The sequence below is a fragment of the Cnephaeus nilssonii genome, assembly GCF_951640355.1.
Source record: "Cnephaeus nilssonii genome assembly, chromosome: 14".
Classification (NCBI taxonomy): domain Eukaryota; kingdom Metazoa; phylum Chordata; class Mammalia; order Chiroptera; family Vespertilionidae; genus Cnephaeus; species Cnephaeus nilssonii.
This window is the reverse complement of record NC_137085.1, coordinates 46,987,654-47,059,742: the sequence shown is the minus strand read 5'-3', so window position 1 is coordinate 47,059,742 and position 72,089 is coordinate 46,987,654. Positions and strand designations below refer to the sequence as shown.

The window sequence follows — 72,089 nt, the reverse complement described above, 5'->3', positions numbered from 1 at the left end:
TTTCCCCACCAGAGGATAGCAGAAGCCATCCTCAAATGAGGTTGTGTATCCATGCAAAGCAACCTCCACTTCTCCTTAATAACGTATTTCTAATTGCATTTTATTGTCTGTTTTCTCCATTAGACAAACTTGAGAACAGAGATCAGGCTGCCTTATTCGCTCAGAGGCTAGCATATTCTAGGCCCTCCACAAATTACTTGTTCAGTGAATAAGTGACCGTTTGAGTAAGTGAATGAATGAATGAATTAACAAACAAACAAATGAACGAACAGATGAATGGAGCCATTGTACCCATGATTCATTTGCCCCATTTTTCTTGCAAATTCATTGTCAGTTTGGTTGCTCTTGTCCTGCCTCAGTGGCTACACTGCCCAGAGAGAGTTACACTCATATGCTGACGTGACTCCAGGGACATCGGAGCTCATGTTTCACCCAGTTCAGGAGAGCGTCCAGGAACCTTCTTCTCTTTCCTTTTCCTCAGGACATTTGTGCAGCTGAAAGACTGACTGGGCCATTGGCATGAAGAAATTAAATGTATCTCTGCTCAGAAATCCCAAACCTGCGGGCTTGTCATAAATAGGTCTCAGTGGACTAATTCTCTCTCCCAGGAAGTCAAAGGGAAGGGAAGAATGATCTTCCTTAAGATGTTTCACCAATCAATTTCTTTCCAGATGAATCTAATGGCTCCCTGCACTGGAAAAGCCCCTCACCTCCAGTCAAGGGTGTTACAGTCACATTACCAAGTCTGGAGCCCGTGGACTGGCGTTTCCCAACCTTGGCACATTGACTTTGGGGGCTGGGTAATTCTGTTAGAGGCCTGTTCTGTGCATTGAAGGACTGTAGCAGCAGCCTCTACCGCAGATGCCAGTCACACACACACACACACACACACACACACACACACACACACCCTCCCACCACCATGATTAAATTTGTGTCCTCTTGTCTGGGCCACAGTGCCCAGCTATGTTGTCAACATTATTCTGGATGTTTCTGTAAGGGTGCTTTCGGATGCGATTGCCATTTAAATTGGTGGGCTGTGAGTAAAGCAGATTGTCCCCTGCGATGTGTGTGGGCCTCATCTAATCAGTTAAACTCTAAGCAGAACAGAAGACTGACCTCCCGGAGCAAGAGGGAATTCTGCTAGCAGAAGCCTTCGGACTTGCACCTCATCCTTGGCTCTTCCCTAGGTCTCAGCCCGATGGCCTTTCAATCTGAACTACAAATATAGGACTTGCCAGCCTCCACAATCATGTGAGTCAGTTCTTTAAAACCTTTATGTATATACAAAGATTTTATTGATTCTGTTTCCCTGGAGAACTGTGACTAATACCGCCCTCCCCCGTATTAATTATCCCCCAAAATGTCCCCAAGCATTGCCAAAAGACCCCTGGGAAGCACAATAGTCTGTTGAGAACCACTGCTGTGGACAGATGAGGCTGGAATTCTCTCAGGGCACAGCTCCTGGAGAAGTTGACTGGGTGGGAATGATTTGGAACCTACAGGAAACTATGTCCTGGGAGGTGTTTTCTACATGTGATTTGGTTGCAGATTGTGCCAAGCTGACCTGACAGCAGAGGTCTCAGGAATCTCTGGGATAGCTTAAGCTAAAAAGAATCAGCCCTCCCCTTCAGCCATAAAATCCTCTTCTAGAAGAGCCATAGCATATATGCTTGAATTTTACTTCAAATAATAAAGCTTACTGAGCTCTTTCATTTATAGGGTGCTCTCTCAATTTTGTTGAAACATAAAGTATTGCTTGGAGAATATGAGCCATAAAGCAGCTTAATCAATGCAGATTTTGGATGCTTATATAGGGTACAGGAGAGAATCAGTTACAAAAAGAAGAGGCAAAGAAAAAAAAAAGAGGCAAAGGAGAATACGTAATAGTTATTATTCCTGAGTTGTAAACTTTACTGTTCTAAGTCCTTCCTGAAAACAATATGGGGTGACTCCAAAGATGCCTGTACTGATGACAAAGACACTTCAATCAGAAATGAAGATAAAGGGTTTATTAAATGAAATGTGAGACTAAGAACCAGTAATATTTCTAAATTTGTATATTATTTTCAATGTAGCTTTAAATATGTACATGTCATTAAATAAATATGACAAGGAGGCATTTGGCTAGTTTACCTATATCTGTAAAAATTTAAGTAACCAAGTTGGCCCAAAGACACTTTGAGGAATTCTCTCGCTGGCAGAGGGAGGAGCGCATATATTCAAGAATATACGGTATTTGTTAAGGCAAAAGGATCAGAAGTGCAACAAGCCTCTCTTCTCCTCTGGGTTGCTACTTTTAATCTTTTTTTCTCCACTTCCCTTTCCCATTCTTCTCATCCTCTTCTGCTTTATTCTCTCCCTTTGTCTTCTTGTTCTCTTGGCTTTGCTCACTCTCCTTCCTTCATATTCCTTTCAAGTATGTGCCTTTCCAACCTCTCCATCCCTTTGGTCATAAGCACCATTCTTGTTCACATACCAAATTCCGATGGAAGGAAGCGAAGAAATGTAGAGGAAGAGGTAGAGAAAAACAATTCTTGTTATGTCACTGAACATGTAAGTGTGTAGGAGCCTACACAGGATGGACAAGGTGGGAAAAGTTGGGCAGAGGATGGTTCTCACCATGAAGTTGGCAACTATTATTCATTGCCTCCCATGTGAATCTCAAAACGGGGCTTCCCAGCACATAACTTTAAAAAGCAAACAGAAAAACAAAAGTGAAGGTTATATCTTAGTTATTCCTTCTACTGCCGGTATGAATTTGCTGCAAGAATCAACTTTTTTTTTTTCTTTCCTTTTTAAATCAGATCAATTTGGCTAAGCTCCCACCCACCAGAGGTAGTGAATATTTTCAGTTGGGTTTCTGGAAACCACTTTCTCACTCGTGGATCATAAAAAGTTCTACAGAACTTTAGCTGCCCATAAAATTGAGGGGTGCAGGGACCTTTAATTCATATGGTTGCTAAGAAAATGTCCATTCCCTAAGCCCCATGACCTCCTGAGGCAGGTGCCTCTGGCTCACTCATGTTCCCCACATTTCAGGAGTCCCGGCCTCCCCATCCCCACCTCCACTCTACTTTGCATCACCACCTCATTTTGCCCTTCTAACACCTACAATGTTTTCCCTCTTGGAGATTCCAGCTCCATTCTCCCAAGAGCCCAGCTGCTGCCTTTCTCCTCCTCTTCCTCCTGGCCTCCTCCTCCTCCTCCTCCTCCTCCTCCTCCTCCTCCTCCTCCTCCTCCTCCTCTTGAGGAGCAGGGGTGGGAGGAAAGGGGAAATGCCTCTCATTCTTTTAGGCACAGCTATGAGAATGAGACTAAATTAATGTCTCAGTAAATTATTCTCCCATGCTTCTGTTTTCTGATTTTCAGACTCTGGTGAGTTTTCGCAAAAGCTCCTGCTTGAAATACTTGAACAAACTGTTGGATTATTTTTACTTTTTTTTTTTTTAATCTCGGTTATTCCTGAGTATTGTTTCAAGGTTTGCATTATTTATTTTTTTTCTTTTGTTTCCATGAAAAAGACAGGATGGATAACAGAAGCAAGTCTGAATGTGGGTGTATGTTGCACTACTCTCCCAGGCGTGTGTTTAAAAGCTTTCCCTACCTTTCCCATGTCCTTCCTAATGTGTGTAATTCATGGGTATTTTAAAAGATTAGTCTTATGGATATTTATTTTTCCTAATGTATTTAAAAAGAATGCATGTGGGGCCAGGCCAACTCTTTTCTGAAGTTAACTCCAAAGTAATTAAATGGCCAGAGTCATTTGTTGCCTTATAAGGCAAGAGTCTGTAAGACCGATCCTTGCAATTTTTTTCTTTATAAAACTCTTAAAATCTGTTCCTTCGTTTCACTCCCTGCTGTCAGCACATTGGACTCATGTGACTGTCTAGGGGACTGAAATAATCCAGTTATTCCTGCCTGCAGCAGATCCTGCCAGTAGCCTGTCCATATCCCCCACCCTTCCTTCTTCATTCCCCACTGCCCAGCCCTTCTTACCCGCAGATGCATCTTTGCGGGTTTCTCTGATGCCACCAAATGCCTTCTTGATGCCCACGTGGTAGGCTGGAAGTTTTGGGGAACCACAACCCGCCCCCCCCCTCAAGGAGCAGCCCTCAACCCTTGACTGGTGAGAGCTCATGTAAAAACACCCCAGCTCCTGGACCCTGTGGGTGGGATACCTCTGAGGTGTATGTTCTGCACTGGCTCCCAGAGTCCCCCAACAAGATTCCTCTCTGGTTACCCACAACGAAAAACAGCGTGACGATGAACACACTGTTGGCTGCCTTCTGTTCCCTGTCTCTCCCCTCAGTCCCACACTAGTATTTCCTGGCCTTACCCCAAGAATCAATTCCTTTCGTGCAAATCTTTGTTTTAGGGTTGACTTCTAGTGGAACTCATTCTAAGATACTGCCTCTCATGTTTACCCCCACAAAACATTGAGGCACAGTCTTGTTAAACTTTCTTTAAAAGTTCAGAGAGATTTTTAAAAAACTTTGCAAACATCACCACCTCCACTTAGAAATCATTGGCAACTTCCAGTGGATAAAGAACAAATGGTCTTGGTCTATGGCCTGAGACTGTACAAGCAGCCTTTTTCTACCTGCTGTAATCCTATTGCCTGCAACCCCAACTTAAAATGGAGGTTTCAACCGTCTGAGATTATTCACCCACTCCCAAGGGACACAGTGCTCATCTTAACCCCCACCCATCTGCTGGCACCGCTCCCCTCACATGAGTGCCCCCATATACACACACTTCAGTGTATCTAAAGCTGCCAACCAGCATCCCCTCTCTGAACCTTGTCGCTGAACACACCATGACTTTGGCACTTTGCCCCTACTTCTTTATTCTGATATTTACCAAATCTTTTTTATTCCTATCCTGGCCTTCCCACCTGGACTGTAAAATGCTCCTAGGGTAGTTGAACCACTTTCTATAACATCTAGAATGCAGCTCTACAAACAGTAGATGATGAGGCAAAATTTGAACTCTGGACCTGGCCAGGCCAATAAGTAGGATAAAGCCCAGCATAACCTAGCTGAGGGCATGCTGGTCCTGCTGAGTGAGAAGAGAGACTATACTCCAAAGGAGCTGCAAGAATTGGCCTGTATATATGCCATCCAGAGCAGGAGAGGACCTAGGTACTGGATTATGAGGGTGCCTGACCAAGGGGTGAAAGGTAAAAGTAAATAAACAGGAAAACATTGACTTGGGGGTCAACATTTTAGAACTGTGTATTTAACACTGGGCTGGTGAGGGGAGCCCTAGGAGATGGGACGAATACATTTCTATGTGGCTTTCCCAAGCTTGGAGCGCAAAGGTGAAACGCCTAAGTTGTCATGGCAGATGGTAAAATAGGATGAAAAAATAGACAGAAAATAGGATTGGAAACAGTTCATATTCCTTGGAATGAACAGTGATATTCATTTACAGTTTTGTACCAGGGCTATGTTAGCTCACCCACCTTCTTTCTTAATATAATTCAGAGAGATCTGGACCATCTGGAACATTGATCAATTCCATCAATAAAATAAAGAATGGCTACTATGCTGGAGACCTTGGTAAGAAACGTGTTGAAGAAGGTGGGAGGCAAACTCTACAGAAATTTAGGGACAGACCGTTTCAGTAAAGCTTTCAGGAAGCATAAAAGCTAGGACTTAAAAAGGGGGGTACACATTTTTAGAGTCAGGGGCATGTCACGACATCCCCTCTGAAGCCCAGACACATCGCCTCATCTTGCGGCCTCTAACACAAAGGAGAAGCACAATGCCTGGCGGCCTCTTCGGGTTCGGGAGGCCGCATAGTCCGCATGTGGGAATTCTGCTTTGGTCAATACATCAAAGGACATGGGAGGCTCCCAGCTTTAAGAGGGGCCTGCATCGGGAAGGAGCCTGCACAGCAGGTGCAGCTGCGGTGAAAGCAGCCTGCTCCCTTAGACCGGAGCATCGGCGGGCCCTGTGGAGCTGGAGGTGCCAGTGGTGGGAAGAGGTGCAGTTAAGCCCGACTAGGAGGATCACACCCAGGGCTGTGGGGTTCTGGAGCGAGGTCATACCATCTGTACTGAAGAATTATACAGGGTGTCCTCAAAAAAAAAAAAAATGCATGCATATTTTAACAGCTGATAGCTCAATTTTGAAAATGAAATGTATTTTAATAAACACGGCCTTTATAATAATTCAAGGTATATGTACACATTTTGTGGGGACACCCTATACACATCTCAAGAAACAGCTCCTGGCATGTCGCGGAGCCCTGATAGAGAATGCTTGACTAGAAAGTACCAAGGACCACCCTCTGTAACTGCCTAGATGAGCCGAGTTATGATCCACCTGTTACTTCACAAAGCCAGTGGACCCAGCACCAATGCACTGTAAGATGGAAATGGTACGTCAGGGACTGAGCCCAAGTAGGACCGAAGGGCATGCGTTCACTGCATGAGAAGCGGCACAGACCTCCATACCACCCACAGGACTGCACCAGCCCCCTTTCTCAGCTCGCACCTTGGCCATGAAGCAAGGTGCCATTCAAACAGCTGCAAGAGGAAGAAAATGCCCAAGCCTAGTGTACAGGTGAGTTGGCTCAGTCTGTGGCTGCATGCTGAGACTAGACAGCATCATTTCGGCCTCACTCGGGCTGAAACGGAAGAGAGAAAATCTCCCCAGCTGGCAAGCAGTGTGCATGAGCATCCGCTTCATGTGGAAGGAGCAGTGGTGCCGTATGATCGCATGACCTCCTTTGCTGTGAAGTGTATCCCCTGTTCAGATGCTGTTATATAGGATCCATACCTATGCACCAGGCACTTCATGAACTTCTAGGTGGTGGTGTTGGCTGAGGCCCTGTGGGCCGGAAAGGCAAGCCCAGACTTGGAATAAGACTCTGTCCCTATGAGGAGAAACTGCGGACTATTCCTGGATGAAAGGAGCCCAATGTCCTCCACTTACCAGCAGGCGGCCTGTTGGTCTCTGGGAATAATGCCAGAGCAGGGGCTCAGCAATGGTTTCTGTTGCTGGCAGCTTCTACTTCAGAGGAAGCCATGAGAGTCCATGCTATTGGGCCCATGGGTAGCCTCCATCTCTGCCATTCCATTCAGGTACCCGTCATGCTAGTTGTAGATGCTGAAATGGACTAATGCTGAAAAGCTCACTAATGTCAACTGACTGAGTCATTTTGTCTGCTTGGTTGTTTAGTGTTCACAGTGAATGCCTTTCACTGAGTATTAGCATGTGAAAATGTCTACAATTTGTGTTCACTTTCCTATGTCCATCCACATGCCTTATCTCCCATATCCTTTTCCTTCCAGGCCTCTGACCAGCTGTTTGAGCCACTGGCCAGTGATTAGGGGATTGGTCCCAGGGCATCCCATGGATACCAAAATCCGTGCATGCTCAAGTCCCGTATATAAAATGGTGTAGAACCGTGCATACACACCTCTGATGAAGCCTAAAATAAAAATTTAAACAAAAACTTAAACCCAAAAAACATAATTGACATGATTGTTCCCATTCTAGCTAAAACCAGAGCTGGTACATGTCGCTTGAGGAGTTTCATTTTTACAAAATCATAGTACAATTTAAGTGCTCTTTATATACATGACAGCTCGTGGGCTTTGAGTGATATTAACTGATCATTATTTTTACTTTTCCATCACATGCTGACATGATCTTTCATTAAAGGTGGCACTTTGTATTACAATCAGATAAATTTTTATTTTGCTCATATGATTTTTCTGCTGCTCCTAAACATTTCACCAAAGAAAGTAAATTAGGACAAGGTCAATTTTGTGTTTAGCAGACAGCAACCAGAACTTTTTGAATATGTAGTTAATGTTTAGACTATATTAGCACACTTTTCAGCAAATGTATGGTATTGAAAAGCATAACCCTCCCTCCTCTAGAGCAGTTCTTTTTTATTAAAGGAAAGTGTGTTGGCAACTGCTTTGTTTCCATGGATTTATGATTGTAATAGGTCCTGAAAGTAAAATCCAAGCTTTGCCAAAATCTCACTTATGCTTTATATCAATAACATGCTCTTTATCCCTGCTTATGCATTTTGGAAACAGAGAAACAACATCAATTAGTTCAACACCCATCAATTAGAACTCTAAAGAACTGATTTTGGGGGAGGGAGATGTGTGGGAGCTGACACCTAACACACTTGATTTTTATGAAAAAGAGAAAAATTGCACAAAATCATGTGGAATTGGAAAGAAAAGCAAATATTTTTTCAGAATATATTTGAAAGTGTATAGTTCAAATTTAAACCATTTTCAGTATCTAATAACATTAAGTCACTACAGGAGACGCCAAAGAACAAGACATTCTATTTGCAGAAACAAGTGTACTATACATTTAATTCTGAATTCTGGTGCCTTGCAAAAGAGGGGTCAGAAGGTTACAGGCTTTAATCCTCAGTTAACTAGAAAACCAAATCAACAACTTGAACTCCATTCCTTAAACAAGTAGCTCTTAATTTTAGCTGCACGTTAGCATGGTCTGGGGAACTTGCCCAATTTTTAATGCCCAGGTCCCACTCAGACTAATTAGATTAGAATTACTGGGTTTGGGTTTTGCTTTTTAAACTCCCCAGGTGATCTTCATGTGTGGCCAACTTTGAGATTTACTACCAAGGATACTACAATTATTTTAAGTTTTAGCTTACTGCTATTAAATTTTAAGTTTTAAACCAGATTAGTTTAAATCACAAATTAAATCTCTACCACTAGGTGGAGGCATATTTGCCAAATGACCTTTCATTTTACTGGAGTACTAGATAAAGTGTGAACTCTAAATGCCTGGTTAACATGTCTGATGGACTTCCAATCCTGGGGGTGCCCATGTGACCCAGTTTTAGGCACTGAAATAGAAGGGGAACCTTGCTAGGTCTTTTCCTTCTGGAATAAAAGGATAACACCCTACAGTGGGGGAAAAAGTAAATTTAATTCTCTTTTTCCATTCTTCTGGCCCTGAACTCTGATATAAATTCTGAAACTAAGAAGTATATTTTGCAAATAGTGAAATAAGTCAGACAAAGATAAACACTGTATAATCCCACTTATTATATGTGGAATCTGAAAAACCAGAACTCATTGAGACAAATCAGGTTGGTGGTTGTGAGAGGTGAAGTGAAGGGAGATGGGGGTGGGGGATAAATGAAGGTGGTCAAAAGGTACAAATGGAGGAAAATAAATGAAAGCAGCAACTGTGAAAATGAAGTTAACAAGCTGAGCATGGTGGAGCATAGAATCTGTGAAAGAACATAAGTCTTCGATGACATTATGGAATCATTAAACTAGAGCAGTGATTTTCAATTGGTGTGCAACGAGAGGCACACTGGTGTGCCACAAAATAATTTAAAACTTGCAATACCTGACTATTTAGTCAGGAGCACTGACCACTTTTCCCTTAATTGTTAAAAAAAAATGACAACAGCCAACATACAATACCCATTGGTGTGAATGAATCAAAATTATACCTTTTTTTTTTTATCAGATTGGCAATATTATGAACCACTCAACATTTACTACTGGCTAATAACTTTCCAGTTATTATCATTTTGAGTCACAGAGAAACCCCAAAAGATGTGTTGTTATTCCCATTTTACATATGCAGAAATTGAGGCCCATACAAATTAACTATCTTGTCCATAGACATACAGATCTTGGATTCAAATCCAGGTTCGTTTGACCCAAATGCCAATCCCCTTCATTACATTGCTGTAAACCTCTTAGATATGTACAAGTCTAGTTGCTCTGATTAAATTGCATGCTATGTTATTTAGGAAGAGCATTTTGTGCTTCTAGGAATACACATAATAATGGACATTAAGATTATTAGATATTTGAAGAATAGATGGGCTTAACTTGGTTAACTGCAAAATTGCAGGATAAGTTTTGTTGCTATTCTGCAAAACCAAGAGATACTTTCAATTCACTACAAACAAAAACACAAGTGAATCTATTTTTGACAGCATAAAATACTTGATAAATAACATTACTAATATTAATTTAGGACTTTGGTATGTAATCATTTTTTTGTGTACATGTTTAAGACAGCTATATGGATGTGTCTGAGAGGCTACAAGGTGCTGCTACCTGTGGCCTTTACAAATGCATCCCTTCCCGTATTGTGTGGTAGGGTGTATTTGTGAAGTTTTTTTGTTTGTTTGTTTTTTGTTTTTTTGCCAGCATGTGCCATGCTATTTGCCTAGTAAGCACTGCTGATAGACCTGCAATCCCTGTTCTTGAGCATTTACTGGAGAATTAATGGATTAAAGAAAGCAGTACAGAGGCAGTCATGCTAAGTTTGGAGTCAGGCTCACCAGATCAAAACTACTTTGTTTCCCCCTTTTCCATAAAACAAGCGGGGGTGGAGGGGCCGGGGGGAAGAGACCTACTTGAAATGTTCTATGAGACTTAAATGAGCTGAAATGCAAATATAATGGTTGAGGCAAAAAAAATAGGTACTTATCAAACACCTATGTGTTGAGTAGTGGCATAGGTGCCTGGAAAGGAACCATGGCCCCACCCTCAAGAAGTCTAGTGAATTACCAGGCTCAAGCCTAAAGCCTGGAGGGGCAGTAAACTGTAAAATCGGAACTTGACACACCTGGTATCAAGTTCCAATTCTTTCCCTGGAAAAGATGTCAGTGTCCGAACCCCAATTCTTGTGAAAGTAACCTTTCTTGGGAAAAGGATCTTTGCAGATGCAATTGAGGACCTCCAGATGAGATCATCCTGGATTATTACAATGGGCCCTAACTCCAATGGCAAGTGCCCTTATAACAGAAAGACAAGACACGGAAGAGAAGGCCAAGTGAAAACAGGCCAAGGAGCACCTGGAACTACCAGAAGCTAGAGGGGGCAAAGGGTTCTCCCTAGAGCCTCAGGAAGGTGCACAACCTTGCCTACCGTTTGATTTGGGGCTTCTAGCCTACAGAACTGTTCGAGAATAAATGGTGTTGGTTGACCCGAGTTTGTGGTGTCCGTTTTCTCATCTGTAAAATGGGGATACTATCCCAACTAGTCTCACTTTCTGACGTGGAAAAATGGGACAAATGCAGTCTGGAAGAATGGGCAGACCTTAAAAATGGTAAACATTTATTGAGAGCTTATCATGACCATTCACTGTACTAAGAGCTTTGATTTAGCTATCTCTGTTTTATTGATCAGACCATCAAGACTCAGAGAAACTGAATAATTTGCCCAAAGCCCCAGGGCTAGCAAGCGAAAAACAAAACAACACAGGATTACAATTCAAACCGGCTCCCGAGGTTTCCCTTTTATCCCTCGCGCTAGAGACTGTCAGAAGATGCAAAGTAACGCGCTCTAAAAACGTTAACTATTTAGTATTCGTTCAGGCTACAGAATGAACCATGGCTACCAAGGCGGCTTTAAAAATCGGACCGGCCCCCGAGAAACGCCGCGGTCTTCCCGGCGCGGGAGCGACAGGGTTAATGACGTCACGTCCGGGAGCCGCTCACACGCCCTCGCCGACGGATCGTCTCCAGGGCCAAACGCGCTTGTGTCACTGCCTTGGTTCTTCTTGATGAGGTAAACAGGGGTGGACCAATAGAAATGCCAAACTTCTCCGGCTAATCCCCGCCCTTTAACCCAGGCTCCCCAGCGGAAGGAGAAATCCGTGGGCCCGGGGGCGGGGCAAGTCCAGGAAGCGGAAGCGGCGGCGGGAGCCGGGAGCTGCCCTGTGGCGGCCACACGTGTGCGGTGAGTGTGGCGGGCCGGGCGACTGCTCCTGGGAGGGATTCGCCCCACGTGGGGGGCCCTCGGGGCCGCCGGAGCGGAGAGAGGGGTTCACACCTGTCACTCGCTGGGCCGCCTTCAGTGATCGTGTCTATTCTGGGAGCTCGGAGATCCTCTCTACCGCGTTGTCCTGAGAATGCAGGGTTAGCCCGACGCCTTTCACCCTCTAAAGCCCGGGCCCGTGTTAGTGGCGCTCAGCCTTTTTGTCGCACGTTTGACACACGCCCGCTCTGCGCCCCAGCAGTGCTAGGTGCCGAGTTTGCCACCTGAACGCACAGTTGCCAAGCTCTGAGCGCTGAAGGGAAACTTGTTGGGGACGGAGATGGGGGACGGGGGAGTCTGACGAAGTGATCTTTAAGCCGACCTAACGCATGACGAGAGGCACCCTGAAATCCCGAAGCCCAGGGGAAAGTACTTAAGTGGAAGCAGGAACTTGGGCTAAGTCCCTGAGCTGGGAGCTATAGAAAAGGAACCGATGTGTTGAGCTAGGAGTGCAGTGATACAGGATAAAATGGGAGGGGTAGGGTGGTGGGACGAGGTTCTGCAGGGCTTTGAAGGCCCTGGTAGGGGAGGTTAGATTTTCTCTACATGGGAATGCATTGCCATTTCTGTTCCCATTTGTAGAAGACAGGGAAGGCTTACAAGCAAGGGGAAAACGGGATAGGCCCTGGTTGTCTTTAGAAAATGCCTGTAATTTGTATTTTTGTTGATTCTATAATTGGAGTTTATTGATAATGGTTTGGATTAAGGTGATGGTAGCGGAGATCAAAGTTGGAGGGTTAGAGGTGTTTTTAAAGGGGGTTGGACAAGACTTACTGAAGGCCTGAATGTAGCAGGTAAGTGAGAAGAGATCTTAGGGTTTGTTTTTTTTCCCCTTGAGTGGCTGGTGTGCCATTGGCTGAGATGGAGAAGAAGAGGGTGGGTAAGGAGTACTATCGTTGGTAAATTTGTATCTCACGGGGATACAGGTTAGCAATTCTGTACCGCCTACATGTGTGCTAGGGTTAAACAATACACAAATTGTAGATACGGAGAGGCAAGTTTCTCACTGTCAAGAGAAACTGTCAGAGAAAGAAGTTACAGATAAGCAGGAGAGGAAGAGTAGAGAACCCTGTGGCACTTGATTAGAATTGGGAGACAGTAGTATGAGCTTATTTAATAGGTGCGGAAACAGGTTTGTGTGTTCATATAGGCTAGTATACATGCACGTCACTAGCCCTGTGCGGTGAAAACACCCAGAAGCAGTGACACCCCAGCGACAGCAAGCACACCCAGCACTCACATAAGGTGAACTTAGAACATGTATCAGGAAATAGGAACATGATTGTTTTTTTAAAAAGATGGGGCTTGTCAAAAGGACACAGCAAACTGAAAGATTTCCCACTGACCAAGGTTGGAACAAATTGAGCAAAAAAGTAATAGGTTATAAACCAAGTAATAAAATATCTATGAGGCCATACTGATGTAAATAAATGAACAGAGGAGAAGAAACAAATGTTCTCTACAGAAGAATTTGAAATAACAAAGGTAGAAGTAATGAAGGAAATAGAAAGTCACCATTAAAATACCACAGTTATGGATGCAGGGAAGATTCATTGGATAATGCTAAAATTAGTGGGAGAAATATAAAATATTGTATAATCTCAAAATGTATCACCCAAAATATTTCTTAGTTGCTATGCTGATTTTAACATACGTAGTTTAACAAATTCTTTAATCCTCCCCTGTAGGAAGTAGAATTTAATTCCCCTCCCCTTCATTTTAGGTGAACATAGTGACTTGATTCTAATAAATAGCGTATAGAAAGGGAAACATAGTGACTTTACAGTGGAGAAACCTGGCAAACGGTACCTTAACCGAGTGATCAAGGTTAATATTGCCAGTCATGTTGATACCATGTTCCTCATAATATGATGTAATGTCAGGGGCACTTCACCTCTGTGGTGTTCTTCTCCCAAAATCCATAAAGCCAGTCTTAATAGTGAGAAAATAATCAGACAAACCCCAAATGAAGGATATTCTACAAAGTGCCTGACCAGTAGTTTTCAAAAGTGTCCCAGTTGTGAGACACAATTAGAGACTGACAAACTGTCACAGAAGTACGGTATTGTCTAGGGATCCTAACATCTACCCTAGGGAATCAACTTTAGAAATTTAGGAATAAATTGAATATACAATTTTGGAAGGTGGAGAAATAGCCAAATAACTTTTGCTTTTGACATATTCTGCTGCTTTCAGGATCTTTGGGTAAGTGAGGGGTTATCTGTTGTCTGCCCTGTGTACCATGGGGTTTCTGTACCCAAAAGTGACCTGTTAAGCAGGTTTCTCAAAATATTAAATGTTTCAACATAGTAGCATTTTGAGGGTCACTAAAAAAGAGTAACAAATTAAACATTTGAAGTTAGTCTTTGTTTTAGTTACATTGTGTTACATAGGAAACTTTTAGATAATCTTTTATTTTTGTTCATTAAATTTGAATATATGGTAAATGCAACTTATTGTTTCTGGTTTTTTAGGACAGAGACCCAAGAAAACAAATGGTATTTTCAGTTTCTCATCACAGAATCTTCCCAGGTTATAAGAAACACAAACACTGACATGTACATCATATTTAATGTAAATAATGGTCTGTTTTTAGCCAGTACTATTGCTGAAGCGTTGCCTCCAAATAAATGACACACTAGCCAGGGTGTACATGTGCAAGTTTGTCTGTGTGTGTGTGTGTGTTCTTATTTTTTATGTTGGTATTTATTTCCCATTGTAAAGTCTTAGAAGCAATGATTGATTACTTCCTGGACATGTGTGGGTCCTCACAGGAATTGCCCTGTATGTAAGAACTCTGACTAAATGTTGCAGTGACTACTTAATGACTTAGATGAGAGCAATTCAGTGATCCTTTTGGGTTTTGCTTTTGTTTTCCAGAATTGCCATGATGGAAGTCAAAGCAAAACAAAAATTCACAGGAAAAGGTACAAAGACGTCACAAGAAAAAAACAGATTTCATAAGAACAATGGTAAGAAAGCCTTACCAAACTATGCTTCTTGTGTGGTTATTTATTTGGCCTTTATAATTGGAGGGAGGGGTGTCAGCTAGTGATATTGTTGCCTCATGTTAGCCACACTAATTCACCACATTGTATTTTAATGTTTGATCAATTGTGGTTGATTAGTATATAATACTGGTAAACTATATACTTTTATCTTAAAGATTTCTAATTGTGATGTCTTAATATTCCATCAGGTGTCAGTATTGCAAAATAGAAAAGTCAGTCTGTGTAAATGATTAAATGTTTCCTAAGCAGTCTTTGCTTGTTTTTTCTTACAGCAGTCTTAGGGCATAGCTGTTGCAGTTTTCATGTCATTTGTTAGGTATTTAATTGCAAACTTTGTTGACCAAAGAAGATTTTTGTCAAATAACTTTATTATAGTGTCTGAAAGTTATTTTCAAACACTAGAATTTTTAAAAAATTAATATCTTTAATTTGCCTATATGGTATGGTATACCTCCTAAATTTCAAGTGTTTGTTCTGTTTTTAGATTCCTACGATGTTATTGAACTTTTAGAAGTTATGTGTAAAGACTAACGATATGGAGTCATTAAATTAGAATACAAAGGCATATAAATAATACCTCACTTCTTCTCTATGCGTAAAATAGAGAAATATACCAAACTGGTTATCTCTAGAATTATGTATAGTTTTTATTATGCATACCTCTACTTTATAGGTTTTCTGTAATGAACCTGTATTATAATTTTGTAATCAGGAAGTTTTTAAATTTTGGTTTGGTATTTTAAATCCTACTCTGCTCCATATTTGAGAGTAGGACAAAGTATTTTCACTAAAGAGGGTTTAATTTTCTGTAACAAATACAACCCAGTGGATACAAGAGATCTAGGCTCAGGATCATTGAACTAATACTTATTTTGTATCATCACTAGATTCTGGTTCTTCAAAGACATTCCCAAGAAAAGTTGTTAAGGAAGGTGGACCTAAAATCACATCTAAGAACTTTCAGAAAAGTGCCACAAAACCAGGGAAAAAGGGTGTGAAACAGTTCAAGAGTAAGCAACAAGGGGATAAAATACCAAAGAACAAATTCCAGCAGGCAAATAAATTCCACAAGAAGAGAAAATTCCAGCCGGACAGTAAGAGTGATGGTAAGCACTGGTTCCTTCGGCATGGTTTCTGTGGAAGCCTTGCCCTACCTGAGCTGTTGCCAGAACCACTGTGCACAGGGACTCGAGAAATCTGTTAGAGGCCTCCCATTCTTGTTCCTTGACAGGCAACATTTGGGGTAGGGGTCAAAAGTATATGGGATTGCCCTAGCCGGTTTGGCTCAGTGGATAGAGCGTCCACCTGCGAACTGAAAGGTCCCGGGTTCGATTCTGGTCAAGGGCACATGCCTGGGTTGTGGGCTCGATCCCCAGTGGGTGGCATGCAGGAGGCAGCCAATCAATGATTCTTTCTCATTGATATTTCTCTCTCTCCTTCTCCCTCTCTGAAATCAATAAAAAGATATTTAAATATATATATATCTGCCTTGGTTAAGGATGTCTTGGTGATCAAGAGACATATAGACCATCATTTCACAGAGCTTAGGTCAACCCATCAGATGGCTCAGGTCCAGCAGGCAGTTCCAAGGAGGGTGTAGCGTACACCTGGCATATTTGACTTTCATTGGTTCAGGACAAGTTGCTCACTGATGGGATGTACTGGCAGGGCTCCCGTGTGTCTGTTGAAACACACTGCTCATCTCTTCGTCAGGCTGTTGCAGCAGTCGTTTCTAAACTAGAGCCTTGCTGTCTCTTGTACAGTGTGCCCCCTTGTGTATTAGTTTGCATTGGTCTCCACGTTACATGTGCTGTTATACATATACCTCCTCTGCAGCATCATGGGACTTTTCTCTGGTGTCTTTCATTCTCTTTTTCTCCAAAATGGCATCTCGTAACACTGCTCCTTTGCTGCCAACCGAGACCACTGCCATACGGCCTTCTCACTTGTTCCCTAGCCCTGGTCCCTGCTCTCTACTCGGCCTGGGGCTGTTGACTAGAGGGACAGCAGCCTTTACACAGGGAGGTTGGGCGAGGGGAAGGAAGGAACAGTTTTCATTGTTTCTCTCAGGTCTGCAGAGTTCTTGCACACTCCAGCTTCAATGTTTTCTCTTGATCCTTTTTTCTTCCTCTTCCCTTCATCACTCGCCACAACCCATAGTTTCTTTTTCCTACTTCCTCTAAAGCTCCTAAATCTCCCTTTCCCTACTGAGATTTGGGCACCTGATTTTTAAACACACACATTCTCACATGATCCTGTCATGCTGTAGTCTGGTTCCTTCTGCTTTGGGAGACATGTTCCTGACATCTCAAAACGGAACTCTGATTTTATTTTCTCATATTTTTATTCTAGCAACTGAGGGGGATAAATACTAGACATCCCCCAAATTGGTATGTCTACTGTAACCTAGTATGGCATATATCTAGGGTGCCCAAATGTTTGTGGAATTAAATGAGCTCAGAGTCGGTTATTGTTCTCTGCTGTATAGTCCATGATAGTCTAATATCAAAGGTAAATATGCCCTCTGTTACCTATAACCCTGTATTACCAGGCCAGGAATAAATAGCCAGTAAGGGGAATACATATGTTGTATAGCCATTAAAAATTATGGTTTCAAGGAATATTTATTTTCATGGAGAAATGCTTACAATATAGTTATTAAGTTTAAGTGAAGACAGATTCTGCATTTTTAGGAAGAATAATATAAAACATGCACAGACAAAAAGACAAGAAGGAAATAAAATGTCAATGGTTATATCTAAGTTTTGGGATTATAGAAGAATTTTGTTTTTGCATTTTCTAAGTTTTTTATAATGAGTATATTTTCTAATCAGAGAAAGGAAGATATTTAGAAAAAACTAATTCTCCAAAGAGGATACTCATGTTAACAATACACATTAAGTTATTCTTTGTTTGGCCTCTTTAGGCTTTTTGATTCAATTGGTTTTGAGGACAAAAAAATACTAATAGAAAAACACTTGACTTTTATAGAATTACTCTGTTTGTAGAAAACTTAGAACTTTTGATTGTGCAGTGTCACGAGTAAAAGGAAGCAGAGCATAAAGTTTTAGAGTTGTCTCTGGATATGAATCCCGACTTTGCCACTTACTAGTTGTATGACCTTGAACCTGGGAGCTTAACTACTTTATGCCTTTGTTTCCCCAATATGAAAGGGAGGGCAATAATAGTACCTACCTCTTAGCAAATGTATAGTATTAAGGATAGTCATCATGCTATACATTATCTCTAGACTTACTCATCCTGTTAGCTACAATTTGTACCCGTTGACCAGTATCTTTCCATTTTCCCTACCTCCCTGCCCTGGTAACCACTATTCTACTCTCTGCTTCTATCTTTGACATTTTTAGATTCTACATGTACGTAAGATTTTACAGTCTTTTTTCGTTTCTGTGTCTAGCCCCATAACTCATCTAAAAAAAAAAAAAAGTATTCACCTTAAAATAGAGTTGTTCTGAGAATTAAATGACTTAATACATAATAGCACTCAGAATGGTGAATTTTTTATTACAGTGTTTTTCCTGTTTTAATTTGGACTAATTAACCTAATTATTTGGACTAATTAATTAGAACTAATTTTTGTTTTCCTTAAGAACTGATTATACCGCCCTAGCCAGTTTAGCTCAGTGGATAGAGCATCGAGCTGCCGACTGAAGGGTCCCAGGTTCGATTCTGGCCAAGGGCATATGCCTGGGTTGTGGGCTTGATCCCCAGTAGGGGGCATGCAGGAGGCAGCCAACCAATGATTCTCTCTCATCATTGATGTTTCTCTATCCCTCTCCCTTCCTCTTTGAAATCAATAAAAATATATTTTTTAAAAAAAGAACTGATTATACCTAAAGTCCGATGAACTTGATGTTCTAAAGTAGAATTTATTTTACAATTGAAAAAGATGCTTAAAAGTTCTGAATTGCTTTTTACCATCCTTTTGGTTTCCTTTTTTTTTTTTTTTTAAGTAGGTATCCTCTTAAGAATTAATAAATAGCTACTGAATGAATGGATGGCTAGTTTGAACCAAATTTAAAATGTATAAACTGCTCAGAGAATGAAATAAAGTATAAGCATATAGAGAATGATATTTTCCCCCTTCTAGTTTCCCCATTTAGTATATATAAATCCTGATCAGTGATTGCCCTATGTACCTGACTTATACTTGTTTGTGGCACTCAGTATGTTAAATGTAATTGGAAATAATTTCTATAATGACTAGAATCAGCAGCCAAGAAACCCAAATGGGATGATTTCAAAAAGAAGAAGAAAGAACTGAAGCAAAGCAGACAACTAAGTGATAGAACCAACTATGACATTGTTGTTCGGGCAAAGCAGATTTGGGAGATCGTGAGAAGGTAATGCTGCTTAGTGGCACCTTTAATAGTCTCTTTGAGATGATGGAGGAGTAAGAGTATGCCTTGTAAATAATGAGATGTCCTAAAACAAATGATATAGTACTTGGGTTATTTAGGGAGCATTCATAACACTGCAGTGGAGGTATTAGTATTTGGATATCTTGTTTTAGAAATGTGGGGATCACTAGGATGGTGTCAGGTATGTTTATGAAAATGCATTCGAGTTAAATTGGGTTTGACATCCTTCCTGAAAGATTTCTGAGAAAATGAAGGACAATTTCTTATCAGCTAGGTTTTGAGATACTTAAGTCTTTGGTGTCTTGCACTTGTTTTATTATTTTCTTTACTTTTGAAGTTCTGGCTGTGAAGGTTTAGATTGATGCATGAAATTATACCTTGTGAGATGAATTTCTGCCTTTGAGAAAATTACTTCTCTCTGGCTGCTCTGGAATAGTAATGTTAATGTCAAAAGATTTGCTGCCTTGGAAGAGAAAATCACACTTAACTGGGTGAACATACACTGAAGCAGTTTTTAGTTTGCCTTGTATAAAATGTCTTCGCTTAAGCTATGTTTCCGCCCTCTTTTATTCTCTTTTATAGAAAAGACTGTGACAAAGAAAAAAGAGTGAAGTTGATGAGTGATTTGCAGAAGTTGATTCAAGGAAAAATTAAAACTGTAAGTAGGGCATACTTACAGGTGCAATTTTAACTCTTGAAATTGACTTACTCTGTAAAGGATAGCTGGCCATTTATGACAAGAGAAATTGTTTTAAATGCATTTAGCCAAAAATTTCAAATAATGACTAAGTAAAAAATTTAATAATTAGAGAAATTATTTCTGGGATATTGTAAAAACAACAACAACAAGTATTTGGCTGTGTCATTTTAAAATAATTTACTTAATATAAATCAGTGTTCTTGAAAGTTATCTTGAAGAATTTATTAGTTCAGTAATATGTGGTAAAATGTCTTGCTCTAGACTCCCTATTCTTTTGGATGTTCGCTTTTTAGGTGTGTGATGCAAACATTATTCTTTCTTCCATGCTTTTACAAACATGCAAAGATCTTTCAAATGTTATAGATTTGGGAGTTCTGACGTAATTTTCATTGTTGATGTTTAGTCCTGTATTATAATAAATTGTTGACCTGTGTATTTGGATACATACTTAGTGACTGTTCACCTGTCAGATAGTAGACTCAATAGCTTTGGGGCTCTGGAGGAGCAGCATGTGCTAAACCATGTACAGAGGTCTAACAGGCTACATTGCAGTTAGAAGGGAAGTTCCCCGCTGCTGCTTTCTTATACATCCGGCAAGATCTTTTTAGATCTTGATGCAAGATCTGTTTCTCCGCTCTAGCAGTCTGTTATCCTCTATTTATAAACATTTTACACTCAGGATCCTCTCCCAATTAATTACTCCTAGGTTATTAATACATGCCCATGGACGTGGGTGTTTAAATCCGATGTTCAATTCACTCTGTTGCTTACCATATCTGTACCTTTGGACAATTGCAACATATTTATTATGTACTGTGTGCTAGGAGTTGTGCTAACTAATGCATATGTTGTCTCCTTTACCTTAATGTTATTAGGCGTTTCATACATCTGGGACTCAGACAAGTTAACTTTCATCTTCAGGGTCACAGGGATTGCACATTCCTTAATGTCTCATAAATTTATTTTTCTCATCTGTAAAGTGGGAATAGCAACAGCCCACTCTTAAGGTTGCTTTGAGGTCTAAATGAGAAAAACATATTTAAACCTTGTATATTGGGTATGTAGTAAGTAATCAATATATGTACAAAAGCAGCCTTGTTTTTAAAAATTATTTTAGTTGTAATCATTAATGTCTATATAAATACCCCTTAAGGAAATTCTTCTGAAATCTGTGGCTTTGATGGGTGTATGCCTTCACCTTCTGAATTGTTGGAATTAAAACATTTTAGAGACAGACTGAGCAACTAATAATAAGCACTATTAAAGTAGACAGGTACTGTATCATAGGAAGAAATAATTTTGCATAACTGATAGTAGTTGTTGCTATAGAAAATTGATCAGCAAGTCCTCCCTTCGTTGAGGACCTAATCCATCCAGTAGTTGTGATGGGGGAGTGGATTGGGGAATCAGATTTGAAATATAACAAGTTTCTAGGAATATAATTTGATATATGTTCAGGGAATCATAATAAAAATGGAAGAAATGGAGGGAGTAACTTATGATTGCTAATGTGTGTATTTACTTGTATAGCAAGACTTTTTTTAGATCTATATCTTTGGTTGCCTAAGCCAAACTTTCTTAGATTTAAAAAATCATAGAATAGAATTTTTGAATAAGAAAATCCCCCTTTTAGGGAAAGTAACTTTCAGAGAAATGAGAAATATGATATGTATAATCATTAGACAGGTTTGGTTTGATTTTTGGTTTTAAATAATAATGATTGGAATCTTGCAAAATAGTTAAATCTGTTCCTGTCTCAGTGCTGTATTGTAGGCAGCAAAACCAAAGAATGCCATTTTGTACCATTAAAACTGGTATTTTTACTCCCCAGTAGCCTAGATTTAATTTTATCCATGAAGACCCTACCTTTTATCTAGCAAGGAATTCTGAAAGCGATAGCAATAAAACATAAATAATACTAGCCGAAAACGGTTTGGCTCAGTGGATAGAGCATCAGCTTGCGCACTGGAAGGTCCCAGGTTCAATTCCGGTCAAGGGCATGTACCTTGATTGCGGGCACATCCCCGGTGGGGGGGTGTGCAGGAGGCAACTGGTCGATGTTTCTCTCTCATCGATGTTTCTAGCTCTCTATCCCTCTCCCTTCCTCTGTGTAAAAAATCAATAAAATATTAAAAGAAACAAAAACAAAAAACATAAATAATATTAGAGGCAAGGTGCAAGAAATTTGTGCACTCGTGGGGGGGAGGGTCCCCTCATCCCGGCCTGCACCCTCTCGCAGTCTGGGAGCCCTCAGAGGATGTCTGAAGTCAGCAGTCAGACATCCTTAGCGCTGCCCTGGAGGCAGGAGAGGCTCCCGCCACCACCGCTGCTGCGCTCGCCAGCTGTGAGCCCGGCTTCTGGCTGAGCGGCGCTCCCCCTGTGAGAGCGCACTGACCACCAGGGGGAAGCTCCTGTGTTGAGCGTCTGCCCCCTGGTGGTCAGTGCACATCATAGCAACCAGCCGTTCAGTCCATTTGCATATTAGCCTTTTATTATATAGGATTATATAGGACTAGAGGCCTGGTACATTAAAATTCGTGCACTGGAGGAAGGGTCCCTCAGCCCGGCCTGCCCCTTCTCACAGTCCGGGAGCCCTCGGGCTGGAGGCGACCCGGTGATCAGGGGAAAGCGACGCTCCATCTCACCTCTGCTGCTGCCACTGCCGGCAGCACAAGCCTCGGTCGGCCCTGGTTACCTGCACCTTGGGCGTCGGCTGGGCAGCCTCCATCTGAGGCTTGTCTGCATTTTGGGCTGGCCCTGGGCGTCTGGGGGGCTGAGGGGACTGGGTGACTCCATGGGCAGGCGCCCTGGCGGGGCTGAGGGGACTGGGTACTGCCATATTGTGGCTGTGGGCGCCACCATCTTTGAGGGTGGGGCAGTCAATTATTATAGTCCCTCCTTATTGCCTATAGGCTCCACCATCTTTGAGGGTGGGATAGTCAATTAGCATATTCTCTCCTTATTGGCTGTGGGCGCCGCCATTTTTGCGACAGCATGAGGGTCAGTTAGCATATTCCCTCTTTATTAGATAGGATAGGATAGGATGATAGAAACATAAATCTCAGAGAGAATTAGTCTAAAGGCCCAAACTGTCTTTCCTACAGATTGCATTTGCACATGATTCAACTCGTGTGATCCAGTGTTACATTCAGTTTGGCAATGAAGAACAGAGAAAACAGGCTTTTGAAGAACTACGAGGTATTTCTTATAGTTTGAAGATTAATTTTAATCATTTGTAATGAGTCACTTGTTTTCTCTTGAAATACCCAAGACTGTCGTCCTGCATAAGACTTCTGTTGCGGAAAAGCAGTGTGTCCTCTGTAGGACTTTTTAAATTTTTATTTGTTCTTTGCCTGGGATGGACAGAGGGCTAGTTGTTTATATTCCCAGGATGATGCATTTATTTAGTTCTTTCCTTTGTTTCTAAGGAGTCATTGTAATATATTTTGTTTTCCAGATGATTTGGTTGAATTAAGTAAAGCTAAATATTCCAGAAATATTGTTAAGAAATTTCTCATGTATGGGTGAGTTGTTTTACTTATAAAATATATTTATATTCGTTTTTTAAAGATGTGGGTGTCAATTGTGTGCAAATGTTTTTTGAAAGTCTGTGACCATAAGAATGGCCCTCAACAGTTGCTTGTAATGTTTCCAGGGAGTGTGATCTTAAAAACAAATACTGAAATTAATGTAAATTGATAGCACTGCCTTCACAATTCTTAGTGTATATCTTGAAACCCTAGAAGAAGAGAAGTAGGATAATTAACTTGTAATTTGTTACCAGTATTTAGAGGGGAGAGGGTTGGGAGGCGCAGGTGAGTACACACAGAGGCAGAGGCAGAGCCAGTGGTCAAGAAATGTCAAGATGGGCCCTAGCCAGTTTGGATTAGTGGATAGAGCGTCAGCCTGTGGACCGAAAGGTCCTGGGTTTGATTCCAGTCAAGCGCAGGTACCTCGTTTGCAGGCTCCTCCCCAGCCCTGCTCTTGGCTGGGGCACATGCAGGAGGCAACCAATCAATGTGTTTCTCTCACATTTCTCTCTGTCTTTCCCTCTCTCCCCCATTCTCTAAAAATCAATGGAAAAATATCCTCAAGTGAGAATTTAAAAAATAATAAGAAGAAATCTCAAGATGGGAGGATTTCTTGAATTAGGTGGAATTTATATTTGTCTTGATTTCTCTTTCTGAGTATAATAATGTGCCAAAATATGTTCATCAACAACAAAAAAGTACTGTTGACAAAATTTTCAACAGCTATTCCTGACTATGATTATCAGCTGCTTGATTTTAGGATGTAATATAACTACTTGTGAATAAGTCCTGTTTTAAAAGAGCGTCCTTAGAATATGTTTTATTCCTATTTCTATGCATCTTAGACTTTCACCTTCTCCTTTTCTCTTTCCCTACTTTTCTCAAGCTGAATAATTTAATGGGAACTGACATTTATTGAGCACTTATTACGAGCTGGTCACATCTTAGCTCATTTAATCCTCACATTGACATTATTCTTTCTGTTTTATGAATGAAGAAGCTGTGGCACAGAGAGGTTAAATAACTTGTCCAGGGTCTTGCAGGGTAAGCAGAGCCAGGTTTCGGCTACCTCGTAATGTAAAAGCTTGAGGTAGAAATACAAGGCAGTTTGATTTTCTTTCCCATAAGCCTTTCTCTGTGGTAGACACCCCTCCTCCCCCATGATGAGTTGGTCTCAGGAGTTATGTTGGTGTCAAGTTATGTTTTGTTGCCACCCAGCCTTCTCCTGTATCACTTACCTTTTCCCATTATCTCATCGGGTTTAGGGGTAAACCGCAGATTGCGGAGATAATCAGAAGTTTTAAAGGCCACGTGAGGAAGATGCTCCGACACGCGGAAGCCTCGGCCATCGTGGAGTACGCATACAACGACAAAGCCATTTTAGAGCAGAGAAACATGTTGACAGAGGAGCTCTATGGGAACACATTTCAGCTTTACAAGGTAGCACTTCAAAGCATTTTTCTAGCGTTTTTGCTTTTCCTATGAGCTGTTACTTACCTTCTGATGCCCTGTTTTCAAACTGTATTTTTACTTTGGCTGGTCCTTCAGGAGACCATCTTAAAGGACCCTTTTTTTTCTCATGGATTATTTTGTCTTCCGTATAGTGAGCAAGTGATTATACTTTCTCTTTCACCCGGGCACTATTTTTAAATCCCCTTTAAATTGAACTACTGTTGTTACTCCCTCCCAAATGCTGCATGTAATGCTTCAGTACTTCCGTTTCTGCAGTCAGATAGACCGAGGTAGAAGACTCTTAACAGAAGTGAAGCTGTGTCACCACCCCCTGACCAGCTCTGGCAAAAGTGCATTGGGCTCCCTGTTGCTGCCTTTTTCTGTGTTTCTTCATGTGTGTGGATCACTCTTCTCCAGGTTGTATCTAGAGAGGAATGGGAGTAGAGAGGCCCAACCTTGGATATAGTCACAGGGATTGAATCTGGAAAAGGCCAGGCATGGGTATAGAACATTTAAAGGATCTATTTCAGATTTGGGACATAAATGCCCACACTTACCTCCAAGGATATGGATTAATTCCTGGGTTGCCTCTTAACAGTCAGGTTCAAGTCCTGGGTTGAATTTAGTGCTTTATTTCTTATGTAACTGTCACTATAGGTGAGTACAAAACACATGTTGGCAAGGATTTTCAGCTGACTACTTGATTTTGTGATTTGGCATGTGCTAGGTGCTTGACAGGTACCTGTTGGCTAGTTGAGTTGGTTGGTTAGCCTGGCTCTTTTAAGTACGTTGGTGGGCGTACACACTGAGAATGAGATAATCGAGAATTACTCTACAAGTGTATCTACGTCATTAAATTTAGAGGGGTTTAATTTTTCTTCTGTTGCAGTCAGCAGATCACCCAACTCTGGACAAAGTATTAGAAGTACAGCCGGAAAAGCTAGAGCTTATCATGGATGAAATGAAACAGATTCTAACTCCAATGGCCCAAAAGTAAGAAAGCTGTTACTGTTTTTTTCTTAACAAATAGCATTTGAAGGAGGTAAGTTTTGTAAAGCCCTTGCCTAGAATGATGGATAGTTTTCCCAATATAATGTTATTTCAGTTGGATTGTAAGACTTAGAAATTGGGCATGTGACCTTCTTGGCATTTGGACCCTGGTGGAGGGATTAAGATGTAGCCTCAGACCAGACGGCCTGGGTGTGAATCCTAGTGCCTCCTCAGTCACTAACTATGTGACCTTGGGCAACTTAACCTTTCTGTGCCTCAATTTCCATATCTATAAAATTGGGATAATAATAGTACATATTTTATAGAGTTTCATGAATATGGGTTGATATTTCTAGAATACTCAGAAAAGTGCTTTGTCCCTAAAAGCAATATGTTTCTGCCATCTATTTTAAACACTCAGTGTGAACTTGAAGTTGTTGGTGCCTGATCATCAGCTTCCACTGTAATACCTGAATTCACCAAGTGTCACACTAGGAATTAGGTGTTGCAGTTGCTGGTAATGTTTTGATCTACTTGGGTTTTAACTTTACTAAAATTATTTTATGAAATGCATTTTATGATGCATTGTGAAGGGTGCTTAACAGAAAGAAAATAGATTTATAATCATGTGTCCATTGTTGGGTAAAAAATATAGATGTTCTTTTTTTTTTTAATATATTTTTTTATTGATTTTTTACAGAGAGGAAGAGAGAGGGATAGAGAGTTAGAAACATCGATGAGAGAGAAACATCGATCAGCTGCCTCCTGCACATCCCCTACTGGGGATGTGCCCGCAACCAAGGTACATGCCCTTGACCGGAATCGAACCTGGGACCTTTCAGTCCTCAGGCCGACGCTCTATCCACTGAGCCAAACCGGTTTCGGCGAGATGTTCTTATTTAAGAGAGTGTATTTTGAATGACTTCATCTGCTGGTTAAATACTAGCAATCTGTATCCTGGTTTTGATCATAAATGGCAAGTACTAAAATATTTCTATAATCTAAATTATATAATCTATAATATATTTTTTAAATTATATAATCTAAATATAATCTATAATATATTTTTTAAAATATATTTTTATTGATATCAGAGAGGAAGGGAGAAGGAGAGAGAGACAGAAACATCAATGATGAGAGAGACTCATTGATGGGCTGCCTTCTGCACATCCCATACTGGGGATCAAGCCCGCAACCCAGGCATATACCCTGACCGGGAATTGAACCCAGGACCCTCCAGTTCACAGGCCGATGCTCTATCCACTGAGCCAAACCGGCTAGGGCTAAAAGTTATTTTTTTAATCTTAATATTGCTGAAAGACATAATCTGTCTTTTGATGAATTAAATTTGCTAAAACCATTTTACTTGCTTTGATTATTTTAGGACTACTGAGGTTACTATGTCTGTATTAGTGTAGCAGCAGATCTGATGTATTCTCTTTTCCCTTTTTTCTATTTCCAGGGAAGCTGTGATTAAGCACTCATTGGTGCATAAAGTGTTCTTGGACTTTTTTACCTATGCGCCCCCAAAGCTAAGATCAGTAAGTTCTTGGTTTTAGTTTTTAGACCAAAACATAGAAGAGCCATGTTAATATGTAAAATACTGCCTTGATATACATTGTCTTTTGGGAATTTTGAATAGCTACTTATTTAGAGAAGATAATGCAGTAAACTTCCTTTAAGCAAGTCTGCTAATTGCCTTTAGGTTTTTACCAGAAGGCAATAGAATTGACCATAGTTTTATCAACTCCATTTAATTTTTATATTTTAATTATAATCTAGCGTGTTCTCTAGCTAACCTAATTTAAAAATTAACTAACAAATAGAGGTATATTCGGCATTCAAGTAGTTTGAAATTCACCTGTACTGATACAAAAAAATGATATTGGTGTTAACAGATTAGAGGGGGAAAAGGTTAGAGGAGGACAATTATGTAAAACTAAATGAACCATGAAAAATTGGACCTCATGTGATAGAAATGAAACAGAGACTAAAGGTAAATTGCACTGGCCTTCAAGTCAGTGATGGGAATACAAATGAGAATTCATCATTTAGTCCCTTGAACTTTGCTTGCCTCACCATACAGTGAGCTCATTGTCTTCATCCTAATAATAAGGGATCACTAAAATAATAACACTGACTTCCTAACACATATGCCAGACTAAACATTCATAGGAATTTTGACCTGCCGGAAATTAACTTACAAAATAATCTCCCAAGAATAACCTGAGCTTATAGCTCGGTGACCATAGCAGCTGCTGCTTCTCTTTGGGGAAATTCTCTACCGTCCCTGCAGAGTACAGTATCTCACAGTTCTAGATGTACTGAGGCAGGACTATTTTCAGAACTGAAAAATTATCATTTCAACACATTCAGTGGTGGAAAATCTTTCTTTTTAGTGTTAAATGTGTTTTAGTAATAGCAAAAACAATCATTGGGAACCCCATGTCAGTATAAAGTAATGAGGCAACTCTTTTCTGGCCCTGGAGGCATTTTCAAAAGAGAGACAAAAAAAAAACCCTTTAGGGATAGGGGAAGCATAATTGGAATATATGTATAGCTCTCCAGCTGGAGAGTTTTGAAGAGATTCATAAGTTTAGGTACATAAGTTGAAAGCTGTGCTGTTGAGATTCATCCTGGGTAAAGATTATAAGATAATTAAGGATGGAATTGCTTGTTCCTTATTGAAGAAAATAGGCACCTATCTTCCTCTCTCCTGGTAGGAGACTTTGTACTTACTTATTTAATATAAATTTTTTTCATTAGGAATGGACTAAAATGGGGCCCTGCAGTTGTCAACTGCTAGAACTCATTTACATCTATATGTTCAGCTTCCAAAATATAATTTAAGCCAGACTACCTTGTAAGAAATTAACAATTGGGTTTTTACTAAAGAGTCATTGATAGTGTTGGCCTAGTCTAATATAGAGATTAATTTTATTAGGGAAATATTGTTCAGTGCTTTGATGGTGAATTATAAATGTGATTTCTTGGAAGTAATCCAGTGATAAACTAAAAAAGAGAAACTTTTTAGCCCAAAGTAGTGTTTTGGTTCTATTCCCTTTAAGGAAACAGCATTTTATTTATTTATTTTATCTGGCTTTTCTGTTACCTTTTTACCATAGCCACTTCCTAGCCTTCTTTTTCTTAAAAAATCATTTAGAATATATTGTATATATGCATTCTTCTTTAAATAGACATTTTAATACAGATATATTTGACAAAATAGAAGTGTATTTTAATACAGATATATTTGATAAAATAGAAGTGTATTTTAATAGAAATTGCTTGTCAGCAGTATTTGCCACTCCTGATGGAAAAGAATATTCCTAGAAAGATGGTATGTATGCATGTGCTTGTCTACAAAATGAAGAATTAAATTGTTTGCTACCTATAATCTTTTTCATCCTCTGCGCTTAACTGCTCCCTCGTGGACAGATTAGTTTTAAAGGCAGAAAGAAAGAATAAACTAAAGCCTTGATGGCATTTGTTCCCCAGGAAATGATCGAAGCCATCCGTGAAGCGGTGGTGTACCTGGCGCACACACACGATGGTGCCAGAGTGGCCATGCACTGCCTGTGGCATGGCACGCCCAAGGTAAGTGTAAGGGCTTGACCTGCCTTTCCTTAGACTTTCTGTCTCCTTTGGTCTTAACCTTGTTGTGCATAAACTGCTTATCTTTGCAAAGTTGTGCCTCAGGGCCTCACAGGAATTGGCCTTCTTTGGGCCTCGTCCTAAAAGGTAGTAGTAGTAAAAGACATTTTTAAGTAGTAAAGTCAGATTATTTTAACTTTATAGTTTATAACAGCCAATTTTTTTCACTGCTGGATGAAAATCTTGAGTTGTCATTATTTGGGAAGGGATCTGTCAGTCAAATCAATACAATATTTATTTATCTTAATAGGAGAGGAAGCAGGGAGAGGAGATAGTGAACAGTTACACATTTGTTCATACAGATGTTAAGTATTTTGAGGAGAAAGTCCATATTAACTACAGAAGTTTAACAGAACTGATTTTCATTTCTTTGATCAGTATAATTCTGCCTTTAAAAGACAGTTGTACTTGGTCCACTTTTTACATTAATACAAATTTAATTTCAACAAATATGTATTGAATGCCATAGACTATATATTTGAAGACTGTTCAGACATTCGAAGAGGGATCTCTCATTTCTCACTGTAAAAGAAGGTCATTTAGCCTTGCAACTGATAATTTTATGGCTCATATTTATGTCTGAATGGATATCACATACAAATGTAAGATTCTAATAGCTCTGAAAGGGCTAATATGTTGCAAATTTTTTTGTTCTGGCTGTATAACTATTTTCATTAATGAAAATAGTTGGAGACCAGAGGATAGTATAAAGCCACTCCAATGACAACTTAATATTAAATCAAAATTTTACCTATGAAATACCTTTAATCTATAATTAAAAGTTGAGACAATTTTTCTTTTTTAAGGACAGGAAAGTGATTGTGAAAACAATGAAGACTTATGTTGAAAAGGTGGCTAATGTAAGTATCATAATATTTCTTCAATTGTTAATAAAATGAAATAATGTTTATTATAGAAAATTTGAAAAATTAAGAAAACTACCAAGAAATTTATTCTTTATTTTATTACAATCTTATTCTATGCATTTGCATGCATTTTTATATATTAAACGTACACAAAATGAGATTTCTCCTTTAACATTGCATAGTGACAAATTTTCCACTTTTATTAAATATTTTTCGAAGACTTGATATTTGCTACGTTATTTAGTGAATTTGTTCAATCATATTAATTATGTATGGAAATTGCTGCCTAGAATAAATTCTAGTTAAGTTTTTCAATTCTTTGGAATCCTTGGGAGGTGTAACAGCTTTCCTGGTGAATTAGAAGATATACAAAGTTTTTGTGAGGCATTAATGACCTCATTAATGTTTTGCATACCTACAACTATAAACTTACTTTCCCGCCCTGTATTTGTAGTAGCAAATGCTATAACATTTTTTTGAGTTATTTTATATATTATGTTTTATAGCCTCTTATTTATTGGACAACTAAAAGTAGTGATATCAACAACTTTTTCCTATGAAAAATCTAATGAGAACTACTAGCATCTTAATATAGTAAATACTAATTCAAGCACATTTGCTGCTGTGTGAATGAATACATACCTGTTGTCTTCTGTAGGGTTGGAGACCAGGAGGAGAGTATAAAACCACTTAAAAGGCAGCTAACTTTTCTGTAACAAAATGAAATAAGATTCTCTAGTGGGTTGTTTCAGAGTATGAGAATATTTTATGATTTATTATTCATCATCAAGTAAGTCTTTTTGTATAACATTTTAGTTTGAATATTTTAAATTAGAAATAAATATAAACAAGATGTTAGTAGAAAGTTCTAAAAGTTATTAGTAGTAAAAGATATTTTTAAGTAATAAAATTAGATTATTTTAACTTTATAGTTTATTTATAACAACAAATTTTTTCAAGAAACTAATCCCCTTAAGGCATTGTGATGGTAACAAGAAATTAACAACGCAGTGTATTTTTTATCAAGGAATTCCTTCTAAGGGGGGAGTTAAATTAATAGAACCCATGGATTTGACTTATGGATTATTTAGAAGTGTGTCATTTCCAAATATTGGGGGTTTCTTGACATACTCTATTATTTCAGTCCTTTTCTAAATACTTATTTTATGGCCTAACGTGGTCTATCTTGGTATCTTGAAAGGAATATGTTTTGTGGAGTTATAGGGTGTAGTACTCTATAAATATCAATTAGATCAAAGTGGTTGATAGTGTTGTTCAGATCATCAAAGTCTTTACTAGTTTATTTATCATTGTTCTATGAATTGCTGAAAGAAGCCTTAAAATCTCCAACTGTAATTGTGCATTGTCTATTTCTCACTTAAATTCTGTGTACCAGCTATTTTTGTATTCACTCAGAGATGTTTTGTGCTTGGGCATATTCCTGTGTGTCAGACTTAAAAATCAGAAACCAAAGCTGTGTACTATATGCACATTGTTCTCTACTTTGCTTCCTTCACTTAATTTGTCTCAGGGGTCGTTTTATTTCAACATACCGTATTTTCCGGCGTATAAGACGACTGGGTGTATAAGACGACCCCCAACTTTTCCAGTTAAAATATAGAGTTTGGGATATACCCGCCCTATAAGATGACACCCGGCGTATAAGACGACCCCCAACTTTTGAGAAGATTTTCCTGGGTTAAAAAGTCGTCTTATACGCCGGAAAATACGGTATATATGTACATCTATCTACCTCACTTTTTTGATGTCTTCATAATATTTCATTATATGAGTTTCATAATTTATTTAACCAGTCCATATTATTGGACACTTAGGTAGTTTCTAGTTTTTTGTTATTTCAAATAGTACTCCAGTGCATGTCCTCTGTGCATATGTGGAAGCATGGCTATAAGATAAATCTAGAACTAGAATTGATGGGTCAGGAAGTACATGCATTTTAAGTTTTTTAGATGTTGTCAGTTGCCCTTCAAAATAGTTGAACTACCTTGCATTCTCAACAACAACATACAAGTGTGCTTGCTTTTCTCCACACCTTTGCCAAGTTAGTATATTATCAAGGGTTTTCACTTCTGCCTATAGAATAGGTGGAAAATGATACTTTATTATTTTAATTATTGCCCTTAATTAATGAGCATTATTTCATATGCTTAAAGCCATTTGTATTTCTCTTTTTCAGTGAACTGACTCTTCATTTTCTTTGCCCATTTTTAGTAGATTGTTGGTCTTTATATAGTAAAGATGTTAGACCTTTGTTATTTGTGTAACTGAAATGTTATTATTTGCCATATCAGACCAGCTCTGAAGAGGGTTATCAAAATCAAATGCCCTCTCAAAGTAAAAAAAGGTTCATATTATCTAGGATACAAGAAGAATAGGCCTCAAACTCTGAATGCACTTTCTTCTTCTTTTTCATAAAGTAGTTCTTTAACTCTTTGGAACTATATCAGCATCCCGGAATAATTCTATCGGTTCAAGAGGTGAACATTGTGAAATTCACAGTGTGTATTTGTATGATCTCTTGCTGTTATACTTTTTAAACACAATTATTTTTATCTTATTCTCATTCAGTATATAAGTATGTTCTAGTTTATTTTTAGTATTTCTAGTCTAATTATATAGAATTATTTTAAAGAAATTGGACAATATATAAAGGAAAATGAAAAGATTTTATCCTTCAACCCAGAGGTGACTATTACATTATAATGTTCTAGGATTTTCTTTATACATGCATTTTTTATACTTTGCATATGTATAATTATATTTGAGTTTATATAATAGTGTTATATGTTTTATATTCTTGGTTTTTGGGTGGTTTTTTTTTAAAACCTATGGAATTTCTTTTTTAGTTTAACTTTTTAGTAGCTATTCATTAACAGAGTACCTATTTTTGAAAGATGTTATATCCTGGTTAGTTAAAAAAAAAAAAAATGAGTCCAGGCTATTTGATATTGAAGAATGTGCTTTTCTGTTTGTTTTTCTTTTTTTAAAATCAACCTAGAATATTATTAACTAGGTCCTGATAAGAATTCCTTTGAATGGCTTTTATCCCTCTTATTTGTATTACGTTGTGCAGGTTACCATGTTGGTAACCTTTATAAAGTGACTCCATGGGTGGAATAAAAGGGAGAAGCTGTGCATTTTTTTAACCTTTCCTGGCTTTCGATTCTTACAGGGCCAATACTCCCATTTGGTTTTACTGGCGGCGTTTGATTGTATTGATGATACTAAGCTTGTGAAGCAGATAATCATATCAGTAAGTAATTATCATGGTCTTGAATTTAAGTTACATTGATATATCATTTGTGGATATTTAAGTGTTATTTTACATCTATATGTGTAAAGACTTTGAAGTATTTGCTCCTTGATGGTATTTCGTTATTTATTAGTTGACGTTAAATCTCTTTGGGGGATTTGCTTTATTCCTGTATAAGCCATAATCTAGTAATTTGATATTAATAATATTGTTTTAAATATGTAAAAGAATGGTTAAATTAGGATAACATGACTTTTTAGGCCATATGATATATTAAATGACAATTTAGCAAAGCAGTGCTTAGATTTGATTAGAAATTTGTTGACATAGTGATTCTTCAATTATTCAGGAGCTCATATCTAGGCAGAGGACACCTGTGACCTTTCTCCCTCTCCCTGTGGAGAAACTACCACTGCACAGTTACCCAGCTTGTCAATACATCTGTCCTGATTGAGCTGGAGAAGCAAATCTAATAAAGCTCAATTGTGATCCTTCCTAGAGCCTTCATGAAAAAAGTTTTTGTGGAGTCAGATTAAAAAATTATTACTAAAATGAAAATACTAGCTGCCTTTTTACATTTCAGCAATTCCTTCTAACCTAGTATAATGACCACAAAGTGGTAATAATTGAATGCAATTTATTTAACCCTAAGTTTGCCTTCAGAAAACTGAGCTGTCCTCTTGAAAGAATTGCTCCAAAGTAAAAACTGCATTCCGAAATCATTTCCTTCATTCTGCAATGATTGACTTCTGAATCTGTGCTCTACTCTTCCCTTCCTTTATTTCTAGTGTGCAGGTCGTGTTGGGTATGTAATAGAGGTTGCAGGGGTAGGGTTAAGAAATTGCAGCATTGGTTGCAAGGACAAAACTTGGGTACACTGTAAAAACCACATAATCTGTATAGAAATATTCATCTGAAAATTACACAAACGTTTCTCTTTGATACCATGGATGGGGCCCTTGGAGAAATCTCAGTGACAAAAACTATTTTCATGCCATCTGCAGGGAGAAGCAGACAGAGTTCAGAAAGAGACATTACCTGTTGGCATGTGGCAGTGCTGTGGCCTCTCTCTGCAGCCTGTCTAGACCAGTAGAGCTGAGTGTATGGGGAAATGTATCAGCTAGCAGAGGGGAAGGAGATTTTTCTTAGATGCCAACTGTCGGTCCCAGTGTGTGTGAGTTTCTCATGCCCTTGCTGTCATTTTCCAACTTTCCCCTTGACTGTTTTAAGATTGTGATGACTTTCTTTGGGATAAGATTGTGGGAAGAAACCATTTGGCAAGACTTTCATGTCACAAACTGAGTTTTTTGACATGTTCCTTGTAACTTTATTATCCTTTTGACTCCAATCAATAATGATTGTTTTTCATTCCAGTGACAGTGATGTGAGGCCATAGATTTTTTTTTTTAATGAATAAAGTTGTTTCATGAAAATGGAAACAGGCTGGGCTATTCAAAGTTTGCTTTTGTTTAATATTTTCAAGGGCAAGTAAAATTTGCATAATTGTTCCAGATAGATTTCAAGAGAAAGCATACTTCCTTCAGGATTTGCCACAATTTGTCTGCTGGATTTTCCCCAAAGATTTAGCCCACTGAAAGTTGCTGTTGAAACAGTTTTAATTCCTTGTGCTTATCAGATTGATTCCCACCACTACTTAACCCACATTCCTAATGACTTTCTCATACTCAGGGCAGCTTTCCGAGAATGGCCTGAGTTACTGATCTCTTGCCTCTAACTGACAAATGCTCAATAGCTTCTGTGTATCATTACACTATGTAGCTAGTGATGAAATTCTGTGATGCAAATTGCTCTTGCATTTTCCCCACCCATCTACCAGAAAACCTGTTGCACTATGCAGTTGCTTTTCAAAATACACAAAGAAAGCTTAGTGTTGCTAAGAATTCTCTTCAGGGTAGCCAGACTTCCTGAAATACCAGGTTGAAATAACAACCTGGTCAACTGAGCCCTCACCTTTCTAAATGGATACACACACTGCCCTGGCCTGTGTGGCACAGTTGGTTGAGTGTTGTCCAATGCATCAAAAGGTTGCCGGTTCATTTCCCCATCGGGGCACATGCCCAGGTTTTGGGTTCCGTGGATCAGGGTGCATAAGGGAGGCAGTTGATCCATGTTTGTCTCTCATATCGATGCTTCTCTCCCTCTCCCTTCTTCTCTCTAAAAATATCAATAAAAAACATTCTAAAAAAAAAAAGATACACACTGTTTCCCACCTACTTTACTTTCCAAAATAAACATACTTAATACAATTTTATCCATTTTACCCTGGAATTGTTGGTATGATGCAGCTGCTTTGACGGCAGTGTTTCTCTGAAAAGGAAATATATTATCTTTAAAACATACAGAAAGGTATAAAGAACAATACAGTGGATATTCAGCTGCCTTCTATCTGATAAAGAAGTGAAACTTGACAAATACAGTAAAAGTTCAAGCCCTATTTGTACCTGTCCCTGATTGCATATCCACCCACACCCATGGTGATGAATTTTGTGTTCATTATTCACATGCATTTCCTTATCCTTTTGCTATACATAGATGTATATAGTACTATTTTGCATGTTTACAGATTTCATGTCAGTAATATTGTGTATATTTTCTCATGTAACTTCTTTTTTCTTTTGATACTATGTTTGTGGAATTCATCATCAGGAGTTGGCAAGCCTTTTTTAAAAGGGCCAGATAGTATTTAGGCTTTGTGGGATATATATAATCTCTGCTGCCTGTTTATTTTGTTTTTGTTCTTTAACAACCCTTTAAAATGTAAAGACCATTCTTAACTTGTAGAATGTACAAAAAGAGGCTGCAGGTTACCCATGGGCCTTTGTTTGCCCACCCCTGTTCTAAATCATTTGTTTCAATGCCAAATAGTGTTTTACTATGAATAGACTGCAGTTTATTCTTCCATTTCTATAGATGGGCATTTAGATTGTTTAGAATTTTAAAAAGTCACTATTTTTTGCTATTCCAAATTATTCTATGAGCATTCTTGTATGTCTCCTTGTTTCTCTAAGTCATTTACTTAGCACAAAATTACTGGGTTGCCAAATATGCTGCATATGTTTGTATATAGAGTCATGTGTCCATCCCACTGAACCACTGCAAAACCGGTTGCATTGTGTAATAAAAAAATATATATTACTTTATAGCCGTTTTCAGTTTGCAGTGTGAATTTTCACTTTTGCTCTTGGTAATGGCCCACAAGTCAGGCCGGTGCATCATTTCCTTTTACAGATAAGGGAATTAATGTGTGAGGAGGTTAAAAGATTTGCCAAAGGCTACTCTGCTTGAGCTTAAAGACTGAGTTCAGCAAAAAAGTCAACCATATCAATAGTTGCAATAGTTGACCGGTTCTTCTTACCTATTTCTACATATACTATACTCATTAGTGTTCTCGCTAGAAATTTCTCTCCTCTTTGTAACTAGGTTAAAGAGAAATGAATTAGTACTCTAATATGACTCATACTGTTTCCTTTTAGATATATGTTTTTTTGTGGTAGGAAAGCTGGAATGAGGGTGAGATCGAGGAGAATTAAGTGATTTTACACTCAAACATAACTTTAGATTCTCAATTCCTTAATTACAAACTGAAAGGCAGTAAAGGGTTTGTACATGGAAATAAGTTTCTCTTGTTAAGGTGAAAGCTTTTCTGCCCACGTCTATGTATATTATTATCCTAGTCCTTAAGTGTGAAACCCACAGAGAAAGTAAGTATATTGAGGAATAATAGCAGCCATTTATATTTCTTCACTGAATACTTCACCCATTTTGAGTTTTTGTTGTGTGTGTGTGTTTTTTGTTTGTTTGTTTTGTTTTTTAAGCAACTGTTTTAAAGGGATTATAGCCAATAGTAGTATTTTAGGACAGCAAGGTTGTGGGGTTTTTAAATGATTACAGAAATTGGCCTAAGCTATGTATTCTCCTCACTCTCTTCTTTCAGCAAGTTAAAGCATCTGTCCTCTCATGAGTTGGTTGGTTAAACATTAAATAGGAAAACCCATACTAATGGTAACCCATATTTGTGGCACTAAGTGCTTCATTATCCAAAATGCATATGTTGAGCCCTGACCTGTGTGGTTCAGTTGGTCGGAGTGTCTTCCTGGGCACTGAATGGTTGAAGGTTTCATTCCTGGTCAGAGCATAAACCCAGGTTGTGAGTTTGAACCCCAGTCAGGGTGTGTGGGAGACAACCAATTGATGTTTCTCTCTTCCTTCCTCTCTCTAAAATCAATAAAAGCATGTCCTCGGGTGAGGATTTTTTTTTTTTTTTAATGCATATGTTGAATCCACTTTGGCTCATGTTTACCTTAAAATTACAAAAGAGCTCCCTCTTCTGTGAAATGTACAATTTTGTTTTGTCTTGCCCTTTTTATTGAAATTTTAAGTTCATTTTCCTTGAATGGTTGAAATTTCTATTCTTTTTGAGGTGGTTAGGTCTATTGCACCTGTTCTCTGGAAACCTTTATGTTGTATAGGGAAATCTTGATACATGACCTTCAACTTCTTCAAAAATAGAAGAGCAGAGTGGGGTTTAGAGTCCTGGAAAGAGGCGATCATGTCCTGGATGTGTGACCTTTACTTATCTACTTTAAGTCACCTTACTTGTTAAACCTTGGGCTTCTTACATGTAAAATGAAAGTAAGCTATAGTACCTTTGTCATCATGCTGTGAAGAGTGTTTAAGATGATGGACATAGCGCTCTCAGATAGGGTCTGGTTCTTAGTGAGCACTTAAGTGTTTAGCTGCTCTTATTAATTATAGGAAGCACAGTATACTTTTGTGCAGGAAATGAGGGATGTTTGAGACTTTAAAAAGAGAAAATGTGTCTGGAAATTGGGTTTGTGACATCAACCTTGGGGTCATGAACTTTGCTGTATCATGATCCCATAGTTGATAACTTAATTTTTTTCTTTTTAAGATTATTTTATTTTTAATTAAATTTATTGGTGTGACATGGACTAATAAAATTATATAGGTTTCAAGTGTACAATTCTGTAATACATCTTCTGTATATTGCATTGTATGTTCACCCCCAAAGTCAAATCTCCTTTTGTCACCATATGTTTGACCCCTTTTACTCTTTTCCATCCCCTCACTCCCTTTCCTTCTGGTAACCACCATATTAATGTCTGTGTCTATGAATTTTTACTCATTTGTTCATTTGTCACTTTCAGTTTTATGTCCACAAATGAGTGAAAGCATATGATTTTTTTTACTTTTTCCATCTGACCTACTTCGCTAGCATGATATTCTCACAATCCATCCATGGTGTCACAAATGGCAGTATTTCATCTTTTCTTAATGCTGAGTAGTATTTCATTGTATATATGTACCACATCTTTATCCAGTCATCTATCGAAGGACACCTTGATTGTTTCCATATTTTGGCCACCGTGAATAATGCTACAATGAACATAGGGCATATATCTTTATGAATAAATATTTTCAAACTTTTCAGGTAGATACCCAGAAGAGGGATTGCTGGGTCATATGGTAACTAGTCTATTTTTTAATGAACCGCCATACTGTTTTCCATAGTGGCTGTTCCATGTTACATTCTCACCAGCAGTGAATGAGGGTTCCTTTTCTCCACAATCTGTCCAACACATGTTACTTATTTGTTGATAGTAGCCATTCTGACAGGTATGAGTTGGTATCTCATTGTTTTGATTTGCATTTCCCTAATAACTAGTGAAGTTGAGCATCTTTTCAAATATCTATTGGCCATTTTTATGTCTTCTTGGGAGAGGTGATGACTGACTTAATTTTTAGATTGGTTTCTTGCACTAAAATTACTGATCTCATTGTACTAAATAGGCACTTAAGAGTATGTAGCAGATCTGAGTATATCATCTCATAGAGAATTCATTTCCTTAATAGAGAGCTTCTGTTTTCTTTGAAAGAGACCAGAGTTAGAATCAGGGACCAGAATTTGTCAGAGTCCTGCCACTGATACTCTACCTTCTGTGGCAAAGTTACCTCTCCTCTTTCTGGGTCCCTCATCTATAAACCTGCATGATTGGACCTAATTCTTACTATGGCCCCAGCCAGTTCTGGAGACTATCTGGTGCTAAAACCTACATGGCTTTGAGTATCTATTAGGCTTGTGGCATGAAATAGGAATGTTAGAAGGGGAAATAGCTGATGATTTTTCTGTTGTGCATTCTCTATTAAGTTTAAAGGGATTTTTAAACAGTGAATTTTCTGTCTTGGGAAACAGCAAATTTACACAGGAGCTTAGTTGAGGTAGTGATGCCATTGCCATTGTTCCTTAAATTCATATAACTAGAAAAGGTTACTGTTCATAGAGTGTAGTTACTTGTAACTGCTCTGTGGAGTCTTTCTGCATGTTTCCCTCCCCCCTCTTTCTTTCCCGTGCGATGCTTAAGTAGCCTTCATTTGCTATGAATGAGCAACCTAACTTTAAAAGCCTTTATCCACTTGTCCTATTTAACAGTTTCTTTATCTCCCTCCACATACATCTCAATGGGAAATTCTAATAAGAATGTTCTTCATCAATGCTGATGCTATACTTAAGTGCAGCTGCAAATTAACTGATCTGCTCTGGTAATGGTGGCCTAAGACATATCGGTTATATAGTGACTGAAGATAACTGCTTTAAGTGTTTTTAAATCTCCTTGGATTTTTCAGTAATGCTAGTCACAGCAGAGAATCTGTTCTGTGTTCTGAGTGTAAATCTCTGGTGCTTTAATGAGACGATTTTACAGCTAGCTGCACATTTTCCATTAAGTTTGTTGGGGGAAATAGTTAAGTATATATCCTTCTTTGCCGTTCATATTCCAAGCATCCTTTGAGCATACAGATACACTTTCTTTTGTTTCTGTAATTTTACAGGAAATTATTAGTTCCTTGTCTAACATATTAAATGACAAATATGGAAGGAAGGTCCTGTTGTACCTACTAAGCCCCCGAGATCCTGCACATACAGTACGAGAAATCATTGAAGTTCTGCAGAAAGGAGATGGAAATGCACACAGGTAAGAACGGTAGACGACTTGTGCCCTTTGTCCTCTGATGTATTAATTGCAGTAGTGCCTGCGTCCAGAAATCTACTCCTGCATGCAGGCCCCTTCTCATGCTCCTTCTCTCTCCAAAACTCCAAAAGAGAATTCCATTTTTAAACCTGTACTCTTTTTTTATCTTGAAAATAAAATAAAAGTGTTCTGCCAGAAGAATGCCTATGAGCCCTTGTACTTAGGTGTGTGATTTGTTTTGTTTTATTTTTAAAGCCACTGGTACCACATAATTGAGTATTCTAGAGAGTAGAGTTCATAAAATAGTGTAAACATGGGTTGTCTTAGAAGATACTTGGTTGTCGTTTGGTTTTTGGATTGGTTTGGGTTTGTTTTTTTATTACATAAGGCAAGCTTCACTTGTTGAGTGCTGGTTCTGTGCCAGGTGCTAGTCACATCCTAGGGACACAAACATGAAAGATATATCCCACTCTCAAATCACTTATGTACATGCATAACAGAAAGATACAATTACAGTAGCGTGTGCCACAGATTGTTTAGAGGTTTTTGTGAAAATACAATCACCATATTTCCTTTGCCATTTATCTCACCTTACTACTCATTCAACCCATTCCAACAGTAAAAAAGATACAGAGATCCGGCGCCGAGAGCTCTTAGAATCCATCTCCCCAGCTTTGTTAAGCTACCTGCAAGGTCATGCCCAAGAAATGGTGCTAGATAAGTCTGCCTGTGTGTTGGTGCCTTGCATTCTGGGAGCTGCCATTGGAGATGCTCAACCTGCCATGAATGCCGTTGCCAGCTTGGCAGTAGCAGAACTGCATCCTGGTGGCAAGGATGGAGAGGTATGTGCACTTAGGCAGGAAAGCTGCAAGGAGGATTTCTGTGATAACTGTCTCACTGCATATCAGCAGTGCATTTGAAAACGGAAATCAAACCAGTGCTGTTGCAACACTGCCTTGTTGTGACTCCATGAGTAAAAATAAGTCTCTCCGTTGTCCATGATTGGCCCCAAGCTGTCTTCCCAGTGTATTCTATGCTCTTAATTCTGTTTTGAATTTGTTCTGGACTTTTGAACCTCTTTGCATTTGTCCTTGCTTCTTCCCTCAGTCTCGAGTGTTGCCCATATCCCTGTGGTTCTATGCTTTCCATGCAGAAAGCTTTCTCACCCTTCAGGGTCCCTAGAATCCTCTGTGACATCTCCCCTAACTCCCTCTTAGTAAAAAGTCTTTGCTGTTTCTGATAGGCTCTGCCTATATTTATTTGAGTCAATGCTGCCTCTCTTCCCCAGAAGCTTACCATTTTGGTGAACATGAACATAATATTTAAATAAAAAATAAGCACTTCAAAAAAATCATTTCACATTGAAATAAGCACTGTGAAAGAAAACTACAGGTTCTATGGTATTGTAAGTGGGAGTCATCCTATCCCAAGAAGGCTTCCCTGGGGCAGTGAAAGCTAAACTGAGACCCAAAGGATTAGTAGCTCAGTGAAGAATGGTAGAAAGAAGATTCTAGGCAGAGGGAAGAGCATGTGCAGCAGCCAGAAGAAAGGAAGGAGCTCAACTTGTGTAAGAACAGAAGGCTCGAGGGGTTGGAAATCGCTTAGCAAAGAGGAGAGGAAGGCAGAAGCCAGATAATGCAGGACCCTTGTCCTGCACTAGGTGCTGAGTTCCTGACAAACAGATAGATGTATATGGGAGCCTGTGGATCTTAGAGAAGCCCTGGCCCCTACTCTCATAAAGCTGATCATATTAGCAAATAGGGAGCATGCATCGTGAAAGTTTCATTTTAAAGAAATTGGGCCCCTTGTTTCCCGTGCTTCAAAAGGAGAGATCCTAAGTACTGTGGGAACAATGATATGGCCTTGAAAAAGGAGTAAGATTGAGCTAAAAAGATGCCTTCTTGGCCAGAATCAGAAATGCCTGTATGTCAACATTCAGCATTAGGTTTCAATGTTTCTGCTAAGGGTTCTGTCCATAGGTGTGTTTGTACCTCAGAACTGCATATTGCAGTCTGAAAAGTGGTGAGTTTGATCTCAAGATGAACTTTTTGGGGGTGCTTTTAAAGCCGGGATTCATGAAGCCCAGCCTAACCTAGTTCTCAGTGTGGCTGTGTTGTCTTGAACAACTGTCTTCATTTTAGTCTGGGGATTAGAATAGACCTCCAGGTATAATGGTTATTCTAGATAAAGATCTCTTAAGCCTTATGGAACTTTCAACATGGCTGTGTCCTTATCTGTACCCTAGAGGCCCTGTGCACGTGTTCATGCACCGGTCTCTCAGCATGGCCTGAGGGGATTGGGCTGTGGCAGGCAGCTGGGGAGGAGCCTGAGCCCAGGCCTGACACCGTGCCGCTCCCGTTCATCTCAGCCACACTGCACCTGCTGCCGCCACTGTTCAGTAGGCTTGCCAGCCATGAGCCGGGCACCTGGCGCCTGTTGTTCAGCCAAGCAGCGCTCCTGCTGTGGGAGTGCACTGACCACCAGGGGGCAGCTCCTGCATCGAGCGTCTGCCCCCTGGTGGTCAGTGTGTGTCATAGCTACTGGTTGACCGGTCGATCAGTCACTTAGGCTTTTATATATTTAGACTAGAGGCCCCGAAATTCGTGCACTGGGGGTGGGGGGGGGGGGTGTCCCTCAGCCCAGCCTGCACCCTCTCGAATCTGGGACCCTTCAGGGGATGTCCGACTGCCAGTTTAGGCCCGATCCCTGTGGAATCGGGCCTAAACCAGCAGTCAGACATCCCTCTCACAATCCGGGACTGCTGGCTCCCAACCGCTCATCTGCCTGCCAGCCTGATCGACACCTAACTGCTCCCCTGCCAGCCCAATTGCCCCCAACTGCCCTCCCCTGCAGGCCCAGTAACCACCAACTGCCCTCCCCTGCTGGCCCGGTCCCCCCCAACTGCCTTCCCTCCCCTGCAGGCCTGGTTGCCCCCAACTGCCCTCCCCTGCTGGCCATCTTTGACCACATGGGGGCAGCCATCTTGTGTGAGGGTGTGAGGGTCAATTTGCATATTACCTCTTTATTATATAGGATGGTGATGTAGAATGGATTGTAGGCCAAGGCATGGATGAAAACAGCTTGTAAATTAATGTATTCTTGATCTCTCCTAGCTTCACATTGCAGAACATCCTGCAGGACACCTTGTTCTGAAGTGGTTAATAGAGCAAGATAAAAAGATGAAAGAAAACGGAAGAGAAGGTAGGTTGTTAAACTTGACCTTTGGGTTGTAGCCTAAGTGAGATTTCAGTAATTCTTGGCATCCCTGAACTTGATGTCAGCCATGCAAGTTCAAATGAGTTTCTTGAGTGTTCAGAAATAGTGTCGTGTGAGTAAGAAATGATTTGGTGATTGCAAGTATTGCTTTAGTAAATGCTAGAAATTTGTGTCCTAGAATTGTTTAATTTTTTTTCTCTTTCCTTCCCTCCCCACTCTTACTCCTCTTTTCTCTGCTACTTCAGAATTCTGATGGCTTGGCTAGCTTTCTAAAACACCATTCTATTTCTTGAGGATAGTGAGAGCAGTGCATTGGGGGTGAGGGTGGTGGTGAGGGGAGATTTGTGAGTATCATTACTCCAATTGAAAGGCATGGTATTTATCTCTAGTTTTGAGGAAGGGATATGCAGAAGAAAATTATCCTTATCAGAGAATTTTGAACTAGTGCCTATTTGGCATTGAAATACATATGACCAAAGAGCAAGCCAGTGCTTTGTATTTATCGGTTCTTCATAAACCTCATGGCTGTTCTGTAAACTCTGCTCTCGAGGAAGACAGCATCTCTTACCTAATTGAAAAGTTGCATACCATTCCCCTCTCAGTCCTGTCTTTGACCAGACCTTCTCTTAGTAAATTCAATTCCCTCTGGTATTGTAGCCACTAAAGAGACTTCCCCACTTGAGTAGTTTGGGCTTTCTATTACTGTATTTGAAAAAAACTGACAGGTTATGAACATATGTCTTTGGGCAAGTTGCAGTTCTAATGGTTAGTAAGGCAGTCAATATAGCAGAGCTGTCACTTCTCACTCTACCTTTGAGAATAGACTTGGAGCTATTTTTCACTAAATTTTTTGTAGAAGAGAAAAGCTTCTTATATTTTGAAGAAAAAACAATGTACTGAATCATCTTTTTCAAAGCCCAGGAATTTTCTAGTAGTTTTATTCCCCTTAATCAAAATGCACTGACAGTCCTGTCACATGCCTGAAGTGTTTGTCATTTTCATGTAGCACCACATGTGTGTGGCTAGCTGTCTTGGTTATCTGTTGCTGTATAATAAGTTACCTCAAAACAGTAGTTTTCAAAAAATAATCATTTGATCAGGGTTTGGTGGAGCTTGTTTTTCCTCTGTGCAGAGTGCTGCTCAGCTAGGGGTTGGAGTCTACTTTCACAGTGGCTGGCGATGGCTGAGGCCAACAACCTCAGTTCCTCTCCCTAGGCTACTGCTTGGGCTTCCTTACAGCATGGTAGGGTTTGGTTTTAAAAGAACAAAGTAGGTGGGTGATTCTTTCATGATTTAGCCTCAGAATTGTTTAGCATCACTTTTATCATACTCTCTTGGTTAAGTGAGACATAAAGGCCCGCCAAGATTCAAAAGTAGAACACATTGATTCCATGTGTTGCGTAGGTGCTGCCGTCAAACATTTACTTCCTGAATACCTTTCAGGTCAGGGTTTAGTCATTCAGTAGACCAAAGAAGCACAAACATGACCAAATGAGCTTTTCTCTTGAGTTATTACTGCTAACATAGCTTAGGATTTGAATCAGATTAGAAAGAAATGGCTTTACAAAAAATGCATTACAAACCTGAACAGGAATTTTTAGTCTTACGGGAGTTTGGGAGAGAACTCTTTTTATTAGCTTTTTTATTAAAACATACTCACAGATTTAAGGGCAGTAGAGAGGAAGATTGGGGGTTTAAATCTTGGTATATGATGTCCACTAAGTTTCAGTATATTTTACAGGTTGTTTTGCAAAAACACTTGTAGAGCATGTCGGTATGAAGAACTTGAAGTCGTGGGCTGGTGTAAATCGAGGTGCCATTATTCTTTCTAGGTATGTGTAATGTGTGCCTTTCTCTGTGCAGGTTCCCCATCCTGAATGCTTGTTCATGCAAAAGACTTCTCACATTTATTTCTCCGTTCCACCATTTGTTCCCCATAGTCCGGTATTACTTCAGTCACTCATGATCTATACAAGTATAGCAAATAGTAGAAAGCAGATGGAACTCTTTCCATCAGTCCTTCCAGTTTTTTTTCATCTGACCTCTTTTGGATGTCAGGGATCATAGAATTATAACACTCAAAGGAATCATTTAATTGTCACATCACATTTATGGTTTTGACCAAAATGTATATGTATTCTTTTTTTAAAAAGAAACATGTTTTCATTGATATTTTTAGAGAGAGAGGAAGGGAAATTGAGAGTGAAACAGTGATGAGAGAAGAAAACTTATGTTGGCTGCCTTCTGTATGACTCCTACTGGGGATCGAGCCCGAACCCAGGCATGTGCCCTAACTTGGAGTTGAATGGTGCCCTCTAGATGCATGGGTTGGTGCTCAACTAACTGAGCCACACCAGCCAGGACTGTATATACTTTTTAATGAATTAGTCTTGTCCTTATGAAAACGTTGACAGTTATTTTTTTAAATTGTGACTGGATTTACATGTAATTTTCATTCATTGTTTTCAACTATTTAAAAAGCATTTGCTTCTGAAGTCTGCATGTGTATTGTTTATTTCTAATTAAAATGGATAGAAAACTGATGATTTGTGAATTGAGGCATATGCTTAACTTACATATTGTTCTCTAGACACCGTATGTTAAGTTTATAATTTACAGGTCATCGAAAATTTGTATATTCTATTCCCAGATGAAACTGTCTATTAAGAACATTCATTTAAAGTAGGTTTGTAGATTGTTTTAAAGCAATCACTGTTGATTTTCCTTGCTGTATTACTGAGGTTTGGAAAACATACCAATCTTAGTTTGAATTTCCCTTAGTATTTCACATGCAAATGCTATGTAATTTCATCTGTAATGTCGGTAAAAGTTATGTGTTTGTTCAATATATAATTTAATTATATAATATACTTACAAACATACACATTCCGTATGAACATTTCTTGTTTTTCAGGTATATCAGTATCTACAAACATGGGTTACACATATCATTTTGTTCTTTTCCCATTAAAATTAATTTTTCAATTGATGTTTAACACCTAGAATCTATGAGCTAAAACATTCACTTTTTTAATATAAATTTATCAGGCATTTGAAAGGTTACCATCTACTCACACTTTCTTTCATTATACTTAATTAACTGGAAATTTCAGCAGTGCCATAAAATTAATTTATAGAGATCGCTCATCAATCTGAGCTGCCCTTGGGTGGATTGCAAACATATGGGGGATGTTATAGGTTCTTATGGAACACTGCTTAGAATTGGAGCAGGAGCACATGAAGTATTTGGGGTTCCGAAGGGAAGTGGAACCATAGATAACCTAATAATTTATTAATACAGTAATCATTTTTGTTTGGTTCTTAGAATATTGTCATGTGCTTAACTTGTTTGGTAAAATGATCTGCTTGCTTATAGTTTACTTCAAACCCTTGCAATTTTCTTTTTTTCTAAATCTTTTTTACATTAAGTGAAAAAGCATTCTGGGTGAAAAAGAAAATCGGCCTTGTGTGCAGTCTGAAAACTAACCCAGGGAAGCAGAGTTGTCTAGCACATAAAGGCATGAGCTCTAGACAAACTGCCTGGGTTCCAGTCCCAGCTCACTCTGTGGCCTTCAGCACTTTATTCAGCTTCTGAGTCTTAATTCTCTTGGTTGTAAAATTTAATAAGTAGTAGTTCTGTGTTGTTATGAAAAAATTAAATAAGATGATACATATAAAATACTTAGCATTATGTCCAATACACATGCTCAATAAATATAAACTTTTATCACTGTGCATTATGTGACTATGTGCTTGGCCAAGGTATTTAAAATGAAATTGCCTAGTAAGTCACAGATCTATTAAAAGGGCACTTTACTTTTCAGTTTCATAGGTGGCAAGCAGTACTTGTTGCTTGTATCCCACCAGAGAGAATGCTGCTTGGGGCTGCTAGCTTATCCTCCTCTTTCTCAACATGATGAAAGTTACAGGGACCAGGCACTTTAAACAATGCCAAGCATATGTTTAAGAAGTTCACATGTACATGTCCTGCAGAAGTGGGGGGAAAACAGGAAATTCAGCCCTGGTGTGCTGCCTGAGTCCCAACCCCTATGTAAAGAGAAGGGCCTGCGTGTAGCCCGCCTCTGGGGCCCCGTTCCCTGGTGATGGGTCACTCCAGCAAGGTCTCCGGAAGCAGAGCTGATGTGATTTTGCTCAGTGGCTCACACTGATGGGATGCTTACTGAGTGCCAGGCTCTGGCTAGGTGCTTTCCATACAAGATCATTTGAGCCCCAAAAACAACTCTGTGAGGAAGCAGGTGATTCTGTTGTTGATCCCACTTTACAGGTCAAGAGTGTTAGAGAATTTAAATAGCATTGCTCTTGGCTATATGGTTATTGAGTGGCAGAGGCAGGTTTCAGAGGTAGACAGTTAAGTGCTAAGGTAAAGCTCTTCACCCCTTCACTAAATGTTTTAGCTGCAGAGTTCAGAAAGGAGGCCTAACTGCTTCCCTTTCACGGCCCTACCTTTCTCCGTGCACCTGTTCATTCATGTGAATTCAGAGGCTCAGTGAGCATTCTTGGCCATCTGTTCTGTACACGTGGTGCCATGGAGAAAAACACCAGGTTTCTGCTTTTGAGTTCCGGTGGAGAAGGGGAGATAGAATACATGTCGTAAAATAATTTTAAGGCAGGGTGTTAGAACTAAGATAGTCAAAGTGAAAGCAGGACCAATTCTATATGGAACAGAGTTGCTCCTAGTTTTCCTTGAGTGACTATGAAATGATTTTTATTTATGTGGTTTTAGAACATAGGCTACTAGCCCTATCATTTATCTGATGGAAAAATGTGTTTATAGTTACAAGACTTGTCTCACAAGTCAGTAAATTTTGTTTACTGTGACTGCAGGTAGCACTGGCAGACGATTTAGAGATTTCTATGAAATTTAGTTTTCATCTTCTCTCTTCAGCCTTCTCCAGAGTTCTGATCAAGAAGTTGCAAGCAAAGTCAAAGCTGGACTGAAAAGCCTGATCCCCACATTGCAGAAAAACAAAAGCACCAGCAAAGGAGTAGAAATGCTGCTTGAAAAACTGTCTGTGTAGATGGAAACAATTAACAAGATGGAATCATTGTTTCTCGTCTGATCTGTTTTCCCAGAGTGGAGAGAAGGGCTAGGGGTCCACCACACTGGTAATTTGTGTACTTGGTGTATGTGCTTCTTCTTTGTATAAGACTTTATTTATAAAATGTTTTCTAAAAATGCCCTTTTACAAAAGAATTCCAGCCACCTTCTTTATCATCTTGAGTAGTAAGTTAATCGCAGTGTGAGGTAGTGATGTAAAAGGTTTAATGGTCAGATGCAGTGGGACCAGCCAAACACATATAAAGTGGTTGCATGAGTTGCTTCAGGGGAAGACATCCTTTGTGAGCAGCAGCCTGAGAAGGCTCCATGGAGGGGGTGGGACTTGAGAGGGCCTCAGAGGAAAGCAGGATGTAGAAAAGAAGAGCTAAAGGGAGTTTTGACGGCAGTGAGGTGGGACTTAATGGTTGTGAACTGAACTTCAGGAACTGTTCACCTTAGGGCTTTGATGGATGCAGGGAGGGAAGCGTACCCTGCATCCAGGGCAGCCACATTCCTAGCTGCCTTATGAATTGCGTTCCACATTAGATTTTGTTTGAAAGCTACTCGAGGAAATTAGGGCTAATAGGGAGAATGTGTTAGGTGAGTTAGGGGATCACAATGGGTAGCGTTGTTAAGGTCAAGGTCACTGGGGAAATCTGTCTCTCTTTGGATCTGGGCTTTCCCTATAAATAGTTTCCTTTGATGAAATTTTCTTCTTTGGGACTGTCCCTAAAGTAGTTGAAATCTATAGGGTTTGAGTTAGGAAGTAGATGCTAATTTGTTAACAGTGCAGAAGTTTTAATTACATTCAGTTGGGATGTTTAAATTATATAACTGCACTTGGTATTTAGCAACAAAGCTTGGAAGGTTTGGTAGATCATTCATGCTCACAGAGCCCTCCCTGACTACCTTACATATCAAGCCTTGATGCTTTCTCCAAGTAGCCTGCTGTAACATGATGCCCACTAGGGTCTGTCACTGTAACTACACTTGCTGGAGAATTGCTGGGCCTTTCCTGACAAGACAACAGTGTCCCAGGACTTTACCTGCCACCTTCTCCTGCCTGGAACATTGAACTCCACCCAAAGCAAAAGAGCTGACCCATTTGTACTTCTCTTTGGCATGAATCCCCTTAACCCCCACTACCCAGACCCCTGCCACCAGCCCAGTGTAAGGGTGGAGGTGGGACAACTGGGGGAATGGGATGGGTCAAGGAGGTGAATGGGGGGAAAGGCAACATCAGAGCTTGCTTTTGTTTGACTAATACATTGTGAGTTTGTGTTTTCCATATAAAAAGCCCATTCAGAAAGTGGGGGAACCCTACTATTTTCTATCTATGAGACTAAAAAAATAAAGTGAAATACAGAATGTTAAAAGTTAGAGCACTATCTATACTAATAATAGAGGAATATGCAAATTGTCCGGGATGCCGTCACACAATGACTGAACAGCAGGCTGCGTGGGGTGACCAGACTGGCGGTGGGGGGGGGGCAGTGAGGGGCGAACAAACGATCGAACAGCAGGCTGTGTGGGGCGACCAGGCTGGCGGGGGGAGGGGAAGGGACAGGGAGGGGTAACCAGGCCAGCAGCGGGGGCAGTTAGGGACGATCAGGCTAGCAGGCAGAGGCAGTTAGGGGTGATAAGGCTAGTGGGGGGGGGGGGTGTGCAGTTAGGGGCGATCAGGCAGGCAGGCAGAGGCTGTTAGGGGTGATTAGGCAGGCAGGCAGGCAGGTGAGCAGTTAGGAGTCAGCGGTCCTGGATTGTGAGATGGATGTCTGACTGCCGGTTTAGGCCTGATCCCTAAACCGGCAGTCGGACATCCCCCTAGGGGTCCCGGATTGGAGAGGGTGCAGGCTAGGCTGAGGGGACCACCCCTCCACCCCCGTGCACAAATTTTGTGCACCGGGCCTCTAGTAAAGTATATAATAAAAGCTGCAATCCTTCTGCTGCCCTACTCTTCACCCCTGCCTGGCCCTCCCCAGAAGCAGCTACTTCTAACTCGTTTAGCTTTGCTAAAATTTTAAATATATAGGGTTTTATTTGTTTGGGGTTTTTTTTGTTTTTTTTTTTAAGGGGGCGGGATTTGCATAGCAGTTTAGGCACTTTCTTTTGACTTCCTGTTATGGGACAATATAGATTAACACTTCACCACCACTCCTCCCCCACTTTTTTTCTCTTCATGTTCCCAGTATAATTACATCATTTTTGATAAATCAGTTATACTGACATAAATTATTAAATATTGAAATAACTAGTAAACTGTCATTACATTTCCTAAACCATTTTATTTACCCTGGAATTAATAACTGCCTCATTTATTTTCATTTGCTTACTTTACTACATTCCTCTTATTTACCAAACTTTTAATGACAATCACTTAAACTCTTCTCCAGCAGGTACCATTTTCCTCTTTTTTCTTTCTTTCTTTTTTTTTTTTTATTCAGCCCACTAGCCTTTCTTGTTATTCTGATGTTCACAGTCTTTACCCTGTGGCTCTGATATCCTGACTGGGTCTAATTCAACATTTTACACCCAATGTGTTGAGTGGGTGCCAGATGTGCTGAGATTTTTCACAGCTTCCTTTATTATTCCACTGGGCTTAGATATTTCCCTTGTATGTCTAGTGCAATAGAGCACCGCTGTGAACTAACCCTGGGCCCAGCCCTTCAGTCGTTGGTGGATTGGAGCCTGGCCAGGGAGCCTTAAAAGAGAAGTGGTGTTTCTGGGGAAGGTTTCCTAATAGACCCACAAGGAAGAGAGTCCCTTTCCTGTGACCGGCTTTGGTGTGTGCATATCAGAGGCTTAGAGTTGTGGCATGCACCATCTTGTAGCTATGAGAAGGTCAAAAGCATGCAGAGGATAGATGAGCAGCAACAGGTAGGAAGAATCTTGAACGATGGTGATGTTGAACTGCTGAACAAATCAGCTCCTGAAGTTGCCTCTTCCTGTACCTCTGGTTATGTGAGAGAATAAACTCCCGTTTATCATTTAGGCCATTCTGAATCGGATCTTTAGAAACTTGCAGCCAAACATGTCCTAAACTGACTGTCTTTGAATTCTAATTTCCACACTATTCAACACAACTCAACTAGTGTTTTTACTCTCTTCATATGCCCTTCCTGGAGCCAGCTGGCTTTCTGGATGTCCTGAAGAATAGTTACACAATCAGCACCATCATCTGGGCCTTCCCTTCATTTCTGCTATGGAAAGCCCATTCCAGGATCCCATGCATTTCTTTTCCTTGCTGAACACCTTTGCTTGTTGCTGTTGTTGTTTAATAGAGCAGTTGATTGATTAATTAGGTTAAAACTTGTTGAATTTTTAGTGGCTTCCTGAGAAAGAATGCATATGTGGTAAAATGTTAAAGACTGCATGTCAGAATGTCTTTATTCTGCCCTTTCATATTTGAGTACTTAATTTAGCTGGATATAGAATTCTAGTTTGAAATTAATTTTGCCTCAGAACTATGATGGCACTGGTCAATATTTTCTTTGACTTGGAGAATTGCTATGAAAGTCCAGTGCCATCCTAATCCTCAGTCTTTTGTATGTGGCCTTTGGAATGGGCGGGGTGGGGGGGCGGTTCTGAAAAGTCACAGGACTTTTTTAAATCCCCAGCTGCCTTATATGTCAGGGTCATGTGAACTGATGTGTTGTGTGTGTCTGTTTATCATTCTTAATGCTGACACTTATTGAACTATTTTAGTTAGAAAAACAAAGCCTTTTTTTCATTCTGGGAGCTGTATTTGTATTGTTTCGCTGATCCTCCACCCTTGTTTTCTCTCTTTTTTCTCTTTGGCACTCCTCTTGTTGAGATTTTGAATGCTGGTTTGATCCTCTGGTTTTCCTTTTCAGTTCTTTGGCTTTTTGTTTTGCTTTTCTGGGTGAGATATTTCCTCCACACACTCTGCCAGTCCTTTCTTTGTAATATTCTTTTGTTGTTGTTTATTGGATAAAACATCTCTATGTCTCTGGGGATGTTATATTTTATGTTCATTTGTTTTGTTTTACTTTGCTTTGTCTCTTCTGCAATCTGCTTTTTTTGTTTATTTTGGACTCTTATGTTTGAGGCTTTCTTGGAGATCTTTGTCTTTCTTTAAATACTAAAAACTGATCAGAAAGGGGGCAGGCTCACCCTTTCTGTTGACTCTTCATTGCCCAGGTAACTGGGTGTGGATTCTGCTGTTTCACTAGAGTCCTTCAGATGTCAGGATCTGTAAGCCTTTTGTCCTGGGCCATTTATCTCCTCTAGAGAGAAATCTACCTGGCAGCCAGTATTCTGTTTGCTCAATACTTGGTGCAGATTTTAATTAACCCACCTGCTCTCAGTTCAGTGCCTCTCTTTCCTGCTCTCTGTATCTAAAGTCCCCTGGTCTGGAGAAACTAAACCAACATGAGTCCATAAAATAAACTGTCAGCCTTCTGCCAAGGTGTGGGGTGGTAGTCACCAGTTTTAGCCACTACCCCTGTTTTCCATTCCAGGCTTCACCTGAGTTTTCCTCAGTATCTGGCATCTCTCATTGCCGGGACTTGCTGTATATTCCTGTGAGAATTAACCATCTCTTCTGCACGCACCTGGTACTCAGCTTTCTCAGCCCTGCTACTTTCTGCACAGCTTCCTTTGTTGCTATTGCTCACCATCTGATGGTCTCTCCAGTTTACTTTGTTCCTGTGAGTTTATACCATTCTAAGCAGAAATCTACAAATAGTTTCAACCAAACTGAAAACAATGCACCTGGAGGGTTTATTTTTTATGTAAGAGCTTGCTGGGTTTGAAATGTCTTTAATTTTTAAATCGAGCTTTTTGTAGTTTCCATATTTCCCCAGGAATCAGACACTGCCTGAAAGGAAGAACCCCGTTTTCCCTTTAAGCCGGGGGTGATGTCTGTTTGCGGAACAGAAATAGGGGCCTCTTGAAGGAAATGGCTTCCTGCATGCCAAACTCAAAGCTCTTTAACATATGAGATGGCACTTCTGTTTTTGTTTTCAATGAAAATTTGAAAAGGTCATATCTTAATTATAGCAGATTAATCACTCTGTAGAGATGTGTATATTTAGAATATGGTTAAGAGAGCACAAAATCTCAAAAAGCGCAGCAGTTAATACTGAGTCACTAATCATAAACTATTTCTATACCAACACTGAAGAACTAAACAACACAGAAGTCCACCTCTTGTGTTCTTTTTCTCACCTCTGGATTGCTTAACCCAAGGGAACTAAGTTTCTAATCACCTCTGTCTGTTTGTGTCCCCTCAAATTTGTGTGCAGAAATCCTAACCCTCCAGAACTTCAGAATGTGACTGTATTTGGAAATAGGGCCTTTACAGAGGTGGTTAAGGTGCCAGTGAAGTCATGGGTTGGCCCTCATCCAACATGACTGGTGTCCTTGGAAGAAGAGAGTCAGACACACACCTAAAGAAAAGGCTATGTGAAGGCAGAAGATGACCATTGACAAGCCAAGGGGTGAGGCCTGTGCGTGCCATCCACCCTGCTAACTCCTTCATCTGGGACTTCAGCCTCTAGAATCTTAACCATTTCTATTGGTTAAGCCACCAGTCTGTGGTGTTTGGTACAGCAAACTACACCATCTCTCCTTTTCTAAATGTAAAGGCACCACCAAAGTGCCCCGAATTCCCTAACCTTTTCTCAGATGAACAATCTTTTTTATATATATACTAGAGGCCTGGTGCATGAAATTAGTGCACTAGGGGAGGAGGGGAGGGTCCTTCAGCCCAGCCTGCCCCCTCTCACAGTCCAGGAGCCCTCAGGGGATGTCCTAAGCCGTAGTTTGGCCTACCTCTGCGGGAGGCGACCAGCTGATCAGGGGAAGGCGCCACCCCCATCACCCCGCTGCTGCTGCCACTGCCGGTCGCCGCAGCCGTCAAGGTATTTTCCATTGACTTTTAGAGAGCGTGGAAGAGAGAGGGTAAGACAGAAACATCAATGTGAGAGGCACATTTCGATTGGTTGCCTCCTGCATGAGCCCTGACCTGGGCCCTGGCCAGGGAGGAGCCTGTAACCTAGATACACGCCCTTGATCAAAATCGAACCCAGACCCTGTGGTCTGCAGGCCGAGGCTCTATCCACTGAGCCAAACTGGCTAGGGCAGGATATGACATTTCTTAGCCCCTCCAGCAGCGGACCTTCGTTTTTTCCTCCAGGAGTGAGGTGGAAAAACCCTAGATCACCTTCTTGGATTCTTATTACCCAAGTTACCAAGAACACTGTGAGTGGTGTACCAGGAGCTTAGCCAATGAGCGGTCAGAAAAGGTGTTTCTTCTGCAGCTCACGTGCAGAGGTGGGACTGCTGGCGCACTGGGGCTGGGGGCCGGCCCCCCTGCATGTTGTGTCTCCGCTCCGGGCTGCCCCAGCCCCTCCTCCTGAGCCAATCATGACTTACAGCGTCCCAGCTAATTTGCATATTGCCTCTTTATTTATTTATTTAGATGGATAGATAGATGGATAGATATCTCAGGATGAATAGTTTTAACCAGAGGATACAGTTTGCTGTTTGCATTGCATGTCTAATGACTAGTTACTAAATGTCTGCTCTGCCCTGCATTCCAAAGTGTTCCAGCAGACAGTGACTGCTGTGTACATGCTTGTACCCAAAGGGTTGCCTTGGAAGATAGGGCCCATGTTCCCACTCCCATCCCCTATAAAGTGATGGTGTTTGGAATCCTTCATCAAAATGTTTTGTCCAATTTTAAATATGGAGTCATGCCGATTTTGAATGTAAATGGACAAAGCAAGCTGCGATAACGTGGTCATGGGAAATATTGGTCCATGCTGTCTTGTTCTTAGGGGAGTGGGTTATGTCCTGGGGGAAATGATTACCTCTTGGCTGTACTTGATATGTTGTGGAAGGCTGGGAATCTGGTAGGGTTATGCAAATCATTTTGCCTTGTGCTCTTGGTGACTATTATGAAAAATAATGAATAATTTAGATATTTTAAATGACTTCCAGGTGCTTAAAAACAGATTTTCCTTTTAGATAGAAATTCTCTTGCATTTAAAACTCATTGGTATACGTACCAGTAAAGACAATGGCTTGCTGCTTGCTATTCTACCCAACAGTGGGCAGTGATAGAAAGAACAAACATGATTTTTAAAGACCTGTGTAACAGCACGAAAGTGCTTCTGAGGAAATGGACAAGTCTTGAGTTTTATTTTTCTTGCCAAGTCAACTAGTCTACTCTATCTGTGTTGCTTAATATTTAAGTCTAGTTCTAAATATAGATCCATTGGAATTCACTGTGTCTGCTTGTAATAGCTTGGTGGACGTTTGTTTTGGTCTGTCTCCCACATCATGCAGTCATCCTGTTTGGGTGGGGTGAAGTCATCGTGACCTGCTTCTGCTGGCTGCACATGACCCAGGTCTCCCAAGTCAACACCATTCCCTTGACCACAAGGATTAGTTCATGGGGTGAAGTGGACTCATTAATAAGTAGCATCAAATCAGAATTTGGCAGAGACCCAAAACCCCAGGCATTTGGAGTTCTGGGCTTATGTGAGATAAATCATGAAAGATGCTCTCCCTTCCCCTAGGATCTCAGCTCCTTAGCCTGTTGCTTGGTGCTGCCTGCATGGATGTATGTCATCAGTTGTACAAATGAACTGTTTTTGTCTTATTCTAACATCTGAAAGGATGCATCTTACAATTGATGGCACCTTGGCATGATTATTTTTAATAGGCAACTTTTTTTTCTCTTATTTTTTTAATATGTTTTTTATTGACTTCAGAGAGAGGAAGGGAGAGAGAAAGAGAAACATCAATGATGAGAGCATCATCTTTCAGCTGCCTCCTGCACAACCCCTGGGAATCAAGCTCGCAACCCTAGCACATGCCCTGACTGGGATCAAACTGACCTCCTGGTTCTTGGGTTGATACTCAACCTCTGAGCTATACCGACAGGGCTAAGCAGCTTTTTTTCTTAGTGACTCAAAGTAATGGTAGGTTTTTACATTCAGGGCATGTTACAATTGGTAACATACAGTATTCCATCTTTTCCTCTACCTAGCCTGCTTGCTTTTCTGTGCATTTTTACTCCTCTCAAAACTTTTCTTCGTTGCTAGATTCTTCTGTGTCTCCTGCTATATTTTTGCATACTTCACTCCTTTGGAAATTGGAAATCAAATAAAATCAGAGACGTGTAGGATAGTGACTAGGAGCTCTGGGTCAACCACTTTGTGATTTTTGAGCAAGATACAGAGCCTCTCTGCTTCTGTTTCCTCATTTGTGAAAAGATAATGCACATTTCACTGGGTCACTGTATGAAGTGAGCTTACGTACATACAGGACCTAGAACTTGGCCTGACACACACATGGGGCTCACTTTTGGGGCCAGGCTTACATTTGGGCGGGTAGAATCATGGGAGATTTGGGGGTTGCTGAAAGGTCTCTGTGACAACTATGAAACCATGACATGGAAGTCAAAGTCCCCATCTTTGAGATTTTTAATATCAAACATTTCAGCAACCCTTGCCCCAAAATGCAAAATGACATTTGTACTCTTGAATATATATTGGCTAAGAAATTACATAGAAACCCATGAATTCACCATGTTTAGGTGCTTATTTTACAATCTGAAACAGCTGTATGCATTTGAATCATAGTTAAACGTGTGAGCCACTGTCATTCCATTTGTAGCTGGTACCTGGGTTAAGGTGGGGTTTGCAGGCTCCTTGCATTATTTCTGTGCACAGGTTAGCAAGCAGAGGGTGAAGGCCCTTGAGACCAAATTAACTATTTTAAAAAATGCAAACAATGCTTGTAGGAATAACACCTTTAGCTGTTACCTGTAATTAACATCCTCCTTCAAAGTCTACCAACTTGTTCAAGTAGAATGCTGAGGGCTAAACAGGTTGGAAAGGGAGTTTGTGTCCTTGGAGAAAGCATAAGTGGTACTTTGGGATCACTTTCCTGGGCCAGTAGACCTAGGTACAGAAGAGAAGTGGGGGGTTTCACCTTAGATAGTGGTCTTGGCATCCAGAGATGGCGTATGGGTCACACCAGGAGATGGAGTGCGCTAACTCCAGGCAATGGTTCTATAGAGGAAACAGCCTTAGACTTGCTGGGGAATCTTGGACCTTGTGTGGGTTCTGCCACTTGCTAGGCAGGTGATGTTGGTTCTCATTTCTTTCATCTATAAAACAAGGCACCTGCCTCACATTCCCTCAGTTTACAGACTTTTTAAACAGTAAGATTCTCTACAGCTGTGGAGAGCCATACCTCACAAAAAGCGCTTGGAGTTTGTTTTCAGAGGATCTGGCTTTGAGGTTTGGCCCTGGCTCTGACCAAGAATGTGGGTAAGTCACAATCTTTAGGAACTTCTGGGTTTTTTTAATCTGTAAAAATAGAGATAATACCTGAAAGTCTCAGAGGGTTGGGGTCAGAATCAATGAGATTGTGCTTGAGAAGGTGCCTTGTAAAATTTGCCGGAGTTTATACGATTCCCCAAGTAGAATAGATAATCCGTGCTTCATTTAATTCCCAAGTCACAGGATTGCAGTGTACAGATAAACTTTTTTTTAATCAAATGTTAAATAAAATTATCCAAAGCTTAGAACTAAGGCGAAAAGATTTGCTCCATTCAGAGACATCCTAGAGCACTGTTCACAAAACTACAGGCTATTTGACTTTTCGGGGGAAAAGGCGGGGGGGACTTTGTTTGACATATTAGTCTATTAATTAGGGCCCAGACTCTGGAAAGGTGAGTTATATAGAATATCAATAAGTTGCAAATAATTTCTGTCTAAAGTAGGGATGGCTCCAAAGATAAATTTTATTGCCTTGCAGAAAGAACATGAACCAGTGTTGATATAACTGCAATCTTATTTTAGTAAGCTTGTGTTGAATATATAAATATATATATTTCAGAGGAAGAAAAAAATAACTTTCCCTCTATCCTTCTAAGATGGAGAAGAAAATACCTGTGGTGCCTACATGTGACATGTCTTTAAGTCTCCGTGTCTTCTTTTTCATACTATTAGATAACTTCTATCTATGCTCAGTTTATAAATATGTCCCCGTAAACCCAGGGGTTCCCACTCTTTCCCTCTGGGTGGTACAAACACTGCCTATCTGTTCCATCCATTCCCTTCCTCTCATCTTTCCCAGGGACTTGGCCCGAGTTGGGAATAACTTCCAGTTAATTACATGGAAGGGGTACCCAGTCCTTTCACCAGGGCTGCGGTGGGCGATGTTCTCACTCGCCATAGAAGCAGGTAATGGCTGTGCTTTGATTCTACAGTATAACAAACACTGCATTGGGGATTAGTGAGAGACCGCTTGGCAGTAGGCATTTAAGGGCTGGCCTGGGAATTGAAGGATGACTATGGTAGAGTGAAAAGATCTGTGTGCCCCCAACAGCCAGTGTGTGCGGTAGGCTGAGCTCTTCAACCTTTCTGGGTCTTCTGTCCTCTCTAAGAGTGCCTGGATGCCTTGGGAGTTGTGGGGTGGGCGGAGGCAGGAGCAGAGTAGATGGGGCTCCTGACCAACGAACGACCTGGACTCCTATGGGAGCAGCCCCACTTACATCTGTTTAACATGCTCTGACTTTGAGTAAGGTTTCCTTTTGTAGCAGGGTTCTGCTGCTAAAAAACAAACAAAAAGTTAGAAAACTACTCATCAGCATCATCTCCCCCATCTGGACGAAACAGTCCGAGTGCCTGATTGCAGTCACCTGCACGCGTGCTCAAGGCCAGGCACTCTGTGCCCGTGCAAAAGCAGTGCGGGAAGGGAAGCGCTGGCAGCGGATTTCCGGGGAAGCCAAAGGTGCTTAAGTATCGGCCCCTTTCCAAAGCCTGCTACCTAATACTTTATTCACAACTTAATGTTTTCCCTAAAGGGAGATCCTAAATTGTACGAGCTTCAGGCCCCACAAACCCTGAATCCTCCCTTGCCTTAGGCCCGAGCTTCTCCGGTGCAGACACGACTGCAGACCTGTCCTGTGAGCTGGAAATGCAGTCTGAAGACAAGCAGTCACCGGGAGTGGGTGGGGCCGCTTTGCACTCAGCCTTATTAAGTGACGGCAAAATCAATGCTACATATTTTCCTGTTAATGAGGAACGGATGTAAAACATCGTTATTACTCATCTTTCATCTCTTCCACCAACACTTTCATCTGAGAAGCATAGCTAAACTGCCTCAGTAGAAATTCTGTTCCACCACTTTCTAGTTATCTGACATCCGGCACATTAACCGACCTCTGCAAGCACGAGATTTTTGTTGTTTTTTTTCTTCATCTACGAAAAATGACAATTCCCCATAGAATTGTGAAGCTTAAATAAGATACTGCTGTGATGTGTTTAACCCAGTTCCTGGACACCCAGAAAGCACTTAAAAGTTTTAGTCTTCCTCATTGCCGTCATTAAAGTCACTAGTTCAGGCAGAAACAACTAGTTGCCAATTTTAGTACCTCAGAAACAATCCCAGTTTTTAGCTGGGGGCCTGTGCCCGACTCAGACATTTCTAGCCTTCACAGAAAAGATTTTTGTCAGTGAAGTGTAAGAGGAAGTATATTCGGATAGGAAATCATGTTAAAGGAGACAGAGCCCTTCTCTGGTCTTTTCTCCATCCTGCTCTTTTGAACTTAGATGCGATGGCTGGAACTCTAGCAGCCACATTGGATCACAGAGACAGGTTTTTGCCCTAGAGATGGAGTGGTGAGCAGAAAGAAACATGGGTCCCTGACAACTTCATGGAGATGCTGTGCTAACCGCAGAATGCAGCTCTGAAGATCTTTTATAAAGGCAGTTATCAAATCACCTGCAGGCCTTATTAAAACAGTTTTGAGCTCCGCCTCCAAATTTTCTGATTCAGTAGATACAGTTTGGAGCCTGGGTCTGCATTTTTATTTTTTATATATTTTTATTGATTTCAGAGAGGAAGGGAGAGGGAGAGAGAGAGAAACATCAATGATGAGAGGGCATCATTGATCGGCTGCTGCCTGCACACCCTACACTGGGGATTGAGCCCACAACCCAAGCATATGTCCTGACCAGGAATGGAACTGTGACCTACTGGTTCATAGGTCAATGCTCAACCACTTAGCCATGCCATCTAGGCTGGGTCTGCATTTTTAACAAGTTCCTAGGTGATGTGGATGGTGTGCTAGGCCCAGGACCATGTTCTGAAAACCAAGATGTTATGTGTTAAGGAAATGAACATTTATCTTGTTTAAGCCACTATTAGTTTGGGGCTCTTCTGTTACTTAAAATGAGTTCTATACATTATTTAACTTCAGTAACTACTTATTCTGCCAAGTGATTAAAATGCCACTCAACATGAAACAGAGAGATGGGGTGAATTGCAAGTTGAATTTTTGGCCTCTGCACCATTCTTTTGTCAAATGAGTACTGAGCCCCTAATATTTGCTAGGCATGTACAGAGTACGATGTGAACCATGCTTGAACAGCAGTTCCCTCCTCACTGCCACGCATGTGGATTTCAGCTGAGACAGACTCACTGTAACCAGTGTCTGCAGGAGAGTGATGAACTAAGCCAGCCACTTCCCATCACCCAATTAGTCTGGAAATGGGGAGGACACAGGGCTGGAAGGGTCCTTAGAGACCACCCAGTGCAGTGGTGATCAACCTCACCTGCACACTGGAATCACCTAAGGAGCTTTAAAGTACTAACGCCTCGGCCTGTCTCCAGGATTTTCATTGGTCTGAGTGTGCTGGGTCTTTGGATTGTTGGCAGTTCCCTTGGTGATTCTAGTGTGCATCCTAGGTTGCGACCCACTGATCTAAACCAAGCCAGAGAGAGGAGGTGACTGCCCCAAGGTGGTATAGAGGGTCAGAGGCAGGTCTGCCATCCTGCCAAGTGCCCTTTAGAGGCCTGGCTGGCTCTGGAAACCTGGCCGAGGCTGGGTACCCCACCAGGCCAATCCTCCCTTGCCCTTAATCATCAGTGACAGGATGTATGGTGCTCCAGGCACCCTTCTGCTCCCAGCCGGGTGACAGAAAGCTCGCTGCAGCTCATCAGTTTCCCTAACAAGATTTTCCTTAGTGACAGGGAAACAGATCATTTTAATTAGCGTTAGATAATGAATTTAAACAGCACTGAAGTAATTTCCAGAGTCTCCCTTAACTGCCCTAAATAACATGCAGGAGGCATCGAGGGGGATTTATTGCTGAGAAATGTCTGGTAAGGACCCAGCTGAAAGTCTCCTTACCTGGGGTTGTTTTCCCTGGTTCTCTTGAAACATGCAGTTGGGTTGGAACCAGGGGCTGTGAGGGCTGCAGACTCAGATAACATATGGTGTCCTCACCCCTTATCAGGTATGCACATCTTCCTGACAGGGAGTTCCTTCTCAATCTCCCGGGAACCTCCCTCCACTCAGAAAGTCCTTATTATATTCAGCTGAGAGGGTCCCCCTGTAACTTCCCGCCTCGATCCCAATTCTGCTTTGGGAATTCATTCCTACCCTCTACTCTCAAGAGAGCCGGGCAGCGTCTGAGGCATCCTGAGAGGTTGAATGGATGCTGTGTTTGGGAGGTATAGTGCTGCTGTTAGCCTCTGACTGCAGGGACTGGGACAATCACGTTATCCTTGTGGCCCTGGAAGAGCCTGCAAGTGGATTTCCCCTTCATCTAAATTTCTGTGGAATTGGCAGTAGATATTTTTGATTCATATTTCTCTGAAAGGAAAGGAAAAAGAAATATCTTGCCAACCTTTAAGGCATTAGGCTGTGGACATGCTCATCTTGTCATTATGGTGTTAGGGTCTCCCAGGTCCTATTCTGACCTAGAAAGAGGGGTTGAGCCCTCTCTCCCAGTCTCACAAATTGTTGCATCACCAGACCTGAGCTGCTTTATGGTAACATGAGTTGGTAACCTGAAATCACAGGAGCTAAGGACTCTTAGGTTCCAGTTTTCTTGCATCTTTTGAATATAATTTTCATAAAGTGAGATAGTAAGAGATAATCACCTAATAATGGCTTTTTTTTTTTGTGGGCATAGATAAAAGTGTTCATTTTGTTTGGTCTTTGCTTTAAGAAAGAATTTTTGAAGTTTTAACACTCATTTGAGGTACTGTACAACCACATCCCTGTCTTTTTAAGTTCCGGTTGCTATGACATCAACCGGTGTCCTGCTGTGCAATTTTGACACTAAAAGCCTAGTTAGCATGGGACTCTGTAGGTTAAGGGCTTGGTTCCCAGCAGGACTACCTTTTCTTTAATTGCCAGCCTCCTGCACTTCTGACTACTGACTACAAATTCACAGTTTCCCTCAATAGCCTCAGGTTCAATCTTTCACTAGAATGACTCACAAAACTCAGGAAAGCGCTATGCTTATAACGACAGCTTTCTTACAAAGTGTAGCCAAATGGAAAAATGCATAAGCTGAGGTGTGGAAGGGTCTGGAATGCAGAGTCCGGTGGAGTCGGGCCCATCACCCTCTGTACATATTTGTGATCACCAATCAGGAAGCTCCATTTAGCTCAATGTCTAGAGTTTGTGCCGGGGTTTTATTTTGGGGGCATGAGTTATGGAATCATTAGCCAAGTGATTGAACTTAATCTCCAGCCTCTCTCTCCTCCCTGGAGGTGGGGCTGGCCTGAAGTTTCAACCCTCTGATCGCATTGGTTTCCTGGTGACCAGCCCCCATCCTGAATCATGTCATCTCTCAACATAAACTCCCGTGTGATCCAAGAATTCATGAATAATAAAAACACTCCAATTACAAGGATTGAGCTTCTCCTTCCTGGGAACCAGGGGCAAAGCCAGTCAAATTTATTGTACAACAGAATGATTCAACTAAACGTGCTTGTAGAGTAGTGGGAGGGACAAGTGCAGTTCTGTCTACAGTGTACCCATGATTACACTCTGTCAATGCGTGCCCCATAGTGGGTGTGAAATAGACTTGAATCAGTAGTTGCATTATTTGGTCCCCACATACTTCTCACAGGGTTGTATGACACCTGTGTTTAAAAGATTGCCCCCTTTATTATACAGTGAATTATTAAATGTATTATACATATATATTACATGCATAAACTCATGATCTATCATTACCATACTTTATAGGTAGTAGTTTTCAAGGTGACTTTGGCTATACCTGATTTTCCTTACTGACTTTAGAGCCCAGCCTCCATGTAAAATGCTATTCTATTATGCAATATCCCAAGAAAACTCTCCCATAGCTTTCCAGACGTTTGCTCATCTAAATTCGAACATTTCTGGTGACACAGAGTCCATCCATTCCATTGCTGGGCAGCGCTCATGGTTCCAGAGTAGTTTCTTATGTTGAACCAAATCTGTCCCCTGCCCTATGGTGTCTCATACTGGACAACCTCTGTTAGAAGAGGACTTTCAATATTTGAAAACAGAGATCCTGAGTTTATAAGTCTTCTCTCCAAAGCAAACATTCCCTGGTTCAACCAGCTTTTCATACATCCTTCTGCATACGTAGTTTTAGGACAACCTCATTAGCCTTCTCATGAATATTTAATGTCCCTTTGTATAGCACAGGGCCAAGAACTGAATACAGTACTCCAAGAGTGGTTAAGCAATTTCGCATAGTTCTTACATTTCCTGATTTGACATAATATGCCTGTTAATTCAATCATTCTATTATTACACTTCTTTAGATGAACTGTAATTCCTCCACCATTCTACAGATTAAGTAAATGCACTTGGTGGACACATGTACCTCAGATACCTAGCATCCATCTCTCTTTCTCCTGGTAACTTTATGAAAAAGCATCATGATTTTCCCTTGGCCAGCCACTTCCTCATTGTCAGTCTCTGTACACAGATATGGGAGTATAACCCAGGACTAAACAATCAGCATTCTTTTCCTCATCAAAGCGCTGGGATGCTTGGCTTAAATTATTGGGAAAGAGGGGTTCTCTTTCCACACTGTTGCAATGCTGATATGGTGAAAAACGAAAACAAAACAAAAAAACCTCAAAACCTTGAGTTACTACTGAACAAAGCCAACATGGAAGAAAATTGAATAGAGGGAGAGAGGCTGAGTTTTTCTGACATCACTTGAGCTCAGGTTCCAACGCTGCCTGTAGATACCAGTAGATTTAACTTGGACTTGTCAGTTACTTGAAATTGCTGGGGTTTGTTTGTTGGCTTAAACCAGTTTTAGCTTTAGTCAAAAGAGTCCTGACATATCTGTTTTCTCTTCATTGGTGTGGTGGTACATGTTTACCACCCTCTTGTGGCCTGGTTTGCAGTGCTTATTATTTCTGTGGTCTAAACACCCCGCCATGACCAATTACAGTCTAACAACATGATGTCTGCCTGCTCACATGGTTTCTGAAAATGTAATGATCTCTCACAAACCAGCTTCAGCACACCGAAGCGTCTGAGTTCTTACTCAAGTTACTAATAAAATTTTGATCGAGCCAAGGATCAAGTTCAGAAGCCAATTAGAGAATTTTCTTTTGCTGCCCAGGTTGTCATGGACACACCAATCGACACAAAAACTTTAGACAAGCCCAACAAGCCACAACTTGAACTTTTTACTAACCTCCAGCTCGTGTTTCTACTTTGTCCAACATCATGAAAGAATGTCAGAAATTTTGCTAATGGCCAATCCTCTATATCCTCATATCCTTTGCTCTGTCAATCCAGTCACCGTGATAAATGAAGTCGCCTTGTCACGGCTTGGTTTAATGACTCTGCCCCCCTGGAGATCATTGCTTTCCATTCTAAAAGGCAAACCCTATGCTAAGTACTCTGGGCTTGGATTTTTATTGCTTGCCATTGGTCTATTGTTTCTGGAATCTGTCCTACTCCCCACTTGGAAAATTTGAACATTGCCTGTGTCCAGTCTTTCCTCACTTTCACAAATTATTTGGGGTATGTGTCATGGGAGAAATCAGAAATGATTGGACTTGGAATTTTGTTGTTTCTATTTTTGTAATTTTGCCAACATCTATTTTCCTTCCGACAGATCTGCAAGTTCTTATGGGTCGAGAGGCCTGCCTTAGAAAAGAAACCGGAGTTCTTTTTTAATCTGCTCGGTCTTGAAATGTGTGACTTTCTTAATGTTTGCTGTTGCCTTTTGGATAAGAACATACTCCCACTGGTAGAATTTCTCTCATTGTGCTTCACTTAAACGTTCTTCACTGTGTCTATTTCAGGTCTATGGATTTCCAATTAAGACTCTACCCTCTTTATATTTTGTGACTCTTCTTTCTTTCTCTACTACTAGATATTTCTTTTGAATGATTCAACTTTCCATTGGGTCATACCATAGGTGAGATCCTCAACCCACAAGGTTTTCTTGACATCAGTAGGACTATAGTTCCCTTGGGTTAAAATTCCAAGTTTACCGTGATCATTCCTAATCTTTTGTGCATCAGTATAAAGATGTCTGAGGTCATAAGCACTACATCTAAATGCATTTTTTATGGTTTCCTCATGGGAATTACTGCCATTTTATCTAGTCATCTTCTTCATTTAGTCAATTCCCAAATTCCTCACACCTTGGGGAGAAGAACATGAAAGTAAGACCTCTGTAACCAAGTTCCTCAGTTGCCAAACAGGGAAGCAGTGGGGCATAGTGGCTACAGCATTCAAAAGGGAGTCCTTATTCTTGGCTTCTAGTCCTACCCTGGCAACTTGCTGACTGGGACCTTGGACAAGGGACTTTGATTCTATGAACTTTGCTTTTCTCACTTGACAGGTGGAAATAGTAATATCTGCCCTGCCTATATCACAGAGTTGTGTTCAGAATGAAATGAGGTGGTGTATGTGGAAGTGTTTGTGAACTGAGCATTACACGCAGGTGAGCTACTGTTAGTAACATTACCATGCTTCTTGGGAAATGTGAAATTAAGTTAGAAATTGTGAAATTTCAACATAGCATTATCCACTCATGATCAGAAGTTCTTATTTCACTGATATAGCATCACAATGGGAGGAGAAACATGACTAATCAATTTACTGAACTCATTCATCTTCAGTTGATCTTTTTAAAAAAATGTATTTTTGTTGATTTTAGAGAGGAAGGGAGAGGGAAAGATGGAAACATCAATGATCAGAGGGAATCATTGATCGGCTGCCTCCCATTGGGGATCGAGCCCACAACCCCGGCATGTGCCCTTGACTGGAATCAAACCCAGGACCTTCCAATCCGCAGGCCGATGCTCTGTCCACTGAGCCAAACCAGTTAGGGCTTCATTTGATCGTTAGTTGACATCTGTACTAGTACAGGCACTCAACTAAACACGGAGCAAGGAGCTATTGGACTAGTAGAACTGTTTTTACTTTTAGACAAGCCGAAATGAAACAACAGTGCCTGCTGATAAGCACCACAATGAACTGCTTTGCTGTCACTTTAAACAAACCTTTCTCTCCATTCCTGGCTCCTGGGAAGAGGAGGAAGAAGGGGAGAGATAAAAATAGTGGTTTGTTTTCATGTCAGTATTTGAATGATGGTAATTTACGACTAATAAAATTAATTGTTACCCTTATCAATGGGTTGTTTAGGTTTCTTTAGAATCCACTGGTTACTCATAAAGTCTCAAGAAAGGGAGAGGTGCCAAATTTGGACCTGGTCGATGCAATAATTCCTTACCAATTTGAAATAAATACTATGGGAAATGGGCTTTTTACAAGGGATTTACAAGCAAAGTAATTTAAAAGTCATTGGTTACATGTGAATGTTTTGTGAATCATGTTAGTCAGGAAGACAAATGATTATAAAAACGCACAGGGCATGGAATGAGGAATGTTAAAGCAACTCTGGAGCGGGGAGAGCCATCTACAGTCACACCAAGTTAACATAGCCTTCCAGCTCTTGTTCACATGCACAGAGGTTTCCCACAAGGTGGAAATAAAGTCGAGAAGCTCTGTAAGAAATGTTTTCCTGGGCAAATTAAACCTGTCCTAAGAGTAGCTAAGAAGTCAGTTTTCATTCATTAGGATTTTGTGGCCTCCGACCCATGCGTTCACATAAGAATCCTTGACAAACCTGGCACCAGACTGTGGGAAGAGCCTGGTCCTAGGTCCTGGTGTCACCATTGTTGCCAGTGGTGCCGAAGAGCTGGTCGGAGCCCTCTGATGGACACTGCTCTCCCCACAGGGCCCCTCCAAGCGGTCTTCCACTCTGACCTTGAATCCCGCTTCCAAGCCGCAGTGCTTGGAGTCCATGCGCCATGGCTTCCCACAGACGCCCTCCCCTGGGGACTCTGAGTGCAGGTGGGGACTTTTGGAAACAGGATTCTTACTCTCTTCCCAGGCTCAGGAAGTTATTACCCAGCAGACCAAGCCAGTTCCACCTCTTTACCTCAAAGCACCAGCTTCCAGCCCCTGCCTCTTTGGTTCTCAACATAATCCCATCCCCTCAACTTCAAAATAAAAAACTATACAGTGGAGTCTTATTTTTTTTTTTTATTATATACTTTCATTGATTTCAGAGAGGAAGGGAGAGGGAGATAGAAACATCAATAATGATCAGCTGCCTCTACATGCCCCACACTGGGGATCAAGCCTACAACCCGGGCATGTGCCCTAACCAGGAATCAAACCATGACCTCCTGGTTCATAGGTTGATGCTCAACTACTGAGCCATACCAGCTGGGCTGTTGTGGAGTCTTGATAATTCTTGATTGTGATTGTAAAGTACCTAAATCATAAATAACCCACTGAGTCAAGAGAATCAAACATCAAAACTACCAAAACCAAAGAGCAGCAACAAGAAGAAACAATTATTTTGGTTATCTATCCTACTATGGAGGAGGGAAGAATGGTACAAATTACCTTTTCATGCTAAGAGTCTCCTACATTAACAAAAAGTAAGTTTTAGAAAAAAAATACACATGTATAAATCTGTCATATATAAATAAGGGCAGAAATGTAGACATACATTTTGTACCCTGTCTAGCTAGCAGTTTGAGAAATGAGGCAAGATAGAAGAGCTGCAGAGGGAGGAGAGCATGTAGCCAAGTCTGGGCCCTTGGGAGTCATGACCTTGGTGACATCATGAAAATTCACTGGTTGTCAGCTTTGTAAACTCTGAATCATAATTATGTCATCATCCAGAGGATGGTGGATCTCTCATCTCTCAGCCCAGTGCATAACCCAGGATGCCAGTTTACTGACTTGTAGCCTGAGTGTGTAACTGTCAAGCAGATCAAAGCTTGTATTCAGTCGCTTAATGGAGATTCATCAAGGGTATGCTATGCACCAGGTATTGTGAATACAGTAGGGAACAAGACAAAGAGGTTAGTTTCTGCTGGTCTGTTCATTCCCTCTCTAGGAAAACCACACAGAAAGCCAATTTGTGATTTAAAAAAAAAAAAAAAAAGCCGCTTTGTGAGTCTGAAATCAAACCAAAGGTGGTCATGTATGAGACCTTAAATGGCTAGTGTCCTACCCTGACAGTCCAAGAGGGGTACATCTGTCCAAATGGGGGCCACATAAGAGCAATGAACTTCACTTGCTGTGGGAGCTTCAGAGTCAGCTGGGAAAATGAATGGCAGCTTGGAGATGAAGACCTCATCTGGAAGTGTGAATAGCAAAATCCCAATAGGTGAACAAAAAATCCAGGCCTTTCCATTTTGGCAGCCTGTCCTGGAATCCTAGAACCTCAGGGGCCTACTTCAATTTTATGCAGATAAAAAGACCAGGCGCCTAGAGAGAGAAAGTGTCTAGCCCCAACGTATTCCAACAAGTCCTGGTTGAATGTGAGAGTTTTAACCAGGTTTCCTGTCTCCAGGACCAGTTCTCGTTTTCCCACCAGAATTTTAGAGCAGAGAGTAAGGAAAGGGAAAGAAACAAAAGTAGCTTATTTTCATGGTGGAGGGAGTATAATTTTAAACTTAAAGGAAAGTTGCAAGAATTATACTCTTCACCCAGACTCACCAATTGTATTTGCCTCCTATTTCATTATTTTGTTCTCTAAATATATTGATATCTGCATATTTTTAAACCTTTTGAGGGTAGCTTGGAGATATGTCCCTTTATCCCTACTTATGTGCATCTTCTTAGACAAGGACTTTTTTTCCCACATAATCGTAGAATAATTCTTAAAATCAGGAAACTTAACATGGATGTAATATTTTCTAATCTATAGTCCATATTCCAGTTTTGCAAGTTGTCTCCATAATGTCCCTTATGGGCCCCCCGCTCCCATCCCGTTTTCTGACCTGGTCCAGAATCACTTATTACGTTTAGTTGTTATGCCTCTTTAGTCTCCTGTATTCTGAAATGGTTCTTCAGTTGATCTTTCCCATTCTTGACCTTAACATTTTTGAAGAGTACAGAAGAGTTGTTCTAGCATGGCCCTGAACTTGGATTTGCCTGATTAAATCCAGAGTTTGCATTTTGGGCAGAAAAAGCACAGAAATGACGTGTGTTCAGGTGCGTCAGGAGGCACCTGCCTTCAGTTTGTCCTATTATCGGTGATGTTAACTTCGATCACGTTAAAGCCACTCAACTTTAAAGCCACTTCTTTTTCTTTATAAATTAAGCAATTTATGGTGCTGTATGCCAAGACCATGTAAATAATTGTGTCTCATCAGACCTTTGCCCACTACTTTTAGCATTCACTGATGATTTTCTAACTCTACCATTCAAAAGGATTGCTTTCTAAGTCTAGCTGGAGATAATACTTGAAATAGTCCCTGTTGTGTTTTTCCTTCTCCACAATTCCACTTTATTCTATAGTCTTTCCACGGCTGGGACTAAGGCCCAGTCTCACTACCCCCAGGGTGGGGGTTGGATGCTGGAGAACTTTAAGAGCAGAGTAAGATTCCTAATGTGATATTCCAAAATAAGATATCGAAAGCCACAGCTATCAGTTTTAAGAAACTGGCCCTTTTACAGGAGGAGAGACTTGTTGCTTCTTCCCTTTTCATCTCCTCCCCCCTTTTTTTAATGTTAAAAGCTTGGCTTTGGTGATTGATAGCAAAGCCTAACCCCTGTGTAATAATTAATTCAGGGAAGAATTATCCGTGGGTGCTAAAACCTGTTGGAGAATGAACTGTTTGCATGATACCAAAAGGATTGAATCTCAGATTTCTTACCAACTTCAAAAGGAAGATAGAGCCTTGGAGGACAGATCTTGCAGTTGCTATCCAAGTACTGTAATCAAACTTACTATCACTAGTAGCAAGGAAACGGACATTAAGTGAGCGCTCATTGTATTTGAAATAAGTATCACCTGTGCTGTATTGTTGCCAAAATGATTTAATTTGAATCTGATCTAGTCTCCAGACTCAATTTCCAATTTGTCAGAAGTATATGGGAAAGAGGAGCAGGTTAACATATCACAAGAAAGCTCTCAGATAAATTTAGAATATGGGATTTTTCCCCCACTGGGAAAAAAATGGAGAAGGTTCTGTGGTAGACAAAAAGTAAAGAGACAACCAAATGTAATGATTAACCTTGATATGATTATATTTTGTTGTTTTTGTTTTTTTAAGCCATGAAATAGGTTATTGGGAAAATAGGAATTTTAATATGGAGCGGACATTAGTGAATTATTGAAGTTGTGATATAATGAAATCATTGTCAGATTTCTTACTTGTGATAATATGGTAATTATGCACGAGAATGTCTTTATTTTTAGAGTGCACATGCTGAAGTAGTTAGAGGTGCTGTTGTCTTTGTGGGAGACAATCTTGATGCTTCTCTTGTATTTCTGCACATCTTGTGAGCAGAGACACTGATAACTTGTGTTCCAAACAATCTTTTCAATGATGTTTGCATAGCACACAGTCTACAAGGATAGAGTGTCTCTCTGTAAGTCACAGGGAGAATACATTTAGATTCTCTAGGTTATGAGGTAAGTGAGGAACAGACGGATGAGTTGCTTTAGCAGATGATGCCAGCAGAGAACAACCATGGCCAGATGCCCACCCTGCCCCATCCACCATGTTACACTATTAACAAACTTCCTCTGAACCCATGGGCCACTTGTAGGATGAGAGAGAAGAAGGGGAACCATCCAAATTAATATTTTCCCACTTAAGACAGTTTAGACCAGAAGTGCCTGTGTTGTCTCAAATTAGCTACCCAATAGAGTGATTAAGGGAAAGGTACATTTAGTTACTTTTTAGCTAACATGAATCTGTGCTGGGGGAAAAAAACAAGTTTGCTATAAAACCCTGGGCCAGCCTGTGGATTCTCATTGGTCCACCTTCCTGTGGCTCTTTAGTTAGCAAAATTCTTAA

General features: G+C 40.5%; 1 protein-coding gene across 2 annotated transcripts; it reads left to right on the top strand.

The window, feature by feature from the left end:
* Nucleotides 1-11,651: 11,651 nt before the first annotated feature.
* PUM3 (pumilio RNA binding family member 3) lies at nucleotides 11,652-50,402 on the top strand. Of its 2 annotated transcripts, none has more exons than XM_079791133.1 (18): nucleotides 11,652-11,722; nucleotides 14,681-14,772; nucleotides 15,699-15,917; nucleotides 19,040-19,175; nucleotides 19,776-19,851; nucleotides 22,998-23,091; nucleotides 23,351-23,417; nucleotides 24,689-24,863; nucleotides 25,765-25,868; nucleotides 27,328-27,406; nucleotides 29,364-29,462; nucleotides 30,326-30,379; nucleotides 33,579-33,659; nucleotides 40,530-40,672; nucleotides 41,289-41,511; nucleotides 43,783-43,870; nucleotides 45,627-45,717; nucleotides 48,792-50,402. In XM_079791133.1, the coding sequence occupies exons 2-18, from the start codon at nucleotides 14,688-14,690 to the stop codon at nucleotides 48,922-48,924; spliced, it is 1,947 nt and encodes a 648-aa protein (XP_079647259.1). In that variant the 5' UTR covers nucleotides 11,652-11,722; nucleotides 14,681-14,687; the 3' UTR covers nucleotides 48,925-50,402. The 2 variants fall into 2 exon arrangements, with proteins under 2 accessions (XP_079647259.1, XP_079647260.1); XM_079791134.1 differs by lacking the exon at nucleotides 11,652-11,722 and adding an exon at nucleotides 11,732-11,901.
* The last annotated feature ends 21,687 nt before the right edge of the window (nucleotides 50,403-72,089 follow it).

Coding starts and splice junctions, on each gene's coding strand:
- PUM3 (XM_079791133.1), top strand. CDS start 14,688: ATGATGGAAGTCAAAGCAAAACAAAAATTCACAGGAAAAGGTACAAAG. Junction 23,092..23,350: donor GGCTTTTGAAGAACTACGAG/GTATTTCTTATA, acceptor TTTGTTTTCCAG/ATGATTTGGTTGAATTAAGT. Junction 41,512..43,782: donor CTGGTGGCAAGGATGGAGAG/GTATGTGCACTT, acceptor GATCTCTCCTAG/CTTCACATTGCAGAACATCC.